We start from the raw sequence: 72,089 nt of genomic DNA, 5'->3' as shown, positions 1-72,089 counted from the left end.
ATTTAAAAAGGAAAGACATAAGTAAAGTGAACATTGACCCTCTAGAGAATGAGTCTGGGCAATAAGGAAATGGCAGATGAATTGACCTGATATTTTGCATCTGTCTTCAATGTAGATGATACAAATGATATCCCAGAAATAATTGTGAATCAGGAGGTGAACAGGGCAGGAAAGCATAAAATAATTACAATCATTATGGAAAGAGCACTGAGAGAATTATTAGAATTTAAAGCTGACAAGTCCCAGATCCTGATAGGCTTCATCCTAAGGTCATAAAAGAAATGGTTGCCAAGATAGTAGATGCATTGGTTTTAATTTTCCAAAATTTCCTAGATTCTGGAAGGTCCCATCAGATTGAAAAATAGCGAGTGCGTCTCCTCTATTCAAGGAAAGAGGGAGAAAGAAAGCAGGAAACAATGGGCCAATCTTGGGAAATTGCTGGATTCTATTATTAAGGAGGTTTTGGTGGAATCTCAATGCAATCAAGCAGATTCCACCTGGTTTTGTGAAAGGGAAATCATGTTTGACTAATTTATTGGAGTTCTTTGAGGAAGTAACACACAATGTGGATAAAGGGGAACCTGTAGATGTGCTATACTTAGATTTCCAGAAGGCATATGGTGAAGTGCCACCTCAAAGATTCCTACACTAAATAAAAGATCATGCCGATGACACAAAGGTAAATAGGAAAGTAAGTTGTGAAGAGGACATATGGGGCTGGATTCTCCGCCGGCGGGATGGTCCGTTTTGCCGGCAGCCCGGAGGTTTCCCGATGGCGTGGGGCAGCCCCACAATGGGAATCTCCATTGACCAACTGGGAAACGGAGAATCCCGACATTGTGCCGCAGCAGAAATCCGGTGTGGCGGGACGAAGAAACACGCCCATGGAGTCTGCAAAGGAACATATATGTATAGGTGAATTGAGTGGGCAAAACCTTGGCAGATCAAATAGATTGTGGCAAAATGTCAGAGTTGTCCATTTTAGCTGTAAGCTTAGTAAAGCTGCATATCATTTAAATGGAGAGAGCTTGGAAAAATCTGAAGTACAGACGGATCTGGGTGTCCTGGTACATGAATCACAAACCAATTATAAGCAGGTACAGCAAGTGGTTAGGAAGACAAATGGGAGGTTGATATTTATTGCAAGGAGAATGGAATGTAAACAATGTTTTGCTAACGAGACTGCCTTGAGTGTCCGGTGTACAGTTTTGGTCTCCTTATTTAAGAAAAGAGTTAAATACATTGGAAGCAGCTCAGAGAAGGTTCATTCCGCTGATACCTGGGATGGCGAGTTATCTTATGAGGAAAGGTTGGACAGGCTGGCCTGTAACCATTGGAAGTTAGAAGAATAAATCTTAGGGCAGCACGGTGGCGCTGTGGGTTAGCCCTGGCCTCATGGCGCCGAGGTCCCAGGTTCGATCCCTGCTCTGGGTCACTGTCCGTGTAGAGTTTGCACATTCTCCCCGTGTTTGCGTGGGTTTCGCCCCCACAACCCAAAGATGTGCAGGGTAGGTGGATTGGCCATGTTAAATTGCCCCTTTATTGGAAAAAAAATGAATTGGGTACTCTTAATTTTAAAAAAAGAACCAATCTTATTGAAACATATAAGGGCTTGATGGGTCTTGATAGAGTGAATGCTGAAAGGACGTTCCCCTTGTGGGGGAGACTAGATCTAGATGATACAGTTTAAAAATACGGGGTCTCCCATTTAAGACAGATATTACATTTTTTTCTCTCGGAGGATCATAAGTCTTTGGGACTCTCTTCCCCGGGAGGAAGCAGGGTCAATGAATATTTTTAAGGCAGATGTAAATTGATTCTCGATTGACAAAGGGAGTCAAAGATTATTGGGGTTGGTGGGAATGTGGAGTTGGCAGTCAGATCAAGCATGATCTTATTGAATGGCAGGGCAGGTGTGAATGGCCCCCAATAGCCAACTCCAGCTCCTAATTTGTGTGTTTCTATGAAATGCACGAACTAAAGTTTACTTGCCAAATCATGTTAGGGTCTTGAACACTACATTTAGTTAGATCATCTCCATCCAACCAAAAGAGAATGGATTTAATTGCCAGCAACGAGTGAGTGTCTTGCCTGATCACTAGTCCATGAGTCGCAGAAAATAGCATGTCAGTGATGTGTTTCTGCCACTGACCAATATTTTTTTTTAAAATATATTTATTAAAGTTTTTTAACAAAACAAAACAATTTTTTCCCCTTACAAACAATACCCCCTCCCCCGTAACAAAATAACACAAAATTGCCCTGAGCAAGATATATACATGGTAAGATGATATAGTTACAGAGCTTTATACACTGGCTCTCGCGCCACTGACCAATATTAAGAGCCCTGTCATCAGCTCAGCCATTTCAGGTTGAATTGCAAGTCAATGAGATGTTCCAATTATCAGAGTTTGCTGACTCACTTCTTAGAGGACATGCAGGAAGTTGCTGACTTTAGAATAATATTTCTTATTCAAAGGAATGTCAAGGGTCAGAATCATTTAAAAGTGAAATGAGTCGACAGTGAAAATGCAGCCCATATTCAGAAGCATTAAGGGAAGTGATGCTTTAATTAGCCAGTGTATAAATGCCAGCCAACTATAAGCGAGTCCTTGAGTGTCACAAAACTGAATTAGTGCACAGCATGTGTTGTTGTCTTCTCCAATTATCATTTACAGGATATGAGCATCAGTGGAAAGGCCACCATTTATTGCCGATCTTTAATTACCCTTGAGAAATGGTGGTGAACTCTCATCATGGAATCATAGAATTTACAGTGCAGAAGGAGGTCATTCGGCCCATCGAGCCTACACTGGCCCTTGGAAAGAGCACCCCACCCAAACCCGCAACTCCAGCCAATCCCCGTAACCCAACCTAACCTTTTTGGACACTAAGAGCAATTTATCATGGCCAATCCACCTAACCCGCACATCTTTGGAAACCGGAGCACCCAGAGTAAACCCACACAGACACGGGGAGAACGTGCAGACTCCGCACAGACAGTGACCCAAGCCAGGAATCGAACCTGGGACCCTGGAGCAGTGAAGCAACTGTGCTAACCACTGTGTTACCGTGCTGCCCGGGCTTGCTAGGCTATTTCAAAGGACAGCTCAGAGTTAGCCACGTTGTTGAGGGTCTGAAGCCACGTAGAGGACAGGCTGAGTAGGGATGCAGATTTCCTCCCTATAGGACATGAGTGAACCAGATTGGCAGTGACATGGTCATCATTACTGATACCAGGGCCAGAATTTTAAAATTCTCTGGCGGGCGTGTGATAAACCCGGACGCGTGTGAAATCTCATGGAAAGGCAGATCATTCCTAAAATTCCTAGGGAAAGGCCTAAAATTCCTTTGACTTTGGGAAAGGGCAGTGACAGAAAAGTGAAAACAAAACTCACCTCGTGTTGCTATCGATTGGGGTCTATTACTTAGTCAAACCTGGGCTCACAAAGACATTTGTTATTTCAAGCCTTAATCCCAGATAGGCAAAGAACATGCATCTTATTGTCTATTTGTGAAAACCGTCCAGATAAAATCCAAGATCAAGCGGATTTCCTTCTCACAGGATTTTTTTGCAGCTTCCTATTGTTCGTCTCGTCTCTGAGCGAAGGGAAGCCTCCAAAGGAATTGATGTTTCTTTCCGATTAACTTTATGTTTACATTCATATCGACACAAAGGAAAATGAGATTTTTCTTTATTTCATGAATGGGTCAGAATTCTAGCCTTTAATTTGATAAGCCTGGGGAAGGCCGATAAGTGGAATAGGGGAGAAGGCGAAGCAATTCAAGAGGTCGGGATTAGTTGGAACCGTGCTTGCCACCTATAAGCCTGTCGCACTTTGAATGAGCCAGCATAGGTTCAATGGGCTGAATGGTCTACTCTTGTGCTGGATCATACCATTCTATTCTATAGGCTGTGGGTGGGAGGGGATGGAGAAACAATGGAGAAGAATGACTGACCGAGGCCAGAAATTCCTAAGTATTTAGATTCTAGCAGAGAATGAATTTGAATAAGAGGCATTAAGAGTTCTGATTTAACAAGGACAGGGGAAAAGTCAGCCTTGGTAGCCAAGTATGACCTAGAGATGAAAATTCCAAAGACAAATGATTACTGGAGAATCAATAAAGCCCAGAAGGGAATCATATGTGATATAGATTTGACCTTTTACTTTATTAGTCATACATATTAGTCATACAGCACAGTGGCACAGTGGTTAGTATTGCTGCCTCACAGCGCCGGGGACCTGGGTTCAATTTCCGCCTTGGGTGACTGACTGTGTGGAGTTTGCATGTTCTCCCAGTGTCTGTATGGGTTTCCTCCGGGTGCTCTGGTTTCCTCCCAGAGTCCAAAGATGTGCAGGTTAGGGGGATTGGCCATGCTAAATTGCCCCTTAGTGTCCAAAGGTTAGGTGGGGTTACGGAGATTGGGCCTAGGTGGGGTGCTCTATTCGCAGGGTTAGTGCTGACTTGATGGGCCAAATGGCCTCCTTCTGCACTGCAGGAATTCTATGATTCTGCGCCAGTTTTAATTTCTTCATTCATTCATTCATTTTTCATGTGATGAGCTGAGGCTACTCTTTCTTAGCCTGGGTGTAACAATTGATAGAAGTTGCTAATTAGTTTGTGGTCCAGCTCAAATCTCTCAATTAGATCAAACCCCATTCAGGCCCCAGGCCACACGCAGCATTTTCTCCAATCGACTGATCTTTGCTCTGCTCTGATCTGAACCATAGGGTGAAATAGACAAAGGGAAAACTGGCAGTTTCTGTCTTACTCTCTTGAATAAACCCGGCTCCCAGTACTGCGGTGTCAATCACTGAGGAACTTTGTGAACATGCCTGTCCTGAGGGAGGAGGGTGTGCACAACCCATTGAAAGTAATTCTGTTACAATAAATGAAATCTTAAAAATGCTGGCACCAGTCTTACACACTCACGAAACATAAATCAAACCTTTGCTCAATCTGCAGTAAACAAACGTCAATTGCTAATGGAGGAACAGTGGCGCAGGCACATAATTATATCCTAGGAAGTTTAACATCCCGAGGGCTACCATTGACGTGAAAGCTCCATTATTAGCAAATCGTCATTTGTTATGCAGAGGTTATAGTATCAGGGTGTTGCAGATGCGGAACTTACTTTGAATAAATGTGTGCGCATTGCCGTATGGAGGCCCCAGTATGTCAGCTTATGTTTGGTTAGGATTAATATTAACTATCTAATAAGCGGAATGATTACCTTTTATGTAGTGTCCCAATTAGCTGGTTTCATCGGCAGGTCCATCCTTCTTCAATAAGCCTTCATTGTTTGGGAAGACTTACAACGGACGTTGAAAGTACAGGGTCACGGTACATCCTTCTACGCAAGCAGTTTGAGATGACCTCGTAGCAACATTTCAGCATGGGACTGAGCGATGGGCAAATTTACTGACCTTTGGAAAAACACTGAGTTCCCTTTAACTGCAGATTGCTGAAAGTAGGTAGGAGCTCAAGCTCCGTGTGAACTCAACATTGTCTTAAAACTATGGATTGGAAAGGCAAATCAGAATTGCAGGCGAGGATTAAATGCAGCACCAGTTTAACACTCTTTAGCATGCTTTCCTGGACTGGTGACTGAAAGTACTCTGCAAATGTCCACACTTTGCTATGCCCATAATGACTAACATTTACTTGGCCAAAGTGCTGAGACCTGAGGCCCGAGCTCTTCATTTGCTCCCGAGTCGATAATCCAGCCTGTGAAACCAAGGCAACCCTGTCCCACTTGTGTTAACCTTTATTATTAATTGATTTTGCTGTTTCAATTTTGCGGCCTGGAGTTTTGGAAATTCGCTGTCTGTGCTTTGGCCTCATTGATGGGTAAATCCTAAATCAAGAGCAATAAGTGTTCTTAGTACAGTATCAGCAAGTTGATAAATATGCAAATTAAAGACATCATGTGACCCCCTCCTCCCGCCCCACCACCACCCCCTGAACCCTCTCAGTTCTATCGTTCACACCCATACAGCCCCATCAAATGAAACTTGCAGATGGCCATGCTGTCTGTTCTTGATGCGAGAAACTAGACAAAGTTTGAGGAATGGATCACAAAATATTGATTGACATTCTAGAATCCCAAGTATTAAGAACTGCATTGGACTCAGCAAGCCGTTGGGCCTGAGCAGAGAGGTTGAATTTTCTTTTAGAATGTTCAGTGGGGAGGCAAGCTGACGCAGTGGTTAGCACTGTGCCTCATGGCGCTGAGGACCCAGGTTCGATCCCGGCCCCGGGTCACTGTCCCTGTGGAGTTCGCACATTCTCCCCGTGTCTGCGTGGGTGTTCCCCCACAACCCAAAGATGTGCAGGGTCGATGGATTGGCCATGCTAAATTGCTCCTTAATGTGGCAATTGGCTGAAAATTGGCTGAAAATTGGCTTTGGATTTGCTGCAGTTTTACTGACTGGTTGTTGGTCAGTTTGAAGAGAACCTAATTTGCTAAATACCTAATTTAAAGATAGTTTTGAACTTGTATTTGAGTAAATGATAGCCCAGTGATATATATGGTCATACGGAGAAGCATCAGAACTTTTAAATCAGTTTTTCGGGGTGGCACGTGGCACAGTGGTTAGCACTGGGACTACGCCGCTGAGGACCCGGGTTCAAATCCCGGCCCTGGGTCACTGTCCGTGTGGAGTTTGCACATTCTCCCCGTGTCTGCGTGGGTTTCACCCCCACAACCCAAAAATGTGCAGGTGAGGTGGATTGGGCACACTAAAATTGCCCCTTAATTGGAAAAAAAATAAAAATAATTGGGTACTCTAAATTTATTTTTAAAAATCAGTTTTTCAAAGATACCAAGGGGTCAGTCCATGTTGGTTGTGGTCTGAGGTAGACAGGTCTATGGGCAGGGGCTGAGATAGGAGTGTCTAAGTTGGGTGGGGTCTGAACTATGGGTGTTTATGTTGGGCAGGGTCAGAGGTATGATGGTCTTAGTTGGGTGGGTCTCAGGTAGGAGGGTCTATGTTGGGCAGGGTCTGAGCTTTGAGGGTCTGTGTTGGGTGAGGTCTGATGTGAGGATCCATGTTAGTTAGGATCTGAGCTAGGGGATTATGTTGAGTGGAGTCTGAGGTCGGAGGGCCTATGTTGTGTGGGGTCTTATATCAAGATCTATATTGGTGGGTCTGACGTAGGATAGAATTTTTCATCAAGGTGGAGAGTGACGTAGTTGATTCTGAGACTAGGGTCCAGACTCTTCATGAAGGAAACTACAATGATATGAAGTGCGAGTTGACTATGATCAATTGGGAAACATTATTTAAAGGGATGACTGTGTTCAGGAAATGGCAAACATTGAAGCAGTGTATGGGGGGAATTACAACAATTGTTTATTCTTGTATAGTACAAAAGCAAAATAGGAAGGTGACCAAACCATGGCTTACAAGGAAAATTAAGGACAGCATTCGATCCAAGAAAGAAGCATACAAATTGTCCAAGAAAAACAACAGACCTGAGGATTGGGAGCAGTTTAGAATTCAACAAAGGAGGACCAAGGGATTAATTAAGAAAGGGAAAATAGAGTACGAGAGTAAGCTCATAGGTGACATAAAAACTGGCTGTAAAAATTTGTATAGATATATGAAGAGAAAAAGATTGGAGAAGACGAATGTAGGTCCCTTAGTCAGAAACATGGAATTTATAATGATAGACAAATAAATGGCTGAGCAACTAAACACATACTTTGGTTCTGTCTCAGACCATAAGACCATAAGACAGAGGAGCAGAATTAGGCCACTCGGCCATCGAATCTGCTCCGCCATTCAATCATGGCTGATATTTTTCTCATCCCCATTCTCCTGCCTTCTCCCCAGAACCCCTGATCCCCTGATTAATCATGAACCTATCTATCTCTGTCTCAAAGATTGGATTGGATGGATTGGATTTGTTTATTGTCACGTGTACCGAGGTACAGTGAAAAGTATTTTTCTGCAAGCAGCTCAACAGATCATTAAGTACACGAGAAGAAAAGGGAATAAAAGAAAATACATAATAGGGCAACACAAGGGACACAATGTAACTACATAAACACCGGCATCGGGTGAAGCATACAGGTGTAGTGTTAATGAGGTCAGTCCATAAGAGGGTCATTTAGGAGTCTGGTGACAGTGGGGAAGAAGCTGTTTTTGAGTCTGTTCGTGCGTGTTCTCAGACTTCTGTATCTCCTGTCCGATGGAAGAAGTTGGAAGGGTGAGTAAGCCGGGTGGGAGGGATCTTTGATTATGCTACCCGCTTTCACCAGGCAGCGGGAGGTGTAGATGGAGTCAATGGATGGGAGGCAGGTTTGTGTGATGGACTGGGCAGTGTTCACGACTCTCTCAGGTTTCTTGCGGTCCTGGGCCGGGCAGTTGCCATACCAGGCTGTGATGCAGCCCGATAGGATGCTTTCTATGGTGCATCTGTAAAAGTTGGTAAGGGTTAATGTGGAAATGCCGAATTTCCTTAGTTTCCTGAGGAAGTATAGGCGCTGTTGTGCTTTCTTGGTGGTAGCGTCGACGTGGGTGGACCAGGACAGATTTTTGGAGATGTGCACCCCTAGGAATTTGAAACTGCTAACCATCTCCACCTCGGCCCCGTTGATGCTGACAGGGGTGTGTACAGTACTATGCTTCCTGAAGTCAATGACCAGCTCTTTAGTTTTGCTGGCATTGAGGGAGAGATTGTTGTCGCTACACCACTCCATTAGGTTCTCTATCTCCCTCCTGTATTCGGACTCGTCGTTATTCGAGATCCGGCCCACTATGGTCGTATCGTCAGCAAACATGTAGATGGAGTTGGAACCAAGTTTTGCCACGCAGTCATGTGTGCACAGGAAGTAGAGTAGGGGGCTAAGTACGCAGCCTTGCGGGGCGCCGGTGTTGAGGACTATTGTGGAGGAGGTGTTGTTGTTCATTCTTACTGATTGTGGTCTGTTGGTCAGAAAATTAGGATCCAGTTGCAGAGTGGGGAGCCAAGTCCTAGGTTTTGGAGCTTTGATATAAGCTTGGCTGGGATTATGATGTTGAAGGCGGAGCTGTAGTCAATAAATAGGAGTCTAATGTAGGAGTCCTTGTTTTCGAGATGCTCTAGGGATGAATGTAGGGCCAGGGAAATGGTGTCTGATGTGGACCGGTTGCAGCGGTATGCGAATTGCAGTGGATCAAGGCGTTCTGTATCTTGTAACTTTCAATAAGATCCCCTCTCATCCTTCTAATCTCCAACGAGTACAGACCCAGAGTCCTCAAACGACAAGCTCTTCATTCCAGGGATCATTTTTGTGAACCTGCTCTGGACCCTTTCCAAGGCCAGCACATCCTTCCTTAGATACGCGGCCCAAAACTGCTCACAATACTCCAAATGGAGCCTTATACAGCCTCAGAAATACATCCCTGGTCTTGCATTCTAGCCCTCTTGACATGAATGCTAACATTGCATTTGCCTTCTTAACTGTGGACTGAATCTGCACATTAACCTTAAGAGAATCATGAACAAGGACTCCCAAGTCCCTTTGTGCTTCTGATTTCCGAAGCATTTCCCCATTTAGAAAATAGTCTATGCCTAAGTTTCTCCTTCCAAAATGCATAACCTCACACTTTTCCACATTGTATTTCATTTGCCACTTCATTGCCCACTCTCCTAGATAGTCCAAGTCCTTCTGCAGCCCCCTTGCTTCCTCAATACTACCTGTCCCTCTACAGATCTTTGTATCATCTGCAAACTTAGCAACAGTGCCTCCAGTACCTTCTTCCAGATCATTAATGTATATTGTGAAAAGTTGTGGTCCCAGCACAGACCCCTGAGGCACACCACTAGCCACTGGCTGCCATCCTGAAAAATACCCCTTTATCCCCACTCTCTGCCTTCTGCCAGTCAGCCAATCCTCTGTCCATGCCAGGATCTTACCTTAACACCATGAGCTTTTAACTTATTTAACAATCTCCTATGCGGCACCTTGTCAAAGGCCTTCTGGAAATCTAAATAATCACGTCCACTGGTTCTCCTTTGTCTAACTTCTTTGGTGCCTCTTCAAAGAGCTCTAACAGATTTGTCAGACACGACCTCCCTTTGACAAAGCCGTGCTGACTCAGCCCTATTTTACCATGCACTTCCAAGTGCTTCGCGATCGCATCTTTAATAACAGACTCTAAAATCTTACTAATGACCAAAGTCAGGCTAACCGGCCTGTAATTTCCCATCTTCTGCCTCCCTCCCTTCTTAAACAGTGGGGTTATATTAACCACCTTCCAGTCCTCTGGGACCCTTCCTGCCTCCAGAGATTCCTGAAAGATCATCGCTAATGCCTTCACAATCTCCTCAACTATCTCTTTTAGGACCCTGGGGTATAGTCCATCCGGTCCAGGTCATTTCTCCACCTTAAGACCTTTCAGGTTCCCCAGAACCTTCTCCTTAGTAATGGTCACTGCACTCACCTCTGCCCCCGGTTCTCCTGGAGCTCTGGCATCCCACTGGTGTCTTCCACCGTGAAGACTGATGCACAGTAACTATTCAGTTTGTCTGCCATTTCTTTGTTTCCTATTATTACCTCTCCAGCCACATTTTCCAGTGGTCCAATGTTTATTTTTGCCTCTCTCTTACCTTTTATATATTGAAAAAATCTCTTTCGATCTTCCTTTATATTACTAGCTAGCTTGCACTCATACTTCATCTTCTCCCCACTTATTGCTTTTTTAGTTGTCCTCTGTTCACTTTTAAAAGCTACCCAATCATCTGGTTTCCCACTAATTCTCGCCACTTTGTATGCTTTTTCTTTAGCCTCTTTGCTGTCCTTGACATCCCTCGTCAGCCATGGATGCCTTGTCCTCCCCTTAGTATGTTTCCTCCTCCTTGGGATGAATTTCTGTTGTGCCTCCCTAATAACCCCCAAAAATTCCTGCCATTGCTGTTCCACTTCTTCCCTGCTAGGCTCCTTTTCCAATCAACTCTGGCCACCTCCTCCCTCATATCTTTGTGGTTACCCTTATTTAATTGTAATACGATTTTGTCTTCACAAATTAGATCCCAGAAATGTTGGGAAACGCAGAGTTTAGTGACAGGGAGAAACTGGTATTGGGGAAATTGATGGGATTGAAGGCTGATGAATCCTTCGGGCCTGATAATCTACAACCCAGAGTAGGAAATGGCTCTAGAAATAGTGCATGCATTGGTGGTCATCTTCCAAGATTCTATAGATTCTGGAAACAGTTACTACAGATTGGAGGGTAGCTAATGGGACCCCACTATTTAAAGGTAGAAAGGGAAGTAGAAAGAAAACAGGGAATTATAGACCAGTAAGTCTGACGTCGGTAGTGAGGAAAATTCTAAAATCCATTATCAAAGATTTTATAGCAGAACACTTAGAAAACAGTCATAGAGTCAGAGAATCATACAGCGCAGAAAAGGCCCTTCAGCACGTCGTGTCTGCAAGGACAATAACTACCTCTAATCTCGTGCTAATTCCATTTACCAGCACTTGTCCCATATCCTGAATGTGATGGTGTTTCAAGTGCTCATTCAAGTGCTTTTTAAAAGTTGTGAGGTTACCAGTCTCAACTACCTTCTCAGGCAGCACATTCCAGAATCTCACCAACCTCTGAGTCAATTTTCTTTTTCTCAAATCCCCTCGGAATCCCCTGTCCCTCACCCGAAAACGATGCCCCCTTGTGATTGACCTCTCAACCAATGGGAATAGCTGCTTCCTATTTATCTTTACGAAACCCCTCATAATCTTATACACCTCAATCATATCCCCCTTCAGCCTTCTCTGCTCTAAATTATAGGCTTATAGGGTAATTATAGGCCAGTTAGCTTAACTTCGGTAGTAGGGAAGATGCTGGAATCTATCATCAAGGAAGAAAATAGCGAGGCATCTGGATGGAAATTGTCCCATTGGGCAGACGCAGCATGGATTCATAAAGGGCAGGTCGTGCCTAACTAATTTAGTGGAATTTTTTGAGGACATTACCAGTGCGGTAGATAGCGGGGAGCCAATGGATGTGGTATATCTGGATTTCCAGAAAGCCTTTGACAAGGTGCCACACAAAAGGTTGCTGCATAAGATAAAGATGCATGGCATTAAGGGGAAAGTAGTAGCATGGATAGAGGATTGGTTAATTAATAGAAAGCAAAGAGTGGGGATTAATGGGTGTTTCTCTGGTTGGCAATCAGTAGCTAGTGGTGTCCCTCAGGGATCAGTGTTGGGCCCACAATTGTTCACAATTTACATAGATGATTTGGAGTTGGGGACCAAGGGTAATGTGTCCAAGTTTGCAGATGACACTAAGATGAGTGGTAAAGCAAAAAGTGCAGAGGATACTGGAAGTCTGCAGAGAGATTTGGATAGGTTAAGTGAATGGGCTAGGGTCTGGCAGATGGAATACAATGTTGACAAATATGAGGTTATCCATTTTGGTAGGAATAACAGCAAAAGGGATTATTATTTAAATGATAAAATATTAAAACATGCTGCTGTGCAGACATGCTGGGTGTGCTAGTGCATGAGTAGCAAAAAGTTGGTTTACAGGTGCAACAGGTGATTAAGAAGGAAATGAAATGTTGTCCTTCATTGCTAGAGGGATGGAGTTTAAGACTAGGGAGGTTATGCTGCAATTGTATAAGGTGTTAGTGAGGCCACACCTGGAGTATTGTGTTCAGTTTTGGTCTCCTTACTTGCGAAAGGACATACTGGCACTGGAGGGTGTGCAGAGGAGATTCACTAGGTTAATCCCAGAGCTGAAGGGGTTGGATTACGAGGAGAGGTTGAGTAGACTGGGAATATACTCGTTAGAATTTAGAAGGATGAGGGGCGATCTTATAGAGACATATAAAATTATGAAGGGAATAGATAGGATAGATGCGGGCAGGTTGTTTCCACTGGCAGGTGAAAGCAGAACTAGGGGGCATAGCCTCAAAATAAGGGGAAGTAGATTTAGGACTGAGTTTAGGAGGAACATCTTCACCCAAAGGGTTGTGAATCTATGGAATTCCTTGCCTAGTGAAGCAGTAGAGACTCCTTCATTAACTGTTTTTAAGATAAAGATAGATAGTTTTTTGAAGAATAAAGGGATTAAGGGTTATGGTGTTCGGGCCGGAAAGTGGAGCTGAGTCCACAAAAGATCAGCCATGATCTCATTGAATGGCGGAGCAGGCTCGAGGGGCCAGATGGCCTACTCCTGCTCCTAGTTCTTATGTTCTAAAGTGGCAGAGTCAGACAGTTAGCATGGATTTATGAAAGGGAAATCATGCTTGACAAATCAACTAGAATTCTTTGGGGATGTAACTAGTAGAGTTGATGAGGACGAGCCAGTGTATGTAGTTAATTTGGACTTGCACCCACATAAGAGATTAGCGTGTAAAATTAAAGCGCAGCGTATTGAGATGGACAGAAAGTTGGTTGGCAGTAAGGAAACAAAGAATAGGAATTAACGGGTCTTTTTCCAAATGGTAGTGACTAGTGGGGTACCGCAGAGTTCAGTGCTGGGACTGCAGCTGTTCACAATATATATTAATGATTTAAATGAGGGAACGAAATGCAGTATATCCTAGTTTGCAGATGACAAAAAGTTGGGTGGGAAGGTGAGATGAGAGGAGAATGCAGAGATCCTTCAGTGTGATTTGGACAAGTTGAGCGAGTGGGCAAACGAATGGCAGATGCAGTATAATTTGGATAAATGTGAGGTGATCCACTTTGGTAGTAAAAATGGGAAGGCAGATTATTATCTGAATGGCCATAAATTAGGAGATGGGAATTTGCAACGAGACCTTAGTGTTCTCTTACACCAGTTGCTGAAGGTAAGCATACAGGCGGTAAAGAAGGCAAATGGAATGTTGGCCTTCACAGCGAGAGGATTCGAGTACAGAAGCAGGGATGTCTTGCTGCAAATATACAGGGCCATGGTGAGGCCACAGCTGGAATATTGTGTGCAGTTTGGTCTCTTTATCTGAGAAAGGATGTTCTTGCTATGGAGGGAGTGCAGCAACGGTTTACCAGACTGATTTCAGGGATGGCAGGACAGACATATGAGGAGAGATTGACTAGGTTAGAATTGTATTCACTGGAGTTCATAAGAATAAGAGGGATCTCAAAGAAGCCTATAAATATCTAACAGGACTAAACAGGGTAGATGCAGGAAGGATTTTCCCAATAGTGGCGGTAGAACGAGGGACCACAGTCCGAGGATACCGGGTAGATCATTTAGGACAGAGTGAGTAGAAATTTCTTCACCCAGAGAGTTGTCACTCTATGGAATTCGTTACCACAGAAAATAGTCGAAGCCAAAACATTTTATGTTTCCAAGAAGCAGTTAGATATAGCACTTGTGGTGAAGGGGATCAAAGGATGGGGGAAGGAAGGTTTAGGCTATTGGGTTGGATGATCAGCCATGATCATAATGAATGGCAGAGGAGGCTCGAAGGGCTGAATGGCCTCCTCCTGCTCGTTTTCTATGTTTCCAGGAGGCTCCATATCAGGTGTGGTCTGAGATAGGGGGTCTATGTTGGATAGGTTCTAAGGCAGGAGTGTTCAGATCAAGTAGTGTCTGAAGTAGGAGTGTCTATTGTTGGTGGAATCCGAGGGAGAAGGTCTATGTTGGGTGGGGTCTGACAGACGATGGGTATATTTTGGGTGGGGAGACAGAGGTTTTTGGTGGGGCGGTCTATGCTGGATGGGGTACAGGGTAGGGGGTTTGTGTTGCATGTAGTCTGAAATAAGAGGGTCTATTTTGGGCAGGGTCAAAGGTAGGGGGGTTTTGGTTGGGCATGATCTCAGGTAGGAGGGTCTATGTTGGGTGGGGTCTGAGGTAGGGAGTGTTGATTTAGTGGGGTTTGTTACAAGGGTCTATGGTGGGTGGGGTTTGTTCTGAGGGTCTATGTTGGGCAAGCTCTGAGGTAGGGTTGGTGGTTGGGTAGCGTTTGTTACAAAGGTCTTTATTGAGTGGGGTCTGAGGTGAACAAGGTCTGAGGCACACCAGCTTATTCCCTCAGGTCAGTAGTTAAAATGAAATTTTAATTGAAGCCAAACTGAACATTTGAAGAAGGACCTTGTGGGCCTGATGCTGCTGGGGTCACATACATCTGTCAGGTGTTCTCTTTGCCTGCTCAGAAGAGCAAATTAAATTCTGAAGCTGCCGTAAGGGAGCAAGGCCATGGCAGGTTAGACCCCAGAACAATTTTAACCGGCCACCCTCCTGGATTTTGCCAGGTGGGACAGGGTTAAAATTGGCCCTTAGTGTTTGCTTAAGTCCTGGGTTTAGGAACTGGGTAAGTCCCTCAGCACAGGTTGAGGCTGGGTTTTCCACTATCTCTCGGCATCTCCGGGTATGAAAACAAGAGGCCAAAAGCAAATTGAAGGTTACAGAAGACACCCCCAGCTCAGGCACATTCCTGTCTCTACTCATTCATGGTTCCTCAGTTGCAAGTGACCAATCCCCTTTGGATAGCAGTAACAAAGTAGCCCCATTCATTCAGTTAGGTTTGAGATGGTCTATATTTTGGTTTAACAGAGGAACTTCAAATGTTGAAATCCATTCAACAAATCTTGACCAATGTTATTTAAACGATAAAGGTTTTCAGGAAGTAAGTTTGACAAAAAAAAAGGAAATCAAAAGTGTGGGATGTCCACATTGAACTCAATCCCTTCCCATTTGGAATAAGTGTTATTTTCTTTGTGGGTGTGACTGTAATAATGTGGTATTGTTTGCTTTTGTTCAGCTCACAGTGAAGTATTTAAAAATTCATTCCAGGGACATTGGTGTCACTGGCAAAGCTAGCATTTATTGCTCCTCAAGAAGAAGGCGGTGAACTGCTGCAAACCTCTCTCATAGCGGTTAATAAAACTTGAGTGAGGCTTGGCTAGGCCATTTCAGAGTCAACCACCTTGCTCTGGGTGTGGGTCACCAGACCAGGTAATAGTGGTAGATTTCCTTCCCAAAGGGCAACAGTAAACCTGATGGGCTTTCAGTAATTCCCTGGTCATCATTACTGATTCAAGCTCTTTATTCTGGATTTATTTAATTAATCCCATTTACGTTTTCAACTGTGAAAGAACATAGAACATACAGTGCAGAAGGAGGCCATTCAGTCCATCGAGTCTGCACCGACCCACTTAAGCCCTCACCTCCACCCCATCCACGTAGGGCAATTTATCATGGTGGGATTTCAACAGCTGTAAAGAGAGGCTGGATAGGTTGTGATTTTTTTCCTTGGAGTAGAGAAGACTGAGGAGGGTTCTTATCATAGAATTTACAGTGCAGAAGGAGGCCATTCGGCCCATCGAGTCTGCACCAACTCTTGGAAAGAGCATCCTACCCAAGGTCAACACCTCTACCCTATCCCCATAACCCAGTAGCCCCACCCAACTCTAAGGGCAATTTTGGACACTAAGGGCAATTTATCATGGCCAATCCACCTAACCTGCACATCTTTGGACTGTGGGAGGAAACCGGAGCACCCGGAGGAAACCCACGCACACATGGGGAGGATGTGCAGACTCTGCAGACAGTGACCCAAGCCGGAATTGAGCCTGGGACCCTGGAGCTGTGAAGCAATTGTGCTATCCACAATGCTACCGTGCTGCCCTATATCTGATTGATATACAAAATTATGAGAGCCGTAGATATGGTAGACAGCAAGAAATGGCTCCCCTTAGCAGAGGGGTCAATAGGGCAGCATGGTGGCGCAGTGGTTAGCACTGCTGCCTCACGGCACCGAGGACCCAGGTTCGATCCCGGCCCCGGGTCACTGTCCATGTGGAATTTACACATTCTCCTCATGTCTGCGTGGGTCTCACCCCCACAACCCAAAGATGTGCAGGGTAGGTGGATTGGCCACACTAAATTGCCCCTTAATTGGAAAAATCTTTTAAAAAGTCGAGGGGTCAATATCCAAGGGGCATAGATTTAAGGTAAGGGGCAGGAGATTTAGAGGGGATTTGAGGAAAAACCCTTTTCATCCAGAGGGTGGTTGGAATCTGGAGCTCACAGCCTGAAAAGTTGGGAGAGGTGGGAACCGTCCCAACATTTTGGAAGCATTTAGATGAGCACTTGAAATGCCATAGAATACACGGCTACGGACTAAGTGCTGAAAAATAGGATTAGGATAGGTGCAGATGGGCGGCGCAGACATAACGGCCTGAAGGGCCTCTTTCTGTGCTGTTAGGGGCAGCACGGTAGCACAGTGAATAGCACTGTTGTTTCACAGCTCCAGTGTCCCAGGTTCGATTCCCGGCTTGGGTCACTGTCTGTGTGGAGTCTGCACGTTCTCCCCATGTGTGCGCGGGTTTCGTCCGGGTGCTCCGGTTTCCTCCCACATGTCCCAAAAGACGTGGGGCGCGATTCTCCACTCCCACGCCGAAGTGGCCGCGCCGTCGTGAACGCCGGCGAGGTTCACGACGGCGCGGAACGGCCCCGACCGATTCAGGCCCTGACAATGGGCCAGGATCGGGGCCGCATCATCTACACGCGCCAGGCCTTGTCACCCGCGTAAAAGCGGCGCCGCATAGATGACGCGGCCGGCGCCGCATAACGGGCGACATCCGCGCATGCGTGGTTGCTGTCCTCTCTAAGTCCGCCCCGCAAGAAGATGGGGGACGGATCTTGCGGGGCCGCGGAAGGAAGGAGTTCCTCCTTCAGAGAGGACGGCCCGACGATCGGTGGGCACCGATCGCGGGCCACCCCACACTTCAGGTAAAGCCCGGTGCAGGATCCCCCCTCGCCCCCCCCACAGGCCGCCCCCCCAGCGTTCACGCACCGCCCACGACTGCAGCGACCAGGTGTGGATGGTGCCGGGGGGAACCCGCTGTTTTGGCCTGGCCGCTCGGCCATCCGGGCCTCAGAATAGCGGGGGTGCCGGAGAATCGCCATTTTCAGTGTCTCCGGCGATTCTCCGGCCTGCGGCCCGCGAAACTCGACCGGGCCGTTCCCGCCGCTTGTGAGAATCGCGGGAGGGCGTCGGACCGGCGTCCCCGGAAATTTTGCCGGCCCAGGCAATTCTCCTAACTGGCGTGGGAGTGGAGAATCGCGCCTATGCTGTTTGGTGAATTGGACATTCTGAATTCTCCCTCAGTGTACCTGAACAGGTGCCGGAATGTGGCGACTAGGGGATTTTCACAGTAACTTCATTGCAGTGTTAATGGAAGCCTACTTGTGACAATAGAGATTATTAATTAATTAAAACTCTGTGACTATGACGTGGACCATTATTCCAGGCCATGGGATTACAATTCCAAGAACATAAGCCCTAGGCTAATACCTATTGGATATTGTGTCATTATTTGTTGCTGTTATGGACGAACACAATATCATTGCAAATTAAAACAGCAAATATTTGCAGATGGTAAAGGAAAACTCCACGTTTTATTTAACTTAGCTGAGATTCTGTGTTACAGTACTTACCCATCTCAGTTCACACATTAACAGATAGACCAAACAATCCGAAAGTGAAGTTATTTTAAACTGCACGATTAATCGTAACACTCAAGTTCCATTCCAACTCATAATAAAAATAAAAATGCTTGGCGTTTGACTTTCAACTTCCGCCTTAAAGTGTCACACTGGTCACTGTGAGGAAGAGTATTTCACACATTCTGAAACTGTGTCACAATTTTCCAATAAATCGGAGCACAGCACGACATCATTGTCAGAAACAGGAAATCAAATCATTATTGCATGTTTGTCAAGAGAGCGAGAAGTGGTTAAAACCACTTCTTTGAAATCGATTCAAATTCCCATTTGTGCTTATGTTTAAAAGGTTTTGCAAGGGTTTTCCTGGCTTCCATAATTACAATCTATTATTAAATATTAAAACATAAAATCACAAAGTCATTTCAATTAAACAAAATTGGAATATTTCTGCTCAAAAGGCTGATTTTTCATGTAATTTGATTTAAGTGACTTTTGGGATCCGGAATTCTCTTCTCCAGATGGCCAGGCATGCGAGATGAATTGAATTCTTGAAGACAGCGATCAACAGACATTTTATTAGGTCAGTGAATCAGGGGATATCAACCTAAAGCAGGTAAATGGTGTTGTGATGAAGCCCAGCCAAGATATCATTGGGGTTGAATGTTCCCAAGCCACAGTAAAGTGTCTGATATCGAAAGGACCTTTATAACTGCAAATCATCAGTGTTGTGATGTTTCCAATTGATCTTCAGTACAAATCATGTGTGCAGTGAAAACAAACTGAGATGACCTGACTTTTTATCCAATAACCTAATTACAACATAGGCAAAAATAGCAGATCGCAGGCTAGAAATTCTGCAACAATTAACTCACTTTCCGACTCCCCTAAGCCTGTCCACCTTCTACAACAGGGTTTTTCCAAAGTTGTGGTCACAACCCACGGGTGGGTCAGGCGCGGGTGTCGGGAGGGTTGCAGAGTGATCGGTCATGCCGTTCCTGCAGTGGTCCCGATCGCAGGAAAAGCGGCCAATGGCTGCTGCCGGCTTTCACATCGTGAATGCTGCCCACTGCCGCCTTTTAATTGAAAAGAAATTAGGCTGTGTAGTCTTCCAGCCAGAAATGGCTGCAGAGAGCAGGTAATGCACCCTGCACATACACTTGACGTCAAACACCCTCCATGTATGTGCTTTTGGCGCCAAATCACGGACCAGAGTTGCTCCCAATTTCCAGCTGTTGGCACGAGGACTTTGAAGATGGATCATTTTCTTAAAAGTAAGAGATGGTCAGAGACTCAAACAGGCAGTGTGTGGACAGGATAGGATCTCACAAGGGGCCGTGTGGTAGCACATTGTTAGCACTGTTGCTTCACAGCGCCAGGAGCCAAGTTCAATTCCCAGTTTGGGGCACCGTCTGTGTGGAGTCCACACGTTCTCCCCGTCTCTGCGTGTGTTTCCTCTGGATACTCCTGTTTCTTCCCACAAGTCCCGAAAGATGTGCTTGTTAGGTGAATTGGACATTCTGAAATCTCCCTCAGTGTATCCAAACAGGCGCCAGAATGTGGCAACTAGGGGATTGTCACAGCAATTTCATCGCAGTGTTAATGGAAGCCTGCTTTTTTTTAATAAATGTTTTTTATTGGGTTTTTGAACAAATGAAGCCTACTTGTGACACTACTAAAGATTATTATTATAAAATAGAATCTGCTGGAGAGAGCTGTTCAGGAGAATCCAGGGAAGGCCAGAGCAGTCCTAGCATTAGTTCTGTACAGGGCCTGTGGTTAACAGCCTGCAAAGAAGAAACTTAACTTGGGGACAAAGCAGTATAAGGATGATTTCTTGAGTATGCTTTTGTGAATTGTGCCAATGCAAATAAGGATACAAAGCCCCTGTGTTATATACAGAGGACTGGCAAATGAGAAGTTTCAAATTTTGAAAGAAGTGGTGGGTCAAAAATTCATTTTGAGGTTGAGACCCCAGAGTCAGTTATTAACTTACAGCTGGCTCCAAATTAAAAGACTACACTGCTGTACCTGACCTGTGATACCACATTAAAAGCACGCCAAAAGCCCATGGGGCTGTTGAATTCTGGAGTAGCATTCCCCAGGAGTATGCTAGGCTGAGTATTTTGTTGCTAATGCCCTTCACGATGACCTGCAAGTGCGAGGCTGTAGTTTCTGATTTCATAAAGATGAAGACGGCACAAAGGAACTGACTGAGGTCTGCACCTGATGGGCACACTGCCCTCTCCTCCTGTGAACCTGATTGGAGTGAGATTGTGAGGATGAAGCAGGCTCCCCTTTTGCATTAAAGGTAAGTGAACGTGCCGTGCATCACGAAGGTCAGCTGACACAAGTCAGGAGAGGGATGGAACACTCTCCACATACCTTGATGAGTGCAGCTTCGAGAACTTCAGAGGCTCAACGCCATCCAGGACAAAACAGCCCATTTGATTGGCACCCCATTCACACCCTCCACCACCAAAATGCAGTGACAGCAGTGTGAACCAGCTATTCGCTACAGCACCTTCCAACCCCACAACCTCAAATCAGATTGAAGGACCAGGGCAGCAGATGCATGAGAACACCAACTCCTGCAAGTTCCCCCCCCAAACCACGTGCCGTCCTGACTGGGAACTATATCGCTGTTCCTTCTCTGTTGCTGGGTCAGAACACTGAAATTCCCTTCCCAGCAGCACGGTGGGTGCACCCACAGTGGTTCAAGAAGGTAGCTCACCACCACCTTCTCATGGTCAATTAGGACTAGGCAACAAATGCTGGCCTAACCAGCGAAGGTCACAACGTGGAAGAATAAAAAAGGCATTACGCGGGAGCATAATCAAGTCAAAACTTGACACCAACCCAAAGGCTAAAAAGGTCAAAATAAGTAGCATCTTAAAATAGAGAGATGGTGAGATTTAGGGGTGTGGCATGATAGCACAGTGGTTAGCACTGTTGCTTCACAGCACCATGGTCCCAAGTTCAATTCCCAGCTTGGGTGACTGTGTGGAGTCAGCACGTCCTCCAGGTGCACCGGTTTCCCCCCCCCCAGTCCAAATACATGCAGGTTAGGTGGATTTGCTATGCTAAATTGCCCTTAGTGTCCAAAATGTTTAGGTGGGATTATTGGATTACGGGAATATGGTGGAGGTGTGGACTTAATTAGGATGCTCTTTCCAAGGGCCGGTGCAGACTCGATGGGCTGAAAGGCCTCCTTCTGCACTGTAAATTATATGATTCTATAAGCTTGGAATTACAGAGCTTCAGACCTGGATGGCTGACGACACGACAGCCAATGGTAGTGCATAGAGAAGTAGGCATGTACAAGAGGCTAGAGTTGGAGGAACGTTGTAGGGCTGCCAGAGGCTACAAAGATAGGGAACAGGAATAGACTAATTGTAAGGGAGGTGCCCCATGAATTGCATACAATACACTATAGTGTTTTAACTGCATAATTCATTTTCAGTTTCCGAATTAGCAATGCCTCCTATGCTTGCATTAATTTAATGGGTTGGATTTTGCAATCAACAGAGAAGCAGTGGTGCGCACCGCTGACCTCGAAGAAAGCTGCCTGCAAAGGTCTGGGGATCTCTGTAGCATGGGCCGTCCCTTCCCGCTAATACCACAGGCCAACTGAAACAAGTTGTCTGGGAGAATCATCTTCATCTTTGAATAATTATGGAGAAATTTCAACATCACATCAATGAATAAACTCAAACCAGACCAAATTCATTTTGCTTACCGGGAGACTTAACAGGGTTGCTTTCGAGAGCTGAACTTTGAAGTCAAGCACATGCAAGCTGCTGCTGTGTCTTATTTCGTTTACTGCATATCTCATTCACCAGTTGCAATATCAAGTGCAAGGGTATTGTAGATTAGGTGATGCATCGGTAAACTGTACCACCTGGCTGCGAGTCACCAGATGCTTTGATTGAATTACATGACCATCTCCTTGTTACGAGATTGCAAACTTGCGTGTGCGTGCACAATGAGCAGCCATTTGTTGATTTAGTGAGGTTGTCAGCCAAGTAAAATGGCAAGCTAACAATGATGAAAACTTTGAATTGAAAAGTAAACCTAACCTTTAAAGATAAGGCCATTTCCTGACGTGACAAGTGGTGCAGCTTGTTGAATTAATAGTAAAACCAAAATCAATGAAATCTTGTCATCTTGAATAGGTGTTTGACATTAAGTTTTCATTTAAATAATAATAAAAGTCAAGGCCATCACACAAAGGCATTATCAAAAGTCTGATAAAACATCTTATAGTGCGCATCTAGTCATTTCATATTTTACATTTAAAGAATGCTTTAACAGGAAAAGGTAGGCTTGCACATTGTCCTTCTGGTCAAATTCAGCACAAGCTGGTTAGGTGACCATTTCCATCTCGACTGTGATTCCTGCATGAAATGGATGGTTAGAGCTCAGTTAGTTAGGCACAAGCCCATAAAACAAATCAGGCCATAATCTTGCACAACACATTGATCTGTGGTGTGAAAGGTTGATTATTTCAGTGCTGCAAAATCAGGGACTTTGAAGTTGGGGGGTTAAGTCAGGAGCCCAGGTTTGATACAGGCTTGGGTCGCTGTCTGTGCAGAGTCCACACGTTCTCCCAGTGTCTGTGTGGGTTTCCTCCAGGTGCTCCAGTTTCCTCCCACAAGTCCCGAAAGACGTGAATTGGACATTCTGAATTCTCCTTCTGTGAACCCGAAAAGGAGCCGGAATGTGGCAATTAGAGGATTTTCACAGTAACTTCATTGCTGTGTTAATGTAAGCCCACTTGTGACAATAAAGATTATTATTATTAAGGTACACTGCAGCAACCTTGTTGCACTGGATGGTGGGTGTCGATGGGAGTGTCTTAATCTGCTTACTAATGTATATTTAACTACAAGAAAGAAATCGCAAATTTCAGTGCATTATTTCTAGAAGATAGCTCAGAGGAACCATTTTGACTGTTACAATGTGTTCCTATTTTAAAAAAATTGTTTACATCTTTCAGAAGCAGCTCAAAAAGAACACTTTGCATTCAATAAATTCACAGAATCAAGTAATGTTACAGCACAGAAATGTGTCATTTAGTCGAAGTTTGTGCCAATGTTTTTAGTTAAACTGCAAATGTACCCAATCCAATTCTACTCATTGTCTTTAATATTCTTCTTTCCAAGAAACTATCTAATTCCCTTTAAAAATAGTGCAACATTTTCAGAAATCACTTCTAGAAAATACCATATCCTAACCTCCATTAGTGATTATCCTAACCTCACATTAGTGATTATTTTAAATTTTAACAATGCATCACCATCAACCTTGTGACACTTGATAACCTCTGACAGGTTATCCATCAATATTTTCAGCTTTAATGTAAAAGGCTCCAAGTTTTCACCAGAATCACCACTGGATACCCAATGGGCATGCGGAGGGTGTGCTTTACATGCCAGGATTGGTCAGGGGAGCATGCTGGTGTTAACAATGGTGGTGTGATGTATGCTATACAACCTTTCTTTACAAAGAGCCTTCCTTACAAGGCCCCATGGGGACAAGTTACTATCAGGAACAAAGGCATCTATCTGCAGCACCCTGACAAAGTAGAAGTCAACCAATTGCAGCTGCAAGTGTTAATGTTAATCTGTTACAACAGACTTCCTCGGCAACATCTGGCTACTGCATCAACATCGTCACCCTTCCACCACAAATATATCATACACCTCATTGAAACCTCAAACCTTTACTGAAAATGATTCTGGTGTTACCTTAATTTTGTGTACTTTGATGCAGTATCTCTTCGAGGGGCTGCCTTTTAATTTATCCCTCAATTTGTTGATTTAGTTAATTTGGTTACCCAAAAAGCACACACTTAGTGCTTCTCATCACTGTTTCCCCTCAGTCAACTTGGGAGTGCTTCTGGTTTTAAGCCTCATGGATCATGGGAAAACAGATTTAAGTCTCAATTAAAAGGCTGAGAGTTTCTACCCTAGAGTTGTCATACCCTCTATGTTGTTACATGGTTCTCTACCTTATGCTGCTGGTGGACCCCGATTGAGTTGCCATTATGTTGTCCAATACCTGTCCTTTTCTGAACATTCAGGGCCACCAAGATTCACGAGCTGTTCAGCTTAGTAACAACACCTCTGGACTTTTCTTGCCACAAGGTGTGCCTTCTCCCATGTCTCACACATTACAATCCCTAGCTTCTGCACTAATCGCTCAGTTGTCAAGTCTCTGGACTGGTGCAAAGGAGGGATGGAGTAATTAAGGATGCATGCTGCAAATCAGCATTGCTGAGGAACCAGTTTGACTGACTGTCAGAGAGGAGTTAACATAAATTGTTGAAAGTAACAGCAGAATTTTGGGATATGGGAGCAGATAGAGATTCTGGTTTCACAGCACTAGGACTGCTGCCCACGAGTTGACCTTCCCCCTCGAATGCAAGGTCACCTCAAAAATGAATGGAACTCCAGCAATTAAAGGTGTGCTGATGACACGACCGTAGTGGGTCAGAGTACAGGAGGTAAATCGAGAACCTAGTGGCGTGGTGTTAATGAGAACAACCTCTCCCTCAACAGCAGCAAAACCAAAGACTTCAGGAACCAAAGTATCATACACATCCCTATCTGCATCAATGGTGCAGAGGTAGAGCTGGTTGACAGCTTCAAATTCCTGGGTGTAAACATTACCAACAACCAGTCCTGGTCCATCCACGTCAACACTACGACCAAGAAAGCACAACAGTGCCTCTACTTCCTCAGGAAATTAGGCATGACCACATTGACTCTTACCAATTTTTATAGATGCACCATAGAAAGCATCCTATCTGCCTGCATCACAGCCTGGTAAGGCAACTGCTCGGCCCAAGACCGCAAGAAACTACAGAGACGTGAACACAGCCCAGTCCATCAGGCGAATTTGCCTCCCGCTGCCTTGGGAAAGTGGGCAGGTAATCAAAGGACCCTTCCACCCAGGCTATTCTCTCTTCCAACCACTTCCATCAAGCAGAAGTTACAAAAGTCGGAAAACATGAGCTTCTTCCCCGCTGTTACCAGACTCCTGAATGGCCCTCTTATCGACTGAACTGATCCCTCTATGAATCTTCTCTACAGTTGTAGCACTGTATTCATATGCTTCACCGAATGTCTGCACTGTATTCCATTTGCTTCACCCGATGTCTATGTATTTACATTGTGTATTTATCGTATGTCCTATGTTTTTTCATGCATGGGTCAATCTGCCTGGACGAGACACAGAACAATACTTTGCACTTTACCTCAGCACACATGACAGTAAACCCTAAATCTACACAATGCACTGAGCACATCACAGATCAGTATGCCAGGCACCAACCAGTCCACCATTGCTGCTGCAGAAAAGTTAAGCAATGGACAGACACAACTAGCTGTTGCACTTTCTGACAAGCAACACTTCAAAAACAGTATTTTGCAACGTCCTAAGGATATAAAAAGCACTACATAATTCTAAGATCATTCCTATAGCATTGAATGGTAAGAGAAACTATATGCTCAGACTCTGTATGGAGATGCACCCCCAGATTTCATTTCCAAGAACTCTATGTCTGGGCTTTCTGTTTTTCTCGGACAAATTTCCCCCCCATGTTTTACCCAAGTTCTCTAAACTGGTCAACATAATTCTTACATTTTCATTTTAAGACTATCTTAAAACTACAACGTAGGTTTGCTTGCATCCCACATGAAGGAGGCTGACTGCAGAGCAGAAAAATTTAGATGGCAAAATTATCAGTGAGAAAACCGTGAACTGCACTTGTGGTAACGAGAATGCACCCTGAAGTTTCAACCAAGGCTTTGTGTGGTGTATCATGACTCCACAGCTGAAGGAACACTTCTAGGGGAAGTCCAGGGTATAAAGGGCATGCAAATTGACTTTAGAGTGAGGGAACATTGACTTTAAAGAGTGATGGAACTGGGCAGCACAATAGCAGTGGTTAGCACTGTGGCCGCACAGCACCAAGGTTCCAGGTTTGAGTCCCGGCTTGGGTCACTGTCTGTACAGAGTCTGCACGTTCTCCCTGTGTCTGCATGGGTTTCCTCCGGGTGCTCCGGTTTCCTCCCACAAGTTCCGAAAGATGAGCTGTTAAGTAATTTGGACATTCTGAATTCTCCCTCGGTGTACCCGAACAGCGGCCGGAATGTGGTGATTAGGGGCTTTTCACAGTAACTTCACTGCAGTGTTAATGTAAGCCTACTTGTAACAATAAAGATTATTACATTGGCTGCAAGTGGTCAATGCTTGGTATAGAATATTTGGACCTGGTACGGTCGTTAGATTTCTTCCTGCACGGAGGCAATGCATGAGATCCTGGTACTGGCAGTTTAAGCCCTGGTCACTTCTCTTAGTCATCCAAAGATGTGCTTTTTGAGGCTTTCATCTGATGAAAAGACCCTCCTCCAGGACCATGTCGACATCAGTAAATCAAACCTTTCGATCCTGCTGCACCTCACCTGCATCTGTGCTTTATAATCAGTATGGAAAACCTTTTAGAAAGCTGCCTGCCAACATCAGAGGAGTTGAGAGCTGTTTTCAATACAGCTCATTTATATCATTCAAAGCACATTATTCTTGGAAACAAAGTTCTGTCAGGCTGATGATTTACATCACAGAACAATAGCTTAGGCTACAAGTACATCCACTTGTAAAAGGAAATAAATTGTAGTGAATCAGTTTTGGAATTTGATGATACAAGGACTGAGCCAAGTTAAAGCATCTAGGAGTGATAAAAATGCAATGTATTAAGTGGTGCTGTTAAAATGGAGTGGGTGGGATGGGGAGGCAAATAGGAAGGAGAAGTACACGAAGAATGTCTTATCACTAGGGATTTGGTGAAAATATCAAATGAGGAGAAAAAAAATCATTACAAGGCACAGTCCATTACACTAACTTAATTGTGTATTAAATACAGTCAAATGTTATTTTGCAAGTATATCCTTGGTCAAATACTGTACAGAACAAATGCACATGGATTCAAATAGCTGGCTATCAAATGTCAGGTCAAATGCTCCATTTTACTTTTGCTAGTTGTGCAATAAGATTTTTAGAAGTAGGCTGGGTCACAAATGTTCAGCCTTTTTTCCATGGGGGTCACAGCATAGGAATCTTCTGAGCCAACAAGAATGTTCTAATAGTTTTTCATTTCTCAGCTGCTAATGTCAAGCACTAGGGGAGCCATTTGTTCCATTTACAACAAATGCCCAATTGAAAGGAATTCTTTAGATTTAGAATTTCTGGGCAGAAATCCCATTACATTTCAGGTAACACAGCGAGTCACAAGCATTAAGTTTGGGTTATGTTTATTTGTTCCTTTTTGGATTTGGGGTTGGAGGGGGAAAGAGGGCGAGAACCAATAATACAGAAACTTAGTATCTAAATTGGTAAATGCAAATAAATTTCCAGAAATAATTCTACATGCTATATTCTGAACCTATGGAAATCATGCGGACGAGAAATTACAAATGTAATAAAAATGTACAATAAAAATAGATGAAAATTCAACATTCATCTTACGGTTGTCTATAGTTTTAACTTTTACAGTAATGTTTGTAATTCAGTTATTTCCATGCAGAAAATTCGAATCTTACATTTTAACAAATTAAACACAGAATTTAAGACTTCTTGGAGCACTTCCAAGATCAGCTTTGAAATAAATTCTTACGGTGTATTTAGTGGGGAGTCAAGCATCACTAAAATGTACCAATTCCTATATATAGTGAATGCTCTTTTCAAAACAAGCCAATTCTAAAGGCAGGAAATTGGGGCAAGCATCAGGACGAGGTGGTTTTCATTTTACACAATTAACTATAGTGCTAAACACAAAGTTAGCTTCAAAATGCCCCAAATTCATTTCAAAGTCACAATGAAACTATAAAATTAAAATAAATACAGAAAAAATCTTACATCTGCTAAAATAAATAATGTATCTGAACACTTTACTATGGAAAATGCATACCAGAAAGTTATAAGTACTGACAGCTTTTCGAACGGGGAACAACTGCTAGTACAGTGATGCTGGCTAAGTTCACGTGCATGCTGTGAAGCACTGTAGGTGGCTCAAGGTCAGCCACTCATTGCTGTTACCTTGAGGTAGATAACACATGCGTACCATGTTCTGCATTCATTTGCTGGTTTTGCTGGCATCACATGTTTAAGAAACATTTAAGCTATCAGAAAATGTCTAATATACTGCTGGGGAAAAACAAATGCACTTTACTGGTTGGACTTAAACACTTTTAATTTGCTTTCAAATGAATTTAAAAAAATTTCATGCAAGTATATTTCAATTGTGTATTTGCCTAAATGGAAACCGTTCCATTTGTAAAGCAAGTAGACTGTGCTTGGTGTTTTTCATTTCCATTTCACCAATAAAATATGTCCACTTGGCTTAGTGCATTTTCTCACCACCGTTTCATAGTCACAATTTTCTGCATTAGTCATGTTTTTTTTTGCAATGTACATTATTTTAAACTGTGTGCAAATGACGTAGTTTACAAAAATTAAAATGCAATGTCAAAAATAATTTGACTTGTAAAAATGGTAAACCATTCAACCAAAAGAGCACATGTTGAAATTACAAAAATAAGATTCCAGACTTAAGAAAACAAGACAAATGCACATAGTAAAGTATACAAAACAAATGTCTGCTGAGTGTTCTATTCAGTTCAAATGTTTCAAGATGCTACTATAGGTCTTAGGAGGAATCTGAGGAGACAGTTTTGCAGCAGCAGGTGCTAAAGTGGTCTGAATCGCTCTAGATTTCAGTGGTGAACTGACAGGATTGTCAAATTGGGGAATACTGATGGACTCCAACTGCTTGCCGAATGGGATTTCCCCATTCCTGCTCACCTCTTTCACATTTCCTTCACTAATCCTTTCCCCCAGTTTTCTGTCACTCGCCGGCTCAGATTCTGCTATTTCTACATCATCTTTTTTGTTGAATAACTTGTCTAAGTAACTAGTGAATGTACTTTTTACTAGCTGCTCATCTTTTCTGTTGTCCCAACAAGCTTCATCATCTAGGTGAATTAGAAAACTGTCATCCCCACCACCACTTCCATCAATTGCAAACTGGCATTCCCAGGGATTCTGACTTCGATACTCCAGTTGAGCCAAGTTGGCCATCCCCTTCTCTTCTTTCTCCTGACTGACAGACTTGCAATTCGACATTGAACTTTTCAGGTCCAACTGGGACACTGAACTGTTCAAGTCATTCAGCTTGTCTATATCAGAAGACTCTGGCTGCAAACTAAGCTTGATGGTGCTTGCCATGAAAGAATCAAAGTCAAATCCCCGAATCTTCTCTTTGTCCTTCTCAACAATCTGGTGGGTTGCCTCTACCAGAGCTAACTGTGCTTTCACCAGTCCATTCTTCTCGCACTTTGATTTGCCTTTTTTATCTGGCTTCTCTCTGCTTTGCTCTTTCCAGTTAGATATGTCTATAATTAGTTTGGGCTCATAGTAATGGTTCACTTCACTCTCCCTCCACACCAAGTTATCCAAGAAAGATGGTGACCCCACTTTATAGTTACAGGTGTGGCCACATTCCAGATCACAGTACTTGTTTTCGTGGTGATCTGGATGTGGCCAAGAATGTTCATTGGAAAAGTTCAAGTCAAATGCAGGATCCTCCAAATACTTTTCACGTTCTCCATCTAAATACTTGCGAGGGTCCACTTGTACCTCATCTTCTTCAGTCATGTCAGACATTGCTCGTGGATCACGTTGAACATCATCTGCCTCAAAGTTACTGTGCAAAGGCCAGTCGTGGTCTGACAATTCGCTTTCATGGTATCTGAAACAAACAATTTAAGTAATGAGAAAATCTGGACACCAGGCATAATTCCCACATCTTAACAGATTCCAAAATTGAAACATCACCTTGTCAAAACTCTACAGCAAGCAATTCACTAGTACATATTTGATATTATATTTTCTAAACCACTCATGAAAAAACACACAAGTGAGATAACTTCATCTTTGGGTCTAACAATCCCTGAACCAAAGGGACAAAGTGTGCTTTTGTGGATCCCTGTTAAAATTAGGAAGTCTCAATCCCTGGGACAGAACTAGCTGTCCCAAGATTGAACACTCAAATCAATTTTGAAGAACACATTTTGTTCCATGTGGGAGCTTATCACAATGAAATAGATGGAGGATCTTTATAACATCTTAAAGGCACAGTGCAAATCAATTGTGCACAAAATCCACATTAGACATGGCAAAAAAATAAACTTAATTTCAAAGATATAAGATTCCCGGTCATAAAGGCAGCATGCAGACATATTGTTGGTCTTTGGAACTCTCTTTCCCAGCAAGCAGTGGAGTCGTATCATGGAATATATTCCAGGCTGAGTTAGGCAGTGAGTCACAGCGAGTCCAGGATTACGTGCAGGAAAGTACTGATACGTGTATAATCGGATCAGACATGATCTTATTGAACAGCAGAGTAGGCCGAGGGGCCGAATGGCCACCTCCTGCTCCTATATTATCTTAATCATAAAAGGAGGGGCAAATACTTTGTAATGTTGCACAACGTGAAACAATGTAAAATGAAACTGAACAATTCTCTAAAATAAAGCTCAAGGTGGTAAGCTACCCACTGGGGTTATGCACAAAAGTAAATCCCCTTTAATGATTTTTTTAAGCAAAATCTGAGCAAAAATATTTTACCAAACAGAAAATAAACATTTTAGAAGTGAATTAGTAACTGTATTACCTGTCCCAGTTGTAAATATGGCTGTGACTCTCATCCATTAGCAAAATATCATCAACTTCATCCTCAATGTGAAAGGGGTGGGTAGATGTTGGTTCATCCAAAGGGAAGGAATAAATACTCATGTATGGATGTGCCAAGGCTTCAGCTGCTGTCAGTCGGTCCATTGGATTGAAGGTCAATATTTGTTCCAGAAAATCCAATGCTAAGTTCCAAAAGAAAAATACATTTTATAGAAACCTCAACATTTCCTTTCACATAATCTTCAACTGTACAAGTAACTTATTGTATTCTCCTGTCTGAATGTCAACAGTTACTTGCAAGGTCAGTAATTCCTTCCACAAAAGTCCCTGAACTGCACCAATCGCATCCTGAATCGATGTTACAATGCAGGAGCCTGGATTTAACCTTAAGGATTCTCCTCCTTTCGGTTTCTGTCTAGTAATGCTGTAAAAATTAGGAAACCACTGGGGGGCTGTGATCGTGTAATTTTTCCAGGTCATTTAAAAAGTGCAATTTTGGAGACTTGAAAGTTAAATTACGCCAGTACAGATTAAACTAATAAACACCCAAAATAAATTTGAATTTGCTCCAAGAGAATACAAATTCAAGTCAAGAAATTACATAAAGCAAGTACCTTCAGCACAGATACCAGGCAATAGCTGCGGTAATGGATTGTGGGGTTCGGTCATGTCATTTTGTATATAAACTGGGATTACACCCAATAACTCTTGAAGGTCCTCTTCATGGATTACAGGGATGGAATTAAGAATCAACTGCATTTGTTCCAGCTCATGAGCACCTAGACAAAATTTTGAAAAAAATTGAACATCTGAACGGATAACATGTAAACCATTAATTCCACATGGGATAACATGTAAACCATTAATTCCACATGGGATAACATGTAAACCATCAATTCCACATGGGAACGAAAGAGTAGGCCATTCAGCCCCTCAAGTCTGCTCCACCACCGAGATCAGTAATCATGTACATCAATGCCATTTTCCCCACACGAGCCCCATACCCCTTGATGTCAGTAATATCTAGAAATCTAGCGATCTTGGTCTTGAATATACTCATGACTGAACTGCCTCAGCCTTCTGGGGGTAAAGAATTCAAAGATTCACCAATCTTTGAGTGAAGACATCCCTCCTCATCTCAGCCCTAAATGGTTTGTCCCTTATTCAGAGACTGTGCGCCCTGGTTCTTATAATAATCTTTATTAGCGTCACAAGTAGGTTTACATTAACACTGCAATGAAGTTACTGTGAAAATCCCTCAGTTGCCACACTCCGATGTCTGTTCGGGTACACTTAGGGAGAATTCAGAATTTCCAATTCACCTAACAAGTACGTCTTTCAGGACCTGTGGGAGGAAACCAGAGCACCCGGAGGAAACCCACGCAGACACAGGGGGAATGTGCCGACTTCGCACAGACAGTGACCCAAGCGGGAATCGAACCCTGGCGCTGTGAAGCAACAGTGCTAACCACTGTGCTTGCCGACCTCTCCTCTCCCAAGGGGCTCTGAGAATGAAGTGCTATATTGAACTCAGTACAACAAATGCTCAAAATGCCAACAGAGACATTTAGGATGAATTCCACTGAAACACATACATATATATTTTTTGAACAAAGTAATTGCTTAGTTTAAAAAAAAGTTTCATACAGGCTAAAGTACCATTTATGTAACACACTCCTATTAACTCATTTTGTTCTAGCAGAACTTACCTGCAAAAAGTGTTTTGCCCGTCAGCATTTCAGCGAAGATGCAGCCAGCAGCCCACATGTCAATAGCTTTGGTGTAGTTGTTGGGAGAGAGGAGAAGACGTGGAGATCTGTACCACTTTGTAACCAATCCTTCTGACAGATAGCCCTAGAAAAACAAGTTATACATTTTTTTCCCCTCCAAAGGATCATTGTATGTCAAGTCACTTATATGCAAAAATAGGATATTAATCCATGCACACGCCACTTAAATACACTTGGCTGGTTTACAGATCTTCTGTATTATCCAATTCTGTGAAATATATCAGTTAAGGCATTCCATGCAGCAATCTGGAATTTAAATTTCGGAAGCTTTGGAAACTGCTTATATTTTACAGTAGAATATTGAACCTGATCAGAAACTGCACCATGGACTAATTTTGCCCATCTATTGGTCTATCAAACAAATATTTAAAAAGTGCCAATTGCCAGAAAGCATCCCACTTTTACCAGTTGTGAATAAAACGTTCAGTGGTGAGGAACACTAACATGAATAAACAGTGCTGTTCAATCATACAAATATTATATATAATGTTCCATCATAAATTATAAAAATTCAATTTTTTGCTAGTTTTCTAGCTAGATTCACTTACTATGTTGTGTGTGAATACTTGTTGAATTCATGGTCAGCGAATAAAAATGCTAGTGACCAGAAAGTTAATGCTGGACACCATTCCAATACTTTAGCCAATTTTTAATAATTCAATTTTCAAAATAGCTAATTTTTAATAATTCAATTTTCAAAATACGCAACTTAAAAGTAGGCCAGTAAAAGTTGCAAAAAAACACAATGCGGTATAATTATGGTTCTACCCTGGTGTAATTCGGCATGCGACATTAGCATGTTGACAACTGATGTAGGTTATCTACTATTCGTACAATATGTGGATTTCATACATCTTTCAGAACGTTCTCTTCAAATTGGCCTCATTTGCACATTTCCACTAATGTGTATTTTCTCCCGAGTCAAGACCTAAAGAATCCAGGAAAATTTGGCCATTCAGCAATCCCCACGTTAATAGTTCTGAATGCAATAGTTTCCATTCAGAAGACGACTCAGCTACTGAGAAGGGCAATACTATTCATCCTGCTCTGGGCAGTTTTAAAGGCAAGTGCAAACATCAACTTTACAGCCACTCTTGGAACAGGTTGTACTTTTCACCAATTATCCTGCAGACTGAAGAACTATACCCAAGATATTAGGAAGTTATTAGAAATAAAAAGCCAACCAAACAACTTTGTGGAAGGGGTTACAGGGGTGTGGGAAAAAGACAGTTGCGGGAATGTTGGAGACCAATGTCCCTGTATCTAATTCAATGATGTGATTGCATGGAATTAGTAATCTATGATAAATTAGCCTTAAAACACAAATATGGAACTATCAAGAAGGCGGATTGATTCATTACTGTATCCCAATCACTCACATCTACTCTACCATGACTTACAAGTAACTGTAGGATGTAGTGCATACTCAGACCCTACTTCCCTGTATTTGAATGAAATGAATATTGCTTATTGTCACAAGTAGGCTTCAAATGAAGTTACTGTGAAAAGCCCCTAGTCGCCACATTCCAGCGCCTGCTCGGGGAGGCTGGTACGGGAATTGAACCGTGCTGCTGGCCTGCCTTGGTCTGCTTTCAAAGCCAGCGATTTAGCCCTGTGCTAAACTAGCCCCAAACAGCCTACACATCTGCAAGGAGGGCTCCTGCTTCCTGACTTCAACCAGTCTCTCAATCAAGCACAAGGTGATGCAGGTACGACACAGCCAAAGCCCAAGGTTATTCCAAATTTTCTATTTGTTACAGCAGAGATGAGAATCAGACTGCATTGGAGAATCAAATCAAAACTCTGGCACAGCAGTGCTCAGTACTAAAACCAATGTTCAACTGGCTGCCATGTAACTGTAAACTATGCCTCCAGACTGCATTAACACAAATTCAGGGGTTCTGATTTTGGCTCAAATGTAGCTGAATATCTTTGTTCGTAGTACAAACACAGCTATTGCTCAAAGCCAGAGAGAGAATGGTATAAATAATGAACATAAAAAACTGCATATGCTGGAAATCAAATAAAAACAGAAATTTCTGAAAACGCTCAGTATGTCAAATCAGCAATTGCTGCTTCAAGTGAACGTCGAATGAGAAAGGCAGGGCTTGGCTGTGAATAGCAGAATGAGCACTCACCATCCCGGTTCACACATGAAGAATGGCCATTTCAGAACTACTGGAGGGCCACTGCTTGTGGAACCATATCCTGGCACAAATTGCTGCCTTCAGGAGAGGGAGGGAGAGGTCTGGAGAAAACAAAGGGACCCTTGTACGTGGAATGTTTAGGAAATACATTAGCCACATGGAAAATCTGTGCATTAACATTGAAATGAAAACCTTACATTCAGGTGCACATTTAAATAGTCACAGCATATTAAATACTAAACCTAATTGAATGGCATCAAGCATGCAATAATAGGTCAGGAAATGCCCAACGTTTTGAGTTTATCATGCGTGCCAAAATGTTAGTGGCACCTTCAGGAACAAAATGAGTAATTGAAAACTGGCAATTAAAGAAAACAGATTTCTCAATGAAGCCAATAAAATATTTGATTACAATCAGAGTACGCTCAACCAGTGACTCAACGAGGTCATCCAGGAAGATGGAGCTAAGTCTCCAAATCTGCGCTGTTAGTTGATCTCAGTGGTCAGAATGCTACAGTTTTACAGAGAGGTGTCCTGATGCCTGGATTAGGTAGAAGGTAAATGAAAACGCCAGGGTTCCCATCCCAGATTGCTATCCAGCATCGCACACTGACTGCTAGCAAGTAAGGATCATTTTACTCAGTAGTGATCGCTTCACTTGCTACCAAGGCTCAGACCAGCAATGGTCACTCACAGGAGGCATCAGGAAGCAGAACCTCAGTGCAACAAAAAAATTGGCCAAATTAGGAACTAGTGAGCATTACGGATAACACCATAACAGAATGCCCATTTTATAGCAAATTAGTGACTGGGAATACTTCAATGATACTCTTTTGGTTACACAAGTGTTCAAATGAGTATCGAAGCACTGCAGCTGCCAAATTAATACCAGAGCCCAAAATTTATTCTTTGCTCCCCTGATATTGATACAGTCAGAGCTGCTGCAAACTTAAAACATTTGAAGACCTGTCAATCTGTGCTTACTACAAGTTATATTATCATAATCACGGATAAGTCTCCCATCTTTTGATTGAAAAAAAAATGACAAGAGGATTTGAAACCATACCGTCAAGGTGATTTCATAAGGCCAAAAATACAAAATGAATCAAGCAGAATTTCTACAGCTCAGTGTGCAAAGCCAAGCTAGAGAGAAACTAACAGTTTGTGGGCTCCAGACTTTTGTGGGAATAGGCTTGTATTTGTATAGATCAAAAGAAAATCTCAAATTTACATTGAATCACCAGCGGAAGATGTGATCTCTCCTCAAATATCACCCACGTCTAATAAGCGCTGCAAAGTTATTTTTTTTAATCAAAATTTTAAAAAACAGATAAATGCAACTGTTAATCGAAGAGGTCCAATGGGTTAAAGTGAATGCTGATTTTGGCGTGTGATACTAGTGTTACTTCAATGTTTACATCCATTTTTTATGTTTTTTCTAGTTCAAAGCAGTCTTCAGTGTTTAAGGGGTTTAAGCAGGAGTGCATATTTAATTTTTGTAAAGTGGCAGTGGGCCAGTAATCTTAAGGATTTAGTTAGGTCTTGCTTTACTAGGTCTCAACAATACCAACTCTAGGTAGCATTAAAAAAACAAGAAAGATAGAAAGTGTTAAACATACAGATCAGCCAGCTCATGACATTTCTGTTGTTATTCTAATGAAGGATACACACCCAAAACGTACTTTTATCTACAGATGCTGTCTGATCTGTGATGTACTCCTAGCATTTTTTGTTACTATTTTCTATTGTAAGTTTGAACAATTTGAAAAGAACAAACCACAATAGCTCGAGTCCTTTATCCAACTTGGTGGCAACCTTAAAAGGTTTTAAAATTCAAGAGGCCACTGATACCCAAGTATTTACTTTCTGGACACCTGACCTGAAGTGCTTCCTTTGGTGTGAGGAATCATCTGCAAGTGAAAATTTAATACACCCTTTACTTTTAGATTAATGTTTCTAAACATTCACCTTTCTGTATGTGGCCTATGGCAGACAAAGGGAGACACTCGAGCTTAATTAAAACCTGGAGAGTTTAAAATTGAATGAAGACGAGTAAATATTAGAGATGAGTATTACTCAGCTGTCATTGGTACACCCTCCTTGCTGCTCAAATCGAAGAAAATGGTCACTACATATCAAAAATGTAAGATAAAGTTCATCTTCTAACAGTCTGTAAAGAGAATGCTCAGTTAAAAGACAAATCTCTTAGTTTTAAATAACAATGCAAACCATAAAACTTGAACTAGATTGGAGATTATTTATTCAACTAAACTGAGCAAGACTGAAATTTGATCTTCAAATGTAGGATTTTTTTGAACATAGAAGCAATACCAGAAAGTCTGGTCACATTTCTGGGAAACTGAACATTTTGTGCAAAAATTGAAAAGTTGAAAGAGAGCTCCTAATTTAGGAACAGGCATTTTGTCCATTGAAAAACATCTTCAGCGGGTGTTGTCCGTGTGCAATTGCTTTAATTTCACACTGTGTGAAAGGCAAAAGCGTCTTTTAGACCCTCACTAGCAGAGGAAGAAAGTGGATTTTAAAAAAAAATTATGTCTGCAACTCAAAACTAGGTTGCACAGCACAATCTAAAATTAAATCCCAAATGATTAAGTGCCAAAGGCATGATCCAGATCACTGCAGCTTTATGTACCAGTGAAGCCAAATGTTTGTGAAATCAGTCTCTGCTGCACTATTTCAGTTATCAGCATTTGACAACACCAAGCATTTTCCTTTCCTCAAATTAAAAAAGTCGTCATATTCACATAATGAGCAGTGGGAATAATATTTTCTGTACCCTGCTGCATTGGCACAGTAGCATGCCGCCTAGTTATTGGCTTTGCGCACCTGCCTTTTTCCTGCGCTGAGCAACCCTTGATCCCACCCAACTCAGCCTGAACCGCCTGACCTCGAAACCAACAAGATCCAAAATCTGGCATGGAGTCAGGCCAGAGGTTGCCAATTTTAAGACATGGTACCTGTAACTGTTTACTCTGTGCTGAGGTCGTTACATTCAGTAATCTTTCCACATTCACTCAAAATGAGGCCAGAGCACTGAACAGCAAGACCCCACTCCATGAAAGCTACATCAGGCACTGAAATAAAACTAAACACAGAGACCTTCCAGCAGATGTTACATAACTTTAATCCAGCATTTGGCTCACCACCGAGCTCCTGGACTAAGCTCAAATATGATTTGTCTCCTCGCACATGGTCCAGAAAACCGAGAGAACGGTTTTTGATTAAAAAAATACCCAACAGCATTGAAGTTTATTTTAATCCTATAAGCATCACACTCGCAGCACAACATGCATTATATGTCTATGCTATTCAGCCCAGCTGCCTATTCTGAACATGTTCTATTTGTTTGGGATGGAAGGTCAAACCAACACAAAAGCCAATGTTCAGCCAACATCAAAACCCTATGTAATAATTTAAGATTTGCAACAGTAAAGGGAGCAGCAGCGAATCCAATGAAGAGGATGTTCTTTAAGATTTAGATTGGTCACGTGTACCGAGGTACGGTGAAACTGTTGTTCTGCGTACAGTCCAGGCAGGTCGCTCCATATATGAAAAAACAATACAATAGGAAACACAATAGATACACAATGTAAATACATTGACACCGGGTGAAGTATACGGAATATAATGCTGGTAACACTAAAAGTTAAAGGTTATCTGGTCCAGATCTGAACCACGGTAGGTTATTGAGGGAAGTAAAGATGGAAATTGTCACAGTTCTAGCCACAATCCTCTTTGGATAGTGGGCTGGTACCAGAGAACTGGAGAGTTGCAGATGTGACACCTATTTCAAAAAGAGGGTTAAATGCAGCAGTTAGACACAAATACACCGGATAAAAAAAACTATTTGGAAAAGTGTTCATTAACAAATGATGGTTGGCATGCATTTATTGATGGAAGATCATGTTTGAGTGAGTAGATTGAATTCCTTGATGAAGTAACAGAGGGTAGTGTGGTTAATGTTGTGCATATGGACTTTCAAAAAAAAAAAAAAAAAAAAAAAGTAGCATATAAGGCCCAAAGGATTAAAAAGGTCAGTAAGAGCTTGGATATAAAATTGGCTATAGCACAGAAAGCAAATATTGATGAACAAGATGTGTTTCCAGGTGGGAGAGGTATACAGATATACCCAGTTTCAAGATTGGCTATTGGGACCCATTTCTCTTTTTGAAATATATTATAAATATTGATGTATTGAATGTACAGGGCATAATTCAAAATTTGCAGACTACAAACTTGGAAATGTAATAACTATTGGGAAAGGCAATACCAGGTCTCAGCATAAGACTGTCAAGATGCATAGCAGATAGAATTTAAAACAGAAATTGAGGCAATTATGAATGAAATGGTACAATTTTATCAGGAATGTAGGAACAGGGACATGCGGGTTGCAAACACTCACACGGTGGCAGGATAAATGATAACACACAAACATACTCAGGAACAAACACACAGATTGAACAAACAAATTAGGAGTAGGACACCTGACCATTCAGTCAAATTCTGGTTTAACCTCAACTCCACATTCTAACCTACTTCTGATAGCCTTTCACCCGTTGCTCATCAGGAATCTACCTAGCCCTGTTTTTCAAAAGATTCTGAGATTTTGCTTCCACGGCATTGTGAGGAAGAGTGTTCAAAAGACTCTGCCCTCAGAAAAACACTCAATCAGTCTTAAATGGGCGACCCCTTATTTTTAAATAATGACACCTAATTCTAGATTCTCCCACAAGAGGAAACATCCATTTCACATCCACCATGTCAAGACCCCTCAAATATCTTGTATATTTCAATCAAGTCACCTATTATTCTTCTAAACTCATCAGGAAAACAAATTGGTCTATCCAACCTTTCCTCATAAGACAACCCTCCATTCCAGTTATTAGAAAGCTGGTTTAAAAAAAAAGAGATCCTTGGCTTTATTTAGCAAAAGTTAGGTTAAACCTTTATAAAATACTAGATAGGCCTCAGCTATTGCATTCAATTCTGGGCACCATGCTTTAGAAAAGATACCAAGAAGGCCTTGAAGAAGTTGCAGAAGCGATTTCCCAGGGTTGTGGGATTTCAGTTATATGGAGAGACTGAAGAAGTTGGGTTACCCTTAAAGCAGAGAAAGTTAAGAGAAGCTTTGATTGCGATGTTCAAAATCATGAAGCGTATTGATAAAGAAGGAATCAGTAACAAGAGACTGTGAATTTAAAGTAACTAGCAAGAGCAAGAGGCAACACTAGGTTACTTTTTTTTAAAAATGTTACAGCCTAGAAGGCAGTGTGACAGTGGAAATAGAATCAATACCAATTTTCAAGAGAATTAGTTGAATACTTGAAAGGGGAAAAGAGCCATGAAGAGGGACTCTGGTACCAAAGAGCAGGCACAGGTAGGAGGTGTTGTTTCATTCTTTAATTTCCCTGAACACTGTCCACTAGAACTGAAAACATTTCATTGCTATCAGGCTGGTTTACATTTCTTAGGCAGTATTCGCTGTGGGATATGCTGTTCCCTGATAAAATGTAATGCATGAACAGAAGCTTCCAGCCATTTAATCATCACACACGGAACAGATGCTAACCTTGTGACAGATGTCAACATTTTAGTGCCTCAATTTCCAAAGGGACTACAAAATGGGATACCAGCAAGGTCACTCCACCTCAGTATTATTGCACACTACCTCATCACATGCTGTCATTATAAAACTCTGCCAGAATGTGACCCATGAGCTACACCCTGGAATAAAGTCAGCAGTGTCAAAGCTCATCATCTGTACATCTGATGTGAACAATTGAATAGTACAGTAAGGATGTCAGGATTCTCTAATTCCTTGACTATGGAAGCTCTGAACTTGGGTTTTGAAAGAATATCCTCAAATCTGCTTAATCTGATTGGCTCCAGCAACCTCCTGAGACTAGTGGTCAATTCATAGTCCGAGTTTTACAGAAAGCAGCTCATCAGCCCAATGTGTCTGCGCCAGCCGTCAAACACCTATCTGTTCTAACCCCATTTTCCCATGTTTTCGTGTTTCAAGTACTCATATAATGTTTCTTAAATGTTGAGGATTCCCGCATCCACCACCCTTTCAGGCAGCGAGTTCCAGATTTCCACCACTGTGGGTGAAAACGTTTTACCTCAACCCCTCAATCTCTTGCCCTTTATTGTAAAATCTATACCCCCCAATTATTAGCCTCTCTATTAAAGGGAAACATTTCTTCATATCTACTCTAAGTCCCTCCTTGTGCACAATTAAATATAATCATTTAGAAATTATTAATATTTAAGGAATAAATTATAGTGCCGAACCAATTGCATTGATTTAAGTGTGAAGACTGCGGTCAATTTATTTTACTTCAGTCAAAATTTCAATACGGCATGAACACATTTTAGAATAGGCAATTGATGGAAGAGCAGACCATTTATTTCTAATGGACATTTAGAATAACCTGCAAGTTTGAAATCCTAATTAAAATACTGTTACAAATTTCCACTAAACATAGTTTCACACACAGGCAATAAGAATGGCTTGTTTGAAAAGCAGAAACAATCTTCTGAATTGGCCTAAACTTTGGGATTGACAGGAAGTGGGTGTCATGGGTAGAGAAAGGAAGAGTCTTGTTCTTCTAGGTCAATGAAAACGATGTCAGGGCACAGCAATTATGATAAATGTATATGCTGGCAAAGAAATGTAATAAAATCCAGCCTTTTTATCTATCTGCTTACAATATGGAAATTGCACAAGTAACAGCGGTAAAAGGAAGGCACTCATCTGATATTCAGCACGAGGCAGATCTTTCTGCAGCTAATTGATATAATGGCCGAGTGTACAACAGACACAGGGCATTAGAAGTGAAAATGGTCAATTTTTAGCATTGCCATTTCCTGGTTAAAAAGTGCATACCAGTCCATGCCAAACCATAAGCAGTGCATTGCATTAGAGCTGTGATATAGATTACACACACCCGTGAAGACAAGCTGCTGACTAAAATTTACAATACCGTACCGCCAACAGAACCAATACAACACTCCTATACGTCTGGAATGCCACTTTTCTATTCCTCCATTCTAGAGATCAGTATTTTAAAACTATTTCTACTATTTTTTATTAAAAAGGTTGCAAAATTAGTATGATTAAGTACCGTTGTACAGCTAAGCAATTTAGTTTACTCAATTGGTCTTTAAACCACATGAAAATTTTTCATTACAAGATGCTCGCATACATGTTCCTCGTGGACAAATGACACACTACTCAATCCTCCTTATACTATATTGTGCTCTTGCTAAAAGTTATTGCAAAAGATCTGAACAATGACAGCCAGTACTAACAACACGACTACCTTATTTGTTCATGGGTAAGAAATTAAAACTTACTTTGTGAGAGTAATGGGGATCCATGATGCGCGCCAGACCAAAATCCCCTATTTTCAGCACCAGATCCTCAGTGTTAATGAAGAGATTAGCCGGTTTGAGATCCCTGTGCAGAACATTAGCTGAATGGATGTATTTTAGCCCACGAAGCAGCTGGTACATGAAGAGCCTTGCATGCTCTTCTGAGAATGGACTCTGTTCCAACAGCTTCGCTAGATCGGTCTCCATGTACTCTTGAACAATGTATACTGCATTCAGTTCTGTGATGGCACCCACATCATCAGACATCGGTATCCCACTTGGACCCAAAATCTCAAACACCTTCACTATGTTATCATTGTCAAGTCGTCGGATGATTTTGATCTCTCGCAAGGCATGTTTGACACTCTGTGGGTCACTCAGGACAATTTTCTTGACAGCCACTCGCTTGTCACAGTCATTGTCCACAGCAGAGAAAACCAGGCCATTGCCACCATACCCGAGTGGCTTCAAGTCCATATACCGAGCACCCAAATCAAAACCATGAATGTTCATTAAACTTCCAAACTTTTCTGCCATGTTGATAACCCTCAAGCTTTCCTCTTCTATCAGATGGCCAATCCTATGTCAAAACTAAGCTATTGAAAAATCAGTTTCCACAACAAAGAGCGAGCCAACATTAACCTTTTAACTTCAAGATATTTTCTCTTTGAAATGTATGCGCCATCTATCCTCGCTAAACTAGGTCAGCTCTGTCCTCCGTTCAATCCTTCCTGTCAAGAATGAACAGCTTTGAAGAATAGAAATTCAGGTCTGACCTAGGTCAGTAAATGTTAAGCTTCTAATTCAAAAACGGGCATCCCTGCAGACATTAAAATTTAAACTAAAGTTTGATTGCAACGGAATGAACTTTGACAAACAGATGCATCCAAACTACTGTTGTAAACAGGCTAACATTTAACAGGGTGTGTGACAATACATATATGTGTTATAAACCTCTATTGACATCCTCCTCATAGTGCAGATACATTCAGTGTAAGACTGGTCCTGAGCAGCATCATTCTACAGTGCTGATGAGCACTTTTTCTTTCCTTTTAACTATAGCCTGGACAAGCAGTGAACTTGTGGCAGCTTTCTATCTCTAAAAGATGACTCCCGTTAATGATCAGGTGGCTCGAGCTCACCGCAGTCACAATCAAAGCTATCATCCATTTTATACTTGGACAACCTATAAAACAAAAAGAAAAAAGAAGAAATGTTAAGTAATGGATTCAAAGAATTTACATCAAACAATTGTAATTATAAGTGCAAAATCTGTTTTAATTTTCCACTTTAAAGAGGGAGGAATAAAACAAATGAGCTAATAGTCTTATAATCTTACGATTCTTTAAACACAGGATATTGACGATGTGTTGCAAAGACTGCAAAGTTTATAGGTGCTAATCTGCTAAATATTTTCTTGCCTGCTTTTCTGGCTTTACCACCCAAACAGTGGTCTAAACAGTGACAGGAGTCATCTTGAGTGTCAGCACTGTTGTACTATGCAGCCTCTTCTATTTAAAGATCAGAGTATTGCATTACAAACTTTGAAATTAGGGAGGAGGTTCAATGAACAAGGAGGATGAAAGGAGAATGCAACTGAAAACAAGAATTAAAGTTCCAGTGCATTTGGAAGTGATCAGATGGCAGTTACTTGATGACTTGATTTGATTTTGGAGCTTAAGCTATTCAGTTCAAATTTGTAATAGACGAGGGCAGTTTGCGCACCAGTATATTCATCTTAATATTTCCCTATAACTAACTCACTTGTTCAATTTACTTTCACCATCAATATATTTATTAACAGAAGCTTGCAGCAGAAATTGAATTGAACAGAACAATTCACCCAGTCACACGAGGTTGCAACAAAACATAAGTAACAGGAGAAAATTCTTCCAGTTTTAGAACTTAAATTTGTAAAATAGTCAACAGGCCTATCTGTGGACAACATCAAATCACAAAGGGTTTTAATCTTTGTAGAAAGAAAATATTTAAATGGGAGTTTGAAATTTTAAAAAATTAATTGTTACGACACAAAAAGCAAGTAAATTGGCACCATTTCTCCAGAATGCCTACCCTGTAACTAAAGATAATATTATTATGCTATATGCTTTTAGATGTTTACACCACTCGTTCTGTACATTCGCCACTGGCAGTTTGGAGACAACAGGAAGTCTGAAGAAAAATATTTATGTGGTGAAGTTAAAATAAAAGTGGCGCTATTTCAGTAAAGTTTGATATTTAATTGCTGTTTGAGAGTTAAGAAAATTGTCCTGAAGATCCGGACACAATCCCATGCATCACTGCACAAGAATAAAAGAACATCTTAAAAATGTTATTTGAATTAGAATCTACAAGAATTGATTTCCAAGGGGCAGCATGGTGGTTAGCACTGTTGCCTCACGGCGCCACGGTCCCAGGTTCGATCCCAGCTCTGGGTCACTGTCCGTGTGGAGTTTGCACATTCTCCCAGTGTTTGCGTGGGTTTTGCCCCCACAACCCAAAGATATGCCGGGTAGGTGGGTTGGCCATGCTAAATTGTCACTTAATTGGAAAAAATGAATTGGGTACTCAAATTTATTTTATTTTTTTTTTTTTTATAAATGTATTAATTTCCAAGCTGAACATCACATTGCTTAGCACTTTGGACAAAATAAAATGACTGCTAAAATGTCTAAACTCCAGGAGTGCTTTTGCACACTATCCACACAAATGGCTAAAATAATGCAAGTCATTTTGCAGTTATGACAACGTTAGTCAGGTCAAGCTTCCCCTCCCCATTATCAGGCATATGATCTGAATGGAATAAACTTAATTGAGCACAAAATAAATCTTTCAGCTCCTGTGGGTTAAATATTAAGCATGGTAAGCACTCAATTTGCCCAAATCTCACCATCTGGATTTAATACATGACAGAACAGATGGTTCTTAGAAAGGGATAAGTAAACACGTCCAACATTTGCATTTCATTTTTGAAGCAAAATTTAGATTTGGAACACTTATTCCCATTCCTATCCATTAATGTGTCCATCATATCAGTTTAATGAACTGCTACACACCAATGACCATCTTGTACGTATTTAATCTGGTTTCAGAGATTTAATAAAAAGAACTTGTGAATATACTTGAAGTGCATAATGCAATACTGATGTAATACACGAAGACCCAAAAGACAATTTATGGTTCATTTTATTTTCTTACACAGATATAGCGAGCCACAGGCATATGGGCCAGGAGTCCACGTTTATAACCCCACATTTATAACCCCAAAAGTTAGAACTAAATGTGGTCAATGTCTATTTTATCAATGTCAAAAAAACTGAATAATCTGCCTAACCTAATTAGAATACACTGGGATGCAAAATGTTTTAATCTTTGTGATTAATAAGGATAAAACGGCTTTGCAACGCATGTTGTTTGACTTCCCGGGTTTGTTCGGTTCCTAGAGTAGAACTGTTCAGGTTATATGAAGTCAACATCCTGGGGACTCACTATTGACGACAAATTGAGCTGGACCAGCCATACCAATACTGTGGCTACAACAGCAGGTCAGAGGCTGATAATTCTGAGGTGACCAAGGCCTATGTTTCGATTACCCTCCACTGTTGCTTGAACAACAGGCAAAAAGCTGGTCACCACCCAGGACAAAGCAGCTCACTTCATCCGCATCCCATCCACCTCGAAAACTCACACCTTCCATCACTGGTGCCATAACAGCAAAACATACCTTCTAGAAGATGCAGTGCAGCAACTCACCAAATCTCCTTCAACAAGCCCACACCTATTCCATTAGACGACCAAGAGCAGCAAAATGCATGGAAACACCACCTCCTGCAATTTCCCCTCTAAACCACACCATCCTATTTGGAACTACGATCACCATTCCTTCATTGTCACTTGGTCAAAATCATGGAACACTCTCTCAAGCAGCACTTTACATGTACCTACACGACATGGACTGCAGTGGTTCAAGACGGTGGCTAACCACCACCTTCCAGGGCAATAGAAATGGGCAATAAATATCTCATGAACAAAGAAAAAAAAGTGACACATTTGGATGGTCTTGTTCACTAACTGCATATCTCAACTGAACAAAAATGTAATAGTTTTGTGTTGAATAATATGCCAGGTGGGAGTATCTGGAAAGCAATCATTAATCCATAACAGTTTCCCACCAGATACTTTCTTTCATGCAGTAACCATCAGTGATGGGCCATGTTTATCAAATATTATTCTCCTCTATTAATTACTTTTCATATTTTGCATAGATCAAAACAATAAGGACAATGCGGAACACATCTTCTAGGTTTGAAAATAATTACCTCTTCTATTAAAAATGTAATTTGAAAAACAGATGTGCACCAAGGTTAATGGAATACTTGAGTGGAAAGATTTAGATTTTAACCCACATTTGGAACTCCTAATCTCTGCCATACTATTGGAGAGGTAGTAACCATTTGTTTCCCGCAGAAGGGAGAATAGAGCGACTAAAGGATGCTGCCTATTAAGTAACAGCAAATGCTGCATGGAAGTTCTGCACCCACCCACTGAACTAAAGCATGGAAATTTATGACAGAGCAGATTAGATTTATGTAAATCCATAGTGTTTACAATGCTCAATACTTAACCCAAAAAGAGTAAAAACAGAACAGAAACTGGATGTTTTACAAGAGATCTCCCACTGATTCTAATTAAATGTCCAAATTGAGGCTGTGTAGAAAGGGTCAAAGTGAAGAAAAATCAGGTATCATAGAATTTACAGTGCAGGAGGCCACTCGGCCCATCGAGTCTGCACCAGCTCTTGGAAAGAGCACCCTACTTAAGCCCATGCCAATTTATTCAGAAAGTGGAACTGGTGCTTCCCATACACATTCCCCAATTAACCCACAATAGTTTGAAAGTTGCACCAGAGCTATCTCAGTCCAATCAGAATTTTCACACGTATCAGCTTCCTACTATAAACTGACTTTGCAAGTGACGGGCAGGGCAGGGAGTGGACACCATCAACAGAACTTAATGGTAATGTCTTAACAGTTAACAGACAAACTACATTTTTGTTATACTTCAATTACATTTGGTCAGGATTATTATTTGAAGACAGCACTAAACTGGATTATGATCACGGAAAATGCTGGAAATACTCAAGTCAGGCAGCATCTGTGGAGGATGAAACAGCTAACATTCCTCAAGTCGTCCTTTCAACGGTCAGAGTTTTTCTAGTATTTTGTTTTTATTTCAGATTTCCAGCATTTGCAGAATTTTGATCTTCAATTACTGTAATCATGGTTTGGAGTTTTAAAATTTAGCACACGTTTTTGGAGAAGGGGCAGAGAAATTTCCAATATAGTATGCAAAAATCCTGGATCGTGCTGAAAATGCCTCCCACCATACAACCAGAACAAAAGCATCCTCTGGGACTTGATAATAGTGACTTAGTATAATATCCTCACACTAATAAATAGATTTGAATTTATTTCTTAGAGGTTCTTAATAACTCACAGGAGGTCCCCTTCTACATTGAGCTATATACCTAATTTAATACGGCAGATAAACAAATCACACAAGGAATAATTTCTGAAGATCACTCATTAATGACTAGTGACATGTCCTATGTTAAATTAACCTCCATTATTATGTATTCTATTCATACCTCCTACATAGATTGTTCAGAACTTAACTGCAGCAAATATTCAATTTAACATCAACTTCATATAAATGCACACCTTTTGGATTGAATTTTGGAGTTAACTGTTATCTCATTTTCATTTTTCCCTCCTCGTCCCCCTCCCCACAAACATTTTTTGATTGAGCAGTTCAAAGTGACCAATGGTGTGCAAGAGCTGCAAGGCACCTTAGATTTAATTATTTGTATTTCCTGCTGTAGTTTTTAGTTTGGTTCATGTGACAAAGTTAAAACTAAATTTATTGGGATGAAAAGCTCTCAGCTGCTTCAAATATTTCCATAATTTAAAACCATTATCAGTTAAAGCACTCACCCCGTCACATTTAAGGCAGAGTAACAAACCCGATTCATAATATAATTATAAAGTGGAATTTCCTATCATCTGGCATTTGGATACCGGAAGAATTATAGAAGACCTACACCATAACACCAGCTAACCTTTGGTCACTAAAGGAGCAATTTAGCCTGGCCAATCCACCTAACGTGCATAGCTTTGGACTATGGGGTGAAACCGGAGCACCAGGAGGAAACCCGAACGTGTAGCATTTGGTGTACTAACGTCACAGTAGAACTTGCACCCTATGACACTGAGAAGCAGGGCTGTTAAGCCACTGTCTCTGCTTTCCTGTGCCTCCAATTACAACCTTCCCAATGAAAACAAAATCCTAACAATTCGTTCAACATCTGATTAAAGGCTATAATACAAAATTGTCACACACTGCTGCCTCCTCGTACATTTTTCATGCGATCCTTCAACCCATCGCCGTCAGAACTGAAGATCACATATGCGCACTAGTTGCAGAAATACAGCGATATGTTAACCACACCTTCATACTCGTCTCACGTCCACCACTTATAAATTATGTACGAAATTGCGCTGAGTGATAAAAATCACGACTTCTTAAAACTATCGTATTTAAATCAGACTATCAAGCTTCAAAAGCGCTCCGTCCAATATTTAATACCTGAATATGGTGTACTGACCAAGCTGTCGGGCACTGGCATTTAATATGAAAATTGATAAAAACGAATCGAAATTAGTTCACTCAAAAAGGGAAAGCCCGTTTGGTAATGCCTACTGTCGGAAAGTAATTTTCAGTGAAGAATTACCCTCCAGCAGAAATAAAAATCCCCAGCAGGGAAACTCATCACGTGATCGACTAATCCAGCATCTGATCTCATTTCAATGGAGAGAAACTAACACACAGGTAATCTAAACTCAATTATAATTCCGCCAATTGTACCCAAGGACAATTTAAAATGAGTCCATTGTTTCCGCGAACATTAGCGAGGACCATTGTGGGTCGGTACTTCGGGTCACAGGCCACGTTTGAGGCCAGGCTCGAAAGAAATCGGGTGGACTTTTTAAAAAAATGAATGCGGTTCAGATCAATTTAGCGAAGCCCAGCCGCGGAACACCCATCCGAGTCGGCCATTCAACCCCGTCATTAGCGTCACAAGAAAAACCACCCGCAACTTTTGTTAAGAGAAAAAAAAACACCGCGTGAGTCACATGAAAATGAGCCACGTCGTCTCCTATGAGCAAACCGAGTCGTTGACGTTTCATTGCCTTGGAAATATTACTCACTGCCTGGAGGCTTTAATGGCATTGGGGGGGGGGGGGGGGGGGGGGAGGAGGAGGAGAAGGGGGTATGGAAATCCAGTCTCACCTTTCCACATATGGAAGAAAAAGGTTGAGAAAGATTGATACGGCCAGTGTTGCTCCATTGCAACAATTCTCGCGCAAAGTGGGGAAACAGTCAGGTGTCCTTTAGTAGGAGATAGATGGGGTGTAATAGATGGGGTGAGATAGAAAGTGTTCTAAAGTATTCACTTTGTGTATTAAATTAATTGATTATTCTGTATTAAAATGCAATTGCTGCACTCTTTTTTTGAAGTTAAAGGGATTGTTTAAATCCCAAGCAAGTCCAATGGGGAAGTGGGGGTTGTGACTTTGGAAGACCACGGTGAAGCAGCTTGTTGGAGCCTCACCGCGTGTTGCTGGAACAATGAGATTGTGATCCACAAGCCTCTGGCTGGGACAACGAGGCGCGGGGGAAGAGAGCTGTCGACAGCTTCACTTTAATCCGGCTCTTGTGCTCGCCACTGCAAGGACTGCAAAGCTCAGCGGGCTCAACTGGGTTCCCAAACGCGTGGGCGAGTTTTCTTGAAAACCGACCGGCGCGTTGTCAACCCCAACAAACATTAAAAAACCACTCCGAAAGCAGCCGCGCCGGTCCACCAACACTTGATGGAATCCGTGCGGGGGGGGGGGGGGGGCGACCAAACTTGATGGCGGCCCGAAAGGTCTCGCCCCCTCCCACTCGCTGATTGGCGCAGAGCCCCCGCCCATCGCAGCCGGCTCCGGCGCTGATTGGGCCGCGCGGCTGTCAATCGTCAACTCCGCGGCTCTTACTCTCTTCAAATTTTTTTAAAAACCTTTCTTTTCCTCTGTTGTTTGTTGTGCCGGTTCGGTCGATAGATTTTATTTAACAGCCGCGTCCGTCCAGGAGGGGATGGAGCCGCTTGTCCGAGCGGAGGTCTCTCTCTGGCTCCGGCCTCAAGAGCCGGGGCTGCGCTCCTTTCAAGACAAAGAAGACTTGGAGCGAGAGACTTTCCCCTCTCACACACACACTCAAAATCAAACCTCCACCCCCGCCAAATCATCCCGCGAACTACTCACTCGGCGTCCCAAAAGCATAAGGAAAGCTTCGAGTGCGGTGCCGCCGCTCGGTCCTCCTCGCCGCTGCCGCCCGCCACTTGACTCGACGCCGCCGGAGAAGGCGCAGCAACCGAGACCCACCATCCAGCGCGCGCGGCCTCCCCGCTACCCGACAGCCCCCGCGCGGCCCGGCGGCAAATTCAAACCTGCCTCCTGCAAGCAGCAGCAATGTCCAGTCTGACCCTCCCAGCACTGGCACATGTCCCCCCCACTTCAACAACCAAAAATAATGGCCATGCAAAAAAAAAACGTGCATTAAGCACGTAAATTATGATCTGTACATACTCCCCCAGTTAGATATTTTACCCCCCCCCCCCCCCCCCCCCCCCCCCACTCTTTGGCAGCATCTTACTGAAAAATTAAAAACCCCTGCTGCAGGCTCAGTCTTTCAAATTGCAGAACGAAGTTCTTCAGTTTCCACCGCGATTTTAACTTTCATTTTTTTGTTTAAATACTGCCAAAGTTGGACATTCGCTTCTTACGTCTGCATCCAGCTACCCCCTCGCCTCCTTGTGGGTGCTGTCTCAATTAGAATTTGGCCTGACTCGCGCTCTCTGCTTCACTCTTCGCTTAATCCACAAGGTTCGGGTGCAAGTCCGGTTAGATGCAACTTTATGATGGGCCCGGCGGCTAATTCATAACAGCACGACAACAACAACAAAAAATGATGAAATAACATGGATTGCCATAGTAACTGGAGATACAATGAAGTGACCAAACAATGAATTAAATGGGTATTGTTTTTCTTTTGAAGTTGCACAGTAATCTGACACGCCGTGTGCAATGTCGCCAGTGCTAGGTTGTGCCATGTGCTTTTACCATTGGTACCGCCGGAACAGTATCCACAGTAGCGGATCTGAAGGAAAAAACACGACCTTCAGTCGCACCTGTGTACATGCCTGAGATAAACGACTGCCTCCAAACGTTGTTTCTTATTCTGTTTCATTTTCTTAGGCAGTCAGGACGCCGGATTGTAAGATAATGTGTTCCGCGTTGCAGGACCTAATGCAATTATATTGTAATCATTTATCTGGGTCAAATGGGAAAGCCCGTGCTATATCAAATAGATGCTGCTTGCAATCCTCTATTTCACATCAGGAGCATGTTTAATGTTTTGTCTAAGTGTCAGGACAACACCTGCGCTCGGACATAACTAAAGGAGGAAAGTTCTAATAATATATACGACGTTGTAACTGGGTTTGGGGGGGAAATGGATGGCCGGCGATGGAATAGGTCAGAGGAATCTAAATTTAATGCGGGAGAAACCACATTTCTCCACATTATAAGGTGGAATCCACCTTATAACTGAAATCAACATGGGAGTTACAAAATGAAACTCTTGAACAATATTGTCGCTCCCAACGGCCGAGACGCCGATTGTACATCATACAAGTCAACAGCGTTCTAAAACAGTAACAATACACTTCACTCCAATTGACACGGGACAAGAGGGGAGCTACATGTAGCTATTACACTTGGGGACAGCTTCACCAATCTGCCAACAGCAATCGATGTTATCCAAAACAGAGCGGGGAATCGACGTGATTCTCAATCATGCACTAATCACTAAAAAAGTGGCAAGTTTGTTGTGAAGCAGCTTACCATTTTTTTGGTTGGAGTTTGGCAGCGGTTAATTCAAGGACTGTCCTCTAGGTATTAGAGTTTATCTCACAGCCAGGCGGAAAGACTCCAGGTTCTGGAGAAGCGAGCGGTCACTAATTATTTTTTTTAAATTCAGGTGCTGTTTCTGCCTTCCATTTACTCCGAGTCAAGGCCACCGTGAGTGGCTGCGTGTCAGGCGGATTTAAATTGCGTTTGCAGGAGTTGCTGCTGCTTTTACTGTATCGGAGGCGGCGCTTGTATCAGTTTCAGTGTCAGTGTCAATGTCATTGTCAGTGTCAAACCTGCAATGACGCATCGAGCTCGTAAACAGAGACCCAACCCACATCTCCCTCCCGTCTTGCACAATTACCATTGCTCGCAACACAAGACCACAAGAGGGGGCACACTAACACCGCCCCCCTTCCCAACCCCCGGGAATGCGGGGAGGGGGTTCTGTAAACCGATGAAGGGGGTAACGGGCCGTGCGGAGGAAACAAATCCAAACGGCCCCTTCCCGTCGTTTCATACCAAATCACAAAATGCTGCAAATACCCGGCGGGGCTGGCAGCTTCTGGGAAGAGAGCGAGCAGAGTTGAGGTTTGACAGAATTGATATTGTTTGTGGGTCATGTGCCCCGAGCCTCATCACTCACAACTCAATGTACTTACTCGTCCCGATCTGGTTTCCGAATTTTGGGTGGGGGGAACTTCTAGTTATTTCTTAAATTTGGCCGGATATAAATAACCTGAATCAAATGTTGTGGATACATTTTGTGCCCAGTATGTACGCGAATCCCCCCTGAGTGCGGTACGGGCCCCCCTCAGCCAGTACATTCCAGATCCCCCCCCCCCCCCTGTCGCTATATAAAAATGGGGTTAACTCATGCCTCCCCAGCCAATTACCTTAAATCTGCCCTCTAGTTCTCAATCCTTCCAGCAACCCAACGAGAACAATTTATTTCATATCTACTTTGTCTAGGCCCCTCGTGATTTTGAACACCTAAATGCAGGGCGCCAGACCTCTGAAACTATAGCACAGCTTTAAAAAAAAATATATATTTATTAAAGTTTTTTAACACAATTTTTCTCCCTTACAAACAATAACCCCCCCCCCCCTAACAAAAAAAATCGCGCAGAGCAAGATATATACATGGCAAAATGATATATTTACACAACTTTGTACACTGGCCCTCAGCCGTACTTGCCAGTTTCCCCTTCATGTTATCTCTTGCTCATCCACCCTCCCAGGCAGTCCCCCCTTTCCCCGCCCCCTCCCCCCTCCTCCCAGGACGTCCCCCCCCCCCCTCCCAGGACGCCCCCCCCCCCCCAGGTTGCTGCTGCTGCTGACCGACCTTCCTCTAACGCTCCACGAGATAGTCTAGGAACGGTTGCCACCGCCTGTAGAACCCCTGCGCAGACCCTCTCAAAGCAAACTTAATCCTCTCCAACTTTATGAACCCAGCCATATCATTTATCCAGGCCTCCAGGCTGGGGGGCTTCGCCTCATTCCACATTAGCAAGATCCTTCGCCGGGCTACTAGGGACGCAAAGGCCAGAATGCCGGCCCCTTTCACCTCCTGCACTCCCAGTTCATCCACTACTCCAAATATTGCTAGCCCCCAGCTTGGCTTGACCCCGACTTTCACCACCTGAGATATTGCTCCTGCCACTCCTCTCCAGAACCCCTCCAGTGCCGGGCATGACCAAAACATATGGACATGGTTCGCCGGGCTCCCTGAGCACCTTCCACATCTGTCCTCTACCCCAAAGAACCTACTCAACCTCGCCCCCATCAAGTGCGCTCTGTGGACCACCTTAAATTGTATCAGGCTGAGCCTGGCACACGAGGAGGAGGAATTAACCCTACCTAGGGCATCAGCCCACAGACCTTCCTCGATCTCACCCAGCTCCTCCTCCCATTTACCCTTCAACTCTTCTACCAGCGCTTCCCCCTCTTCTTTCAACTCCTGGTGTATTTCCGACACCTTGCCGTCCCAGACCCATACACCCGAGATCACCCTATCTTGAACTTCTTGTGCCGGGAGCAACGGGAATTCCCTCACCTGTCGCCTCACAAAAGCCCTCACCTGCATATATCTGAAGGCATTTCCCGGGGGTAACTCGAACTTCTCCTCCAGTGCCCCTCGGCTCGCAAACGTCCCGTCGATGAACAGGTCCCCCATTCTTCCAATCCCCGCCCGATGCCAGCTCTGGAACCCCCCGTCCATCTTCCCCTGATCGGGGACCACACCGATGCTCCCATTGCACCCCGGTGCCGTCTCCACTGGCCCCAGATCCTTAGCATTGCCGCCACCACCGGGCTCGTGGTATACTTTGTCGGCGAGAGCGGCAGCGGTGCCGTCACCAACGCCCCCAGGCTCGTTCCTTTACAGGACGCCATCTCCATCCTCTTCCATTCCGCCCCCTCTCCCTCCATAACCCACTTGCGGATCATCGCCACATTTGCTGCCCAGTAGTAGCTCCCCAGGTTTGGCAGCGCCAACCCTCCTCGGTCCCTACTGCGTTCCAGGAACCCTCTCCTTACTCTCGGGGTCTTATTCGCCCACACAAACCCCATAATACTCCTGCCTATTCTCTTAACAAAGGCCTTAGTGATCACGATGGGAAGGCACTGAAACACAAACCGAAACCTCGGAAGGACCACCATTTTGACCGACTGCACTCTACCCGCCAGCGAGAGCGGTAACATGTCCCATCTTTTGAAATCCTCCTCCATTTGCTCCACCAACCTCATCAGATTCAGTTTATGTAGGGTCCCCCAACTCCTGGCTATCTGGATCCCCAGATACCGAAAGCTCCCCTCCTCAGCGGTAGGTCCCCTATCCCTCTTTCTTGGTCCCCCGCCTGTAATACAAAGAGCTCACTCTTCCCTACATTGAGCTTATAGCCGGAAAACTCCCCAAACTCCCTTAGAGTCTGCATGACCTCCACCATCCCCTCCATTGGATCCTCCACGTACAGCAACAGGTCATCCGCATATAGCGACACCCGATGCTCTTCTACCCCTCGGTCTATAGCACAGCTTTGTAATCTAGCCCTCTCCAGATGGGCTAATAATAGAATGCTTAGGGCAGCACGATAGCACAGTGGGTAGCACTTTGCTTCGCAGCTTCGGGGATCCCAGGTTCGATTCCCGGCTTGGGTCACTGTCTGAGTGGAGTCTGCACGTTCTCGCTGTGTCTGCGTGGGGTTCCTCCGGGTGCTCCGGTTTCCTCCCACAAGTCCCGAACGACGTGCTATTAGGTCATTTGGAAGTTCTGAATTCTCCCTCTGTGTAGCCAAACAGGCACCGGTAATGTGGCGACTGGGGGCTTTTCACAGTGACTTCATTGCAGTGTTAATGTAACCCTACTTGTGATAATAAAGATTATTATCAAACAGGGGGCCACTTCGTCCAATGTACCCATGCCAGTTCTCCTCAAGAACAACTCACCTAGACCCACACCCCTAACCCCCCCCCCCCCCCCCCCTCCCCACCAAGTCCAAAACATTTTTTTCTTTTGTCTGATTTTCTTTTGAAGACCTCAATTGAATCTGTCTCCACCAGACTCCCAGGTCCAACCTCTCTGTGTAAAGATGTTTTTTCTGGTGTTGCCATTGTTTCTCGGCCAATCACCTTAAATCAGCACACTCTCATTCTCCATTCTTCTGCCAACGGAAGCTGTTCCTTCCAAACTACTCTATCCAGACCCCTCCATCAAATCTCCTCTCAATCTTCTGTCGGTGTGGAGTTTGCACACTCTTCCCGCATCCGGGTGCTCCGGTTTCCTCCCACAGTTCAAAGATGTACAGGTTAGGTGGATTGGCCATGTTATATTGTCCCTTGGTGTCCGAAGATGTGCAGATTAGGTGGGGTTACGAGGTTACAAGGTGGGGGAGTGGGCATAGGTAGTTATTGTTTTGGAGAGTTGGTGCAGAGTCGATGGGCCGAATGGCCTCCTTCAGCAATGTAGGGTTTCTATGGATTCTATGAACTGTCCAATGAAGAGAGATTGGAGAGACTGGGCCTATATTGACCAGAGTTTCGAAGAATGAGAGCTGATCTCAGTGAAACCTACAAAATACTTAAAAAGCTAAACAGGGTGGATGCAGGTTAGATTCCTCCCTGGTTGGAGAGTTTGGAATCAGGGGATACAAGTTCAAAATAATGGGAAAGCCATTTAGGATGTGCTGAGGAGAAATCCTTTTATTCAGAGGATTGTAAATCTTTGGAATTCTCTACCCCGGAGAGCTCCAGAAGCTCAGTCAGTGAGCATGTTTAAAGCAGAGATTGACAGATTTCTAACCACCAATGACATAAAGAGATAAGTAAGAAGTCTTACAACACCAGGTTAAAGTTCAACAGGTTTGTTTCGAATCACTAGCTTTCGGAGCACTGCTCCTTCCTCAGGTGAATGAAGAGGTGGGTTCCAGAAGCATATATATATAGATAAAGTCAAAGATGCAAGACAGTACTTTGAATGCGAATCTTTGCAGGTAATTAAGTCCACAGGTCCAGACGGAGCAACTGGAGACAGGTTAAAGAGGTGTGAATTGTCTCAAGCTAGGATAGTTGGTATGATTTCACAAGCCCAGGCCAGATGGTGAGGGGTGAATGTAATGCGACATGAATCCAAGGTCCCGGTTGAGGCCGTACTCATGTGTGCGGAACTTGGCTATAAGTTTCTGCTCGGCGATTCTGCATTGTCGCGTGTCCTGAAAGCCACCTTCGAGAATGTTTACCCGGAGATCAGAGGCTGAACTCCCTTGACTGCTGAAGTGTTCCCCGACTGGAAGGGAACATTCCTGCCTGGCGATTGTCACGCAATGTCCGCTCATCCGTTGTCGCAGCGTCTGCATGGTCTCGGCAATGTACCACGCTTCGGGACATCCTTTCCTGCATCCTTTTCTATGAGGTAGACAACGTTGGCCGAGTCGCACGAGTATGTACCACGACCCTGGTGGGTGGTGTTCTCACATGTAATGGTGGTACACATGTCGATGATCTGGCATGTCTTGCAGAGATTGCCATGGCAGAGTTGTGTGGTGTCGTGGTCGCTGTTCTGAAGGCTGGGTTCTTTGCTGCAAACAATGGTTTGTTTGAGGTTGCGCGATTGTTTGAAGGCAAGTAGCGGGTGTGTTTAGATAACCCTGGCAAGATGTTCGTCTTCATCGATGACGTGTTGAAAGCTGCAAAGAAGATGTCGCAGTTTCCCCGCTCCGAGGAAGTACTGGACGACAAAAGGTACTTTGTCGGTTGTGTCCCATGTTTGTCTTCTGAGGAGGTCTGTGCAGATCTTTACCGTGGCGCGTTGGAACTGTCGGTCGATGAGTCGAGTGCCATATCCTGTTCGTACAAGGGCATCTTTCAGCGTCTGTAGATATCTGTTATGCTCCTCCTCGTCTGAGCAGATCCTGTATATACGGAGGGCTTGTCCTTAGGGGATGGCTTCTTTAATGTGTTTAGGGTGGAAGCTGGAGAAGTGGAGCATCATGAGGTTATCCGTGGGCTTGCGGTAAAGCGATGTGCTGAGGTGACCGTTCTTGATGGAGATGAGTGTGTCCAAGAATGCATCTGATTCTGGAGAGTAGTCTATGGGGTGTCTGATGGTGGGATGGAACTTATTGATGTCATCGTATAGTCATTTCAGTGATTCTTCACCGTGGGTCCAAAGGAAAAAATTGTCATTGATGTATTTGATGTATAACGTCGGTTGAATGTCCTGTGCGGTGAGGAGGTCTTGTTCAAACTTGTGCATGAAGATGTTGGCATATTGAGGTGCGAATTTGGTCCCCATGGATGTTCTGTGTGTCTGGATGAAGAACTTTTTGTCGAAGGTGAAGACGTTGTGATCCAGAATGAAGCAGGTGAGTTGCAGAATTGCGTCTGGAGATTGGCAGTTGTCGGTGTTGAGTACTGAGGCTGTTGTACAGATGTTCACTCATTCATTTTGGGTCTGCCAAGACCATTTGATTCCAGACCTCATTATGCAGCCTCCTGGGATAATGATGCAGTCTGTGCCACATACAGAAAAACCAAGACAACATTCAGGCTTGGGCGAGTATCATTTGCACCACATAATTGCAGGTAATTACCATCTCCAGTAAGAGAGAGTCTAACCGCCTCCCCATGACATTCAACAGCATAATCAAATTCCCCACCATCAACATCCTGGGGATGAGCATTGTCCATAAACTGAACTGGATGAGCCACATATATTCTACTGCTGCAAGAACAGCTCAGAATCAAGGAATATTGCAGCAAGGAGCTCACCCCGAACTCCCCAAAGCATGTCCATACCTACAAAGCATGATTCAGGAACATGATGCAATACTCTCCATTTGCCCTGGATAAGTGCAACTCCAACAACTCTGAAGAAACCCGGTACCATCCAGGACAAAGCAACCTGCTTGATTGGCACCCCATCCACCACTTTAAACATTCACTCCCTCCACTGCTGGCACACAGTGGCAGCAGTGTGTAGTATCTATAAGATGCACTGCAGGAACTCACCAAGGTTCCTTCGACAGCACCCTCCAAAGCTGTGACCGCTATCACCTAGAAAGGACAAGGGCAGCCGATGTATGGGAATGCTACCATCTTCCACCTTCAAATTCCCCTCCAAGTCGTACACCATCCTGACTTAGAAATATATTGCTGCTCTTTCATTGTCAGTGGGTCAACATCCTAGAACTCCCTTCCTAACTGCACTGTGGGTTTACCTTCACTACATGGACTGCAGCAGTTCAAAAAGGTGGCTTACCACCATCTCACGGGCAAACAAGGATGGTAATTAATGCTGGACTAGCTAGAAATGCCGATAACTCAAGAATGAATACAAAAAAAGATACAAGTTTCTCCCATCCCAACTGGTGATTCATATCAGTACTTAGATGTCATGTGACTGCACTGGTATGTGCTGAGAAGGGCCCGAGGGCCATCAGACTTTTAGTTTTCTGTCAATGTCAAAGCCCAGATGTGGATTAAACTTGTGATCTATCTGACATGCAATATATCCAAACAATTCTCCTCCATCACACAGAACTATTAAATGTGCAATTGATGGACACTTTCAGATTTTGATAGAACTAGGAACTGTCCTGCTTTAAGTAACACTCAAACATTTATCTCCATTTATGTGAAGTTTTGCTGCTCCACAGTTGACAAATTTAAATGAATCTCTGTTCACTATTTATGCTGTCTTTGTGTGGGTGGTTGAGCTGGGAACAAACAGGTACAATTTCTGTTTGTGAAGCACGCTGAATGAAAAAAAATGTGCTAATTTTTGTGAGCAGCTATTTCTGTTAATGTTTGCTTTGGCCCTTTCATCTTGAATGGCCCGTGAGTAGAAGCAAACACAATACCTCACTCTATAGGTGCTAACTTCAAAGGATGACCTGCCTGTCAGGGCTAAGTTGGTTTGACCAATTCCATAGACATTCTCTGTAAAAAGACATTTTGATTTTTAAAAAAAATTAAACTTTCAACATTTTATACATAGACAACAGTCAAACAATAAAACACATGTCAACAATCACAGCAAACAAATATATTTTTTTAAAACCCACCAACAATCATAACTCCCTCTTTCCTAATAGAAGACCCCCTCCCCAACACCCTAACAGCTAATAGTGACAAGATACTTGAAATGTAATATAAATGGACGCCACCTATGGTAGAACCTATCAATCGCTCCCCTCACTGTGAACCTAACCTTCTCGAGGTTCAAAAGTTCCATCAAATCACCCAGCTATGCTGTGTCACTGGGCAGTGTCGCCTGCCTCCAACTCAGCAGAATTCGCCAAGCCAACAACAAGGCAAAAAAGCCAGGGCATCCGCAATCACACCCGTCCTCAATTCCGGCTGGTCCGATACCCTAAATATCACAACTAATGGGCAGGGCTCTAAACCCACATCTAAAATTGCCAATATGGGGTTAAAAAAAGGTCCCCAGAAATCCACCAACTTGGGGAAGGACAGGAACATATGCGTATGGTTCGTAGGCCCTCTTGAGCATCACTCACACTTATCGGCTGGGTAGCACAATGGTTAACACGGTTGGTTCACAGCGCCAGGGTCTCAGGTTCATTTCCCGCTTGGGTCACTATCTGTGCGGAGTCTGCACGTTCTCCCCGTGTCTGCGTGGGTTTCGTCCAGGGGCTCCACAAGTCCCGAAAGACGTGCTGTTGGGTGAATTGTACATTCTGAATTCTCCCTCCATGTACCCGAACAGATGCCGGAGTGTGGTGACTAGGGGCTTATCACAGTAACTTCATTGCAGTGTTAATGTAAGCCTATTTGTGACAATAAAGATTATTATTATTATGTTCAACCACTTCAAAAAACCGACTCATCTTGGCCTTGGTGAGATGTGCCCTGAACACCACCTTGAGTTGTATCAAATTTAACCTCGCGCAGGATGACGTAGTTTTCACCCCGCGGAGATACTCACTCCATGCTCCTCCTCCAAAATGGGACCTAGCTCCTCCTCCCACCTACCCTTCACCTCCTCCACCGAAACCTGCTCTTCCCCCATGACCCAACCATATATCCTGGAAGTACTGCCCTCCTCCCATAGCCTCAAAATAAGGGGAAATAGATTTAGGACTGAGTTTAGGAGGAACTTCTTCACCCAAAGGGTTGTGAATCTATGGAATTCCTTGCCCAGCGAAGCAGTAGAGGCTGCTTCATTAAATGTTTTTAAGATAAAGATAGATAGTTTTTTGACGAATAAAGGGATTAAGGGCTATGGTGTTCGGGCCGGAAAGTGGAGCTGAGTCCACAAAAGATCAGCCATGATCTCATTGAATGGTGGAGCAGGCTCGAGGGGCTAGATGGCCTACTCCTGCTCCTAGTTCTTATGTTCTTATGTTCTCCCTGCACAGGAGAGAATCCTTTCCGGAAAAGTGTCGGCGCCACTGGGATTGTCAAGGAAGCTCGCCGCCAATTGCGCAGCTGAATATACCTGAACATATCCACCCCTCCAAGGCCTGCTTTCTCCTTCAGCTTGTCCCAGTCAGCCAACCGTCCCTCCAAAAATATTTCCTTTACCTTCTCCAGCCCCTCACTTTTCCACACTCCAAATGTGACATCCAGTATCCCCAGTTGGAACAAATGATTCCCACAAATAGGGGACCACCCTGACACCCCTCCACCCCCACCCCCCCGCAAATTTGAAATGCCACCATATCTTCAACATGGAAATGACCACTGGATTCAACCAATACTTCGCTGGAGCAAATGTCAGAGAAGCTGTCAATCACTGTAAATTTGCCAGATATTGAGAACTGGCCATTCCCCATAATAGCCAACTCATCCTGGGGTATCGTGATAGGAAACCTACTATTGTGCCAAAATTCAAGCCTATGATATGAAAAGCTTCTTATAACCGAAAGGCCTTAAGATTGCTCCTGGTCACACACCCAAGTCACTGTGAGAAGGAACTCCATGATACTTGGAGCCCATGTATCATTTCATCTGAAAATCTGGCAAAAAAAAAAAGAAATCAAAGTATTTCAAAATATTTGTGATGTTGGATTCAGATAACACCCTAATGTACGAAGGGAGGAAAGGTACTGTATCGGTATTTGTATCTGTTTAATTAATTTGCTCTTCTTATTGGAGGATAAACAATTCATAGCTTGAAACATATCATCAGGCAGCAAAATATTTTTCACGCATTGGAGAAACCAGCTGGATATAGAACAAAATCACTGCCCCTATTAAACACACAGGATTAACTCATCATGTTAATCTGACTCCTGGGTTATACTTCATCTCAACATTACAAGGTTTTATTGCAAAGATGACAATATAACTGCATCCAGCTCATAGTATCATAAACAACGCAATAAAATCCCCCTATAAATCCATCAAGTCCGAATGGTTTTGTTCTGTCACTTGCCCCACTACACTCAGAGATGGATTAAAGTTGCATTGACTCCAGTGTACTACCTTCTTCCTCCAAAACCAGTGCATCTTTATGACATCAACATGTCATTATGGTCCTTGAGGCCAATATCAGTACTGATTTACTGGTAGGTTTGATCTTGCTGTTGATGTAACAGTTTATTTTTCCTACCGAAAGACAATTCACATTCCTCTGAAAATAAAAGCACCACTGAGTACTGTACAGGTATACCTGAAAATGTGACTCCTGATGTAGCATTTAAATGCCTGCAAATTGTTAGAGAATTTCACATTTTTATGAAGAGACTTAGCACACGGGGCTGCACGGTGGCGCAGTGGTTAGCCCTGCTGCTTCACGGCGCTGAGGTCCCAGGTTCGATCCTGGCTCTGGGTCACTGTCCGTGTGGAGTTTGCACATTCTCCCCGTGTTTACTTGGGTTTCGCCCCCACAACCCAAAGTTGTGCTGGATAGGTGGATTGGCTATGCTAAATTGCCCCTTAATTGGAAAAAAATTATTGGGTACTCTAAATTTATATTTAAAAAAAAGAGACTTAGCACACTAAATCAATCACAGATCGCAAGCTTGAAATGTGCAATCTTGTTCCAGGTTTCAGAGGAAGACGGCGATCCTACATTACCATGGGCAGCATGGGAGCACAGTGGTTAACACTGTTGCTTCACAGTGCCAGGGTCCCAGGTTCGATTCCCAGCTTGAGTCACTGTCTGTGTGGAGTCTGCATGTTCTCCCCGTGTCTGCGTGGGTTTCCTCCAGGTGCTCCGGTTTTTTCCCACAAGTCTCGAAAGACGTGCTTGTGAGGTGAATTGAAAAGTCCTGTCCCCTATTTCAGCAGCCCACCCTAGGTTCTTCTCAAATAAATTATAGCATTGACCCCATATTATAGGATTTATCCTGGATGCAGATGGAATTACATTGTCTTAAACACGTGGCTTACGCTAATAAAAAAAAAGGTTTCATGGCCTCAACCACCCAGATAATTTTGGAAACAGGGGCCAGTAAGTGCGAACAAAAACTTTGAAAAGCTTACATTATCTTCAGTTTCAGTTTTCTTGTTTATTTCCATTCCTACCTATCTATAAACAATAGTCACTCTTGGGAGGCGGGTGCACATGGATGGGTATGGGTGGTGGCAGGGGAACCAAGTTAATAAGAGACAGTTTGATCTGGACACAGACCAGTGACATTCATATCAATGCATGATAGCGGATGTGCTCCACAGGAAACCGCACAAATTAGACCAGTGGATGTTAGTCACTCCACTTCCACATCATTGAAATGAATTTCATCCTGATATTATGGACATGAAAAAAGGCCCTACAATAACCATTTTGCACGGAATGAAGATGCCAATCAAGAATAACTAATTGGAAAGAGCTACACAATCTTTTAAGAATTGGCAGCAATTGCAGGAGGCAAATGTTCTCTCTCATGGGACCATTCATTTAAAAAAGGGAAATTTTGAAAAGCAGCTTCCTCGCAACCATGCCACCTTTTTATCCAAAAATCAGAATACTTTCCCATTCTTTTGGATGTGGCAGGCAATTGCATTACTTTCCTCTGTTGCATATATATTTAAGCTTGAGCTAATGCCAGTAAAGCAGTTATGATTTATAGGCTTGCTGTGCAGTGGTATTTTTCCAGTAATTACCACTCCAGCAATTTGTGGTCATGTGTGCTTCAGTATACTCTCCAGGGTTTCAAAGGCATCTTCCTAGAAGTTGCCTGTGGTTGGGCTTCTCCTTAACATATGCATATGATTTCTATCAATCTAGGCACAAGTGCCTTAAATACCAGATAGTCAAATACTTTGCCTTAGAAAGGTCAAACACATTGGCTGTAACACCTTTAACCATAATAATCTTAAGCCAAACATTAATACTGGCTTTTCAAACATCAAACAGGCCTTTGTGTGTTCTTATCAACTTTAAAACGTGTTCCTTCGCCTCCTTAATCTTGAATATTATGAAGTGGTTACTCTATTAAATTGGACAGTAATCTGCCAAAATTGATATACCTTCAATTCACCGAGAGGCAGAGAGTGAGTGAACATTCGGCTTTATTAATCATGAACTTGCCTAGCCAGAGTCGGTTGTACAGATGAATGCCGCCCACAGGCGGCCGGTCTATATATGGCCCCGGTGAGGGCGGAGCTAGAGGCGGAGCCCACCGGGGTACAGTACCTGGAAGCAGCTCGTATCACGACTTCCAGGTCATAGGTATCATACATGCATTAGGTGAATGCATTCACCACATTCACCCCCTGTTAAAAAAATCAAGTCTAGCGGGGGTGACATGAGATCATTACATATTCAGTCTATCTGGAGGCCGGATCGTTCTCTTCGACCTCCTCAGCTCTGGCGGTGCGGCGGGCACGGTTGTTGCAGGTGGTGACTCCAGGGGCGTTGTGTCTGGAGCTTGAGCCTCTGTCCGGCATATCGGAGATGGTTGGGGTGTGGGGGTAGGCAGGGCGGTGATGGCTGGCTGCAGTGTCGGCGCGGGACAATACCAGAAGACCCAGGGGAGCGTACGGGGAGCTGGGGGTGGTGGCGGGCAGTGGGGCGATGGGGGCGCGTTGGCATGGGAACCAGCTGGCGCCAGGTCCCGTAGGGAGATCGTATCTTGCCGTCCGTCCTGGTGCGCAATGTAGGCGTACTGGGGGTTGGCGTGGAGCAGCTGGACCCTCTCGACCAGCGGGTCGGTCTTATGGCTCCTCATGTACCTCCGGAGAAGGACTGGTCCCGGAGTTGTCAGCCAAGATGGAAGCAAAACCCTGAAGATGGACTTCCTGGGGAAGATAAACAAACGATCGTGAGGGGTCTCATTCGTGGCTGTGCGGAGGAGTGATCTGATGGAGTGGAGGGCGTCGGGGAGGACCTCCTGCCAGCAGGGGATCAGGAGACTTCTAGACCTGAGGGCCAGAAGAACGGCCTTCCATACCGTCGCGTTCTCCCTCTCCACCTGCCCGTTTCCCTGCGGGTTATAGCTCGTAGTCCTGCTCGAGGCGATGCCTTTGCTGAGCAGGTACTGACGTAGCTCATCGCTCATGAACGATGTGCCCCGGTCGCTGTGAACGTAGGCAGGGAAACCGAACAGTGTGAAGATGCTGTGCAGCGCCTTTATTACAGTGGCCGAGGTAATGTCGGGGCAGGGGACAGCGAAGGGGAAGCGGGAGTACTCATTGATGACGGTGAGGAAGGATATATTACAGTTGGTGGAGGGGAGGGGCCCTTTGAAGTCAATGCTTAGGCGCTCAAAGGGCTGGGAAGCCTTTACCAGGTGGGCCTTGACTGGCCAGTAGAAGTGCGGTTTGCACTCCGCACAGACTTGGCAGTCCCTGGTCATTGCCTTGACCTCCTCGGTGGAGAAGAGCAGATTGCGGGCATTAATGAAGTGGGTAAGCCGGGTGACCCCCGGATGGCAGAGGTCATTGTGGATAGCCCGAAGTCGGTCATCTTGCACGCTGGCGCATGTACCGCGGGACAGGGCATCTGAGGGCTCGTTGAGCTTCCCAGGACGATACTTGATATCGTAATTGTAGGTGGAGAGTTCGATCCTCCACCTCAAGATTTAGTCATTTTTTATTTTGCCCTGTTGTGCGTTATCAAACATGAAGGTGACCGACCGCTGGTCGGTGACGAGGGTGAACCTCCTACCGGCTCGGTAGTGCCTCCAGTGACGCACGGCTTCCACTATGGCTTGCGCTTCCTTCTCGACCGAGGGGTGTCAAATTTCGGAAGCGTGGAGGGTCCTAGAGAAGAATGCTACTGGCCTGCCCGCCTGGTTGAGTATGACGGCCAGTGCGACGTCTGACGCATCGCACTCTACCTGAAAAGGGATGGACTCGTCCACCGCGTGCATTATGGCCTTGGTGATGTTGGCCTTGATACGGCTGCAGGCCGAGCGGGCCTTGTCCATCAGGGAAAAACTGGTGGTTTGAATAAGGGGTGGGCGGGCTTTGTCCGCATAGTTGGGGACCCACTGGGCATAGTATGAGAACAGCCCCAGGCATCGTTTTAGGGCTTGGAGGCTGTGGGGAGGGGGGAGTTCTGTGAGGGGGCGCATACGGTCGGGGTTGGGCCATAGGACTCCGTTCTCCACGACATAGCCGAGGATGGCTAGTCGGTCAGGTAGTATGGAAGACGCACTTTTCTTTGTTGTATGTGAGATTGAGGGATTGGGCGGCCTGGAGGAACCTTTGAAGGTTGGCGTCATGGTCCTGCTGATCATGGCCGCAGATGGTCACATTGTCCAAGTACAGTATGTAGCCCGCAAACCGTACTGGTTCTCTGAAAGACCGAGACCCCGTTAGCGATGCCGAAGGGGACTCTAAGGAAGTGGAAGAGTCGGCCGGCTGCTTCAAAGGCAGTGTAGTGGCGCTCTTCCGGGCGGATTGGGAGCTGGTGGTAGGCCGACTTCAGATCAACCGTTGAGAACACATGGTACTGAGTGATCTGGTTGACCATCTCTGCTGTGCGGGGGAGGGGGTACGCATCCAGTTGCGTGAAACAGTTAATGGTCTGGCTGTAGTCCACAACCATCCGATTCTTTTCCCTGGTCCGGACGACCACCACTTGCGCTCTCCAGGGGCTGTTGCTGGCCTCGATGACCCCATCACTCAACAGTCACTGGACCTCCGACTTGATAAACGCCATGTCTGGCGAACTTTACCGCCTGCTCCTGGTGGCGATGGGTTTACAGTCAGGAGTGGAGTTCGTAAAGAGTGAAGGGGGGGGAGACGTTGAGTCCGCCGAACTGTAAGGTCAGGCTTCGGTGATTACATTGAAAGTCCAATCCGAGCAGTTGGGGGGTGCAGAGGTGGGGGAGGACGTAGAGCTTAAAACGAGCATACTCTGCGCCCTGCATTGCGAGGTTGGCGATACAGTACCCCCGGATCGGAACCGAATGGGACCCGGAGGCAAGGGAGATTGTTTGGGAGGCTGGGTAGGTGTGGAGCGAGCAGCGCCTTACCGTGTTGGGGTGGACAAAGCTCTCCGTGCTTCCGGAGTCGAAAAGACAGGGGGTCTCGTGCCCATTGACCCAGACGACCATCATGGAGTTCTTCAGCTGTTCGGCTGCGACTGGTCGAGAGTGACTGCGCCCAGCTGCGGGTAGCCTGTGTGGTCAGTGGAATCACAAGATGGCGGCCCCCATGAGTCGCACGTGTCAGGCTGGGGCGAAGATGGCGACCAAGATGGCCGCCCCCATTGGTCGCACGTGTTGGTCAGTGCTGGAGCCGGCGGCCAAGATGGCGGCCCCATGAGTCGCACGTGTCAGTCGGTGTTGGGGCCGGCGACCAAGATGGCAGCCCCCACGAGTCGCACAATGCTGATGGCGCATCTGACGGGGGCGTTCCGGGCAGGCACGCAGCCACATTGCGGGGTCTGTGGGGCTGAGTCCATGGGTCGGGCCTGGTGCGTTTTCGATTTCTGAGCCTTGGGTCGGCCCAGACAGTTCTAGCGAAGTGCCCCTTTCTCCCACAGTCGCTGCACGTCGCTGTGCGGGCTGGGCAATGCTGCCGGGGGTGTTGGCCCTGGCCGCAGAAGTAGCACTGCGGTTCCCCGACTGGGCTGGCAGATGCGCGGCGCAGGCCTGCGACGTCGTCCACGAGGGGTTCACCAGGCCTACGGGGAACACACTGAGGTTCTGGTAGGCCACCTCTAGCGAGGTAGCTAGCTTTACCGTGTCCTGCAGGTCGGAGGTCCCGTTTTCCAGCAGGCGCTGCCTGATGTAGTTCGAGGGGACTCCAGCCACGTAGGTGTCCCGGATCTGTGAGTTCATGTGTTCCTCCGCCGTCACATCTCGATAGCTGCAGTTCCTCGCGGGTAGAGTCAGGGTTTCTAGATACTCGTCCAGCGATTCTGCGGCGCGTTGACGGCGAGCAGTGAGGAGTTGTTTGGCGAACACCTCATTTACCGGCTTCACGAAGTGTGCCTTGAGGGTTGCGACCGCCGCCTCGTACGTGGCCGCTTTCTCAATCATTACTGGGATTCGATGACTCACCCGAGCGTGGAGGAATCGCAGCTTGAGAGTCTCCATGGGAGGCGTTGTGGAGGAGTCGAGGTAGGCCTCGATGCATCAAAGCCAATGTTCGAATATCTCCTTGGCTTCGGACGCGCGGGCGTCGAGTTTGAGCCTATCTGGCTTTAGAGCGGCTTCCATAGTGCTGTCTATGATTAATAAATTGATGTACCTTCAATTCACCGAGAGGCAGAGAGCGAGTGAACATTAGGCTTTATTAATCATGAACTTGCCTAGCCAGAGTCGGTTGTACAGATGAATGCCGCCCACAGGCGGCCGGTGTATATATGGCCCCGGTGAGGACGGAGCCCACCGGGGTTACAGTACTGTACCTGGAAGCAGCTCACATCACCACTTCCAGGTCATAGGTCATAGGTTACAGTATCATACATGCATTAGGTGAATACATTCACCACACTAACACTAGTCTGGTCAGAATTATCGCTGAAGTTTTCCAGGGTCTAAGTAATTGGAGTTTCAGGAAGACAATCAATTATACATTCCTCGTTGATTGGACTTCAGTGTTCTGAAGTGATTGATCTTTCAGGATCTCAAATTTAAAACATATACATGAAAATGGTCCTTTCAACAGGGTATTCTCCTGTCCTGTGTTTTATCAACGGCACATCCTTCGTTCCTGACTGCCTCCACCATCTCTCCAACTTGTACCTTGTTACTATCCAAATGTGGGTCTTCAGGTGAGCTTCTAAGGTCAATGTTATGTTCTGTCTGTTGCGGTGTAACCCATTGGGCCTTTAATAACATGGGTGTTTCTTAATCATTGCAATTGATCAAAATGGTTTAGCTCTTTCACCTCTCCCATTGGGAACGGGTTCAGTTTTTTTGCCAAGACCTTAAACAAAACAGAACTCTAAATTCAAATCTGAATATTGTTCGCAGCCACATATGTTGACTGAGAAAATTAGGGACTTTAGGCAGCTTGAAGGATTGCCACTTATCATTTTTCTCAATTTTCCATTGGCATCTGTCATTGAGGAGAATAATCTCTAAAGCACGTTGAGTTAAAAATTTGATGAAACTGAAAAAACAGATAATGAAAATGTAGGTCAGGCTGGGAAAAGTCTGTAAATTTCATTGCCTGAATGGTTCAGCCACATATATTAAGTCGTCCTGTTTGCTTGCTCCAATTAATCCTTCACTGATTGATCAAACCATTTGAACAGAAATAGAACACTTTGAAGATAAACAGCAAAATATTCAACATCTAAAGGAGAAGTACAAATGAGCATTTTAGATAGAATTCTTCACTTGAGGAAGCTAGTTTGATGAAAATAATCTCAATTCACATTAGGAATTTTATTATTTTTGTGTATATTAATTTTCTCTAAATGGTGGGAGAACGAAAGGCACCTGTTTGTTTATTTCTGTGTTCATCAAGGTGAGAGATGGTAACATTAAGGGTTATGGTGTTCGGGCCGGAAAGTGGAGCTGAGTCCACAAAAGATCAGCCGTGATCTCACTGAATGGTGGAGCAGGCTCGAGGGGCCAGATGGCCTACTCCTGCTCCTAGTTCTTATGTTCTTATTAGGAAATAATATTAAGGCCACTACTGGAATATTGTGCGCAGTTCTGGTCACCACATTACAGGAAGGATGTAATTGTTCTGGAGAGAGTGCAGAAGATTTACTAGAATGTTGGCAGGGCTGGAGAATTGTACCTATGAGGAGAGATTGGAGAAGTTGGGTTGGTTTTCCTTGGAGCAGAGAAGGCTGAGGGGGGGGGGGGGGGGCGTGACATGATTGAGATATACAGAATTGTGAGAGGTAGCGATAGAGGAGACAGGAGGAACCTGTGTCCCTTGGCAGAGAGTTTAAAAACCAGGGTTTCTTAAAGCTAAGTAGCAGAAGGATTAGAGGGGACATGAGGGAAAACTTTTTAAAAAATATATATTTATTAAAGTTTTTTAACACAATTTTTCTCCCTTACAAACAATAAACGCCCCCCCCCGTAACAAAAAAAAAGAGAAATCGCGCAGAGCAAGATATATACATGGCAAAATGATATATTTACACAGCTTTGTACACTGGCCCTCACCCGTACGTGCCAGTTTCCCCAACCCTTAATGTTATCTCTTGCTCATCCACCCTCCCAGGCAGTCCCCCCCTTTCCCTCCCCCCTCCCCCCCCCCCCTCCAGGACGTCCCCTCCTCCACCCCCCCCCCACCCCCCCCCCCCCCCCCCCCCCCCCCACGGTTGCTGCTGCTGCTGACCGACCTTCCTCTAACGCTCCGCGAGATAGTCTAGGAACGGTTGCCACCGCCTGTAGAACCCCTGCGCAGACCCTCTCAAGGCGAACTTAATCCTCTCCAACTTTATGAACCCAGTCATATCATTTATCCAGGCCTCCAGGCTGGGGGGCTTCGCCTCCTTCCACATTAGCAAGATCCTTCACCAGACCACTAGGGACCCAAATGCCAGAATGCCGGCCTCTTTTGCCTCCTGCACTCCCGGTTCGTCCACTGCTCCAAATATTGCTAGCCCCCAGCTTGGCTTGACCCGGACTTTCACCACCTGAGATATTGCTCCCGCCACTCCTCTCCAGAACCCCTCCAGTGCCGGGCATGACCAAAACATATGGACATGGTTCGCCGGGCTCCCTGAGCACCTTCCACATCTGTCCTCTACCCCAAAGAACCTACTCAACCTCGCCCCCGTCAAGTGCGCTCTGTGGACCACCTTAAATTGTATCAGGCTGAGCCTGGCACACGAGGAGGAGGAATTAACCCTACCTAGGGCATCAGCCCACAGACCTTCCTCGATCTCCCCCCCCAGCTCCTCCCATTAATCTAGGACAAAGGTTCGGCACAACATCGTGGGCCGAAGGGCCTGTTCTGTGCTGTATTTTCTATGTTCTATGTTCTATGTTCTATGTACCCTTCAACTCTTCTACCAGCGCTTCCCCCTCTTCTTTCAACTCCTGGTGTATTTCCGACACCTTGCCCTCCCCGACCCATACACCCGAGATCACCCTATCTTGAACTTCTTGTGCCGGGAGCAACGGGAATTCCCTCACCTGTCGCCTCACAAAAGCCCTCACCTGCATATATCTAAAGGCATTTCCCGGGGGTAACTCGAACTTCTCCTCCAGTGCCCCTAGGCTCACAAACGTCCCGTCGTTGAACAGGTCCCGAGGGAAAACCTTTTTAAGCAGATGATGGTGGATGTCTGTAATTCTGTGCCTGAATTGGTGTTGGAGGCAGAGACCCTAAACCCCTCTAAAAAGTTTCTGGATCTGCACTTTAAGTCCCTGTAAACTGCAGGGCTATGGGCCGTGCACAGGAAGATGGGATTAGATAGGGCACCAGGGTGTCTTTGGATCAGCACGGACGATGGGCCAAATGACCCCCTTCTTGTGCAGTGTCATTTTTATGGTTCTATTTTCAGATACCCAGAACTTTTATTTCAGGTGCAGAACAGCTTAAGCATCTATTCTCTGGTGAATGTGCATTCTGTTATGCCTCAGAACAGGGCCTCATACTTCCCCAGAGTGAATTTTTCAACTTGTGGTAGCATACAGTTCATTTGTAGTCTTTCACTGCGAAATACCAATTTGTGTGCCAATTTCTACTGAACTATGGATCGTTTGGTACTGTTAATCCACAGCCATTATGAAGATGCTTGAGATTCTC

The 72,089-nt window shown here is 44.2% G+C and overlaps 1 protein-coding gene across 6 annotated transcripts; it reads right to left on the bottom strand.

Moving 5' to 3' along the window:
* Positions 1–27,698: 27,698 nt before the first annotated feature.
* On the bottom strand, positions 27,699–52,685 carry mapk6 (mitogen-activated protein kinase 6). Of its 6 annotated transcripts, none has more exons than XM_072470637.1 (6): positions 52,494–52,685; positions 42,472–43,675; positions 32,864–33,008; positions 31,769–31,933; positions 31,135–31,336; positions 27,699–30,210 (listed from the first exon to the last, which is right to left on the bottom strand). In XM_072470637.1, the coding sequence occupies exons 2-6, from the start codon at positions 43,024–43,026 to the stop codon at positions 29,076–29,078; spliced, it is 2,202 nt and encodes a 733-aa protein (XP_072326738.1). In that variant the 5' UTR covers positions 43,027–43,675; positions 52,494–52,685; the 3' UTR covers positions 27,699–29,075. The 6 variants fall into 6 exon arrangements, with proteins under 6 accessions (XP_072326738.1, XP_072326737.1, XP_072326743.1 ...); XM_072470636.1 differs by lacking the exon at positions 52,494–52,685 and adding an exon at positions 50,853–50,997; XM_072470642.1 differs by lacking the exon at positions 52,494–52,685 and adding an exon at positions 50,853–50,982 and having other exon boundaries at positions 43,632–43,675.
* Positions 52,686–72,089: the final 19,404 nt, after the last annotated feature.

This window comes from Scyliorhinus torazame, chromosome 12, assembly GCF_047496885.1.
Source record: "Scyliorhinus torazame isolate Kashiwa2021f chromosome 12, sScyTor2.1, whole genome shotgun sequence".
In the NCBI taxonomy this organism is placed as follows: domain Eukaryota; kingdom Metazoa; phylum Chordata; class Chondrichthyes; order Carcharhiniformes; family Scyliorhinidae; genus Scyliorhinus; species Scyliorhinus torazame.
This window is presented reverse-complemented; position numbering and strand designations above follow the sequence as displayed.

Excerpts from the sequence above, each read along its gene's own strand:
- mapk6 (XM_072470637.1), bottom strand. The coding sequence starts at position 43,026 with ATGGCAGAAAAGTTTGGAAGTTTAATGAACATTCATGGTTTTGATTTG. Across the intron at positions 33,009-42,471 it reads ATCCCCATTACTCTCACAAA|GGCTATCTGTCAGAAGGATT; the intron begins GTAAGTTTTAAT and ends TTGTTTTTCTAG. Across the intron at positions 31,337-31,768 it reads GCCTGGTATCTGTGCTGAAG|CATTGGATTTTCTGGAACAA; the intron begins GTACTTGCTTTA and ends TTTGGAACTTAG.